Genomic DNA, 72,089 nt, shown 5'->3' with positions numbered 1-72,089 from the left:
CCTCTAATGGTCACAGTTGGTCACTGGCACCAGAAAGGCTGGATGGCTGGGGTTTAAAGAATTCTGAGGGAACCGGGATGAAGCATGTGCATTCAGCAAATATTCACAGAGCACGATCTTACTTTGTTCCAGGCACTGTGCTGAGCTAGCTAGCAATTCCACACCCTCAAGGAAGTCCCAGACTAAAAGACAAGAGAAATTTGTACAGAAAGCATACTGGGGGGGCGCCTGGGTGGCACAGCGGTTAAGCGTCTGCCTTCGGCTCAGGGCGTGATCCCGGCGTTATGGGATCGAGCCCCACATCAGNGATGTTCTGCTCTAAAATCTATCACTGACAAGCTAGGCACTTAGATTTGGGGGGGCTTCTGTTTTCTCATTAAAATAGAGGACAGACAGGGGTGCCTGGGTGGCTCAGCCATTAAGCGAATGCCTTCGGCTCAGGTCATGATCCCAGGGTCCTAGGATCCAGCCCCGCATCGGGCTCCCTGCTCGGCAGGAAGCCTGCTTCTCCCTCTCACACTCCCCTTGCTTGTGTTTCCTCTCTCTCTGTCTCTCTCTGTCAAATAAATAAATAAAATATTTTTTTAAAAAAAATAGAAGACAGACAGAGGAAGGAAATAATGACTATTTGAAAAGTGCAGCAGAATTCCTCTGGAGATAACAGCTTTGGGGAAACCCTTGGCCATGCAAAGCCAGGACCCAGAGTCTAGCAAGGATGAGAAAAATTAAACATAAGTAAATAAAACTGATAAAACTGCTGTAGATAAAAGGGAAAAAGGGTGTTGTCCTTAGAGGACTTCTTTGGATGATCACTGATTTGGGAAAGGGGTTGGAGACAAGGGACTGGGGTTCTAAAAGATAGGGCAGAGAGGAGCCAGATGAAGGCACCTCTTGTAAATGAGAGCATGTCTAGCAGTATGGCAGCTGGCCAGGCCAAGGAGTCTGGCCCACAGGATCAGTAGGAATAAGGGAAAGTCTGATATCTGAGTCTAAAGTTCCTTAATTTGCTTAGTAAACCTACTTTTATAAAGCAAGTTATGGACAACAGCGCTGAGTTCATAGGTCCTAGAAATAAACGTCTGGGACTATATAGCCAAATTAGAGTGACGGATTGAGAGAGAGCCAGAACATGAAGGGGAGGCAAGGAAGTGCCAGTCAGAAGGGATTAAGGAAAGAATGGAGGGTTAGTGGTTCTAGATGACAAGAGGCTATGTAAACATCCTCCTAGAAATACCTAGAAATAGTTGGGTGTTCACTGTATTTCCTACAGTTACACAACATGGGCACCTGAGATGTTTTACATGCATAGGAGGACCACAGAAGGCTGAAGAATTTGTGACTCTTAAAGCTCCTGTAAAATGAGGTTGTTGCCGGGGCACCTGGTTGGCTCAGTCCGTTGAGCGTACGGGTCTTGGTGTCAGCTCAGGTCATGATCCCAGGGTCGTGGGATCAAGCCAAGCCCTGGGCTCCGTGCTCAGCATGGAGTCTGCTTGTCCCTCCCCCTCTGCTCCTCCCCACCCACCCCCAACCACTCAATCTCTCTCTCTCAAATAAGTAGATAAAGAAAATCTTTTTTAAAAAATGATGTTGTTGCTAACTGTGAGTTCCTGTACTGCTCCAACAGTCTATGGTTCTTACACATATTCCAACCAAAAGAGAAATGATACACTAAATGAGCGCAGAGAAGTGGGTGGCACCTACCAGCTCCTGGGATCATGAAGAGACGTCATGAGGTGTATCGCACCTGGCCTTCCTCTACTGGCTCCTTGAATGCTACTGTCCTTCACCCGATCGCCCAGGCTAGAATCCTAGAGGCATCCTCAACTCCTGGCTTTCTCCTACCTACCTACCCCGGCAATTTCTCATAAAGTTGTATAAATTTTATCTCCTAAAAATATGCTTACTGTGTCCACTTCCCTGGACCACCCCAGTCCGGGCCACCATTATGTCTTCCTGGACAGCCTCCTAACAGGTCTTGCTGACTCCCTTCTTGTGCTTCTCTGATCCAGTCTCCACAACACAATCAGAGTCATCGTAGAATGAACCCCATCAATGGCTTCTCAGTGCTCATAGCATGAAACATGATTAAAGGTTCTTTCTGAGCTAGCCTGTGCCAGCTAACTACTGAGGTCACTCAGGTCACCCCTGAGTTTATCTTCTTTCCCACCACTGCCCTCTTTCATCCTAAGCTTTAGCCACACTGAATTTTATGCAGTTCATCCATATGTTGTGCTCTCTCTTGCTTCACATCTTTGTGCAAGTTCAGCCTCATCAAGGGAGGCTTCCCTGCCCCTCTCTAGAAGAGTTTCTCATTCTGTGTAGTCGCCCCTCCTAGAGATAATAATGATAATGATAAGAATTATAGTGCCCACTGCAAACCAGGCGGATCAAGATGACCGGTAGGAATACACCATTAATTTTGCAACTGAGATGAATAAAGAAATAAAGCTTTAGATTTTAGGTCTTTGGGATAAACTATAAACATTTGAAATGAACTAATGAACTACTAATATCCCTATCTAAAGATATTAACCTAAAAAATATGGAAGAAACTTTCATATAAATTCAGTGATCTGAACTCTTAATATGCAAAATTAAATGCCACGTTCAATTCTGTCGTTTGCCCAAACGTGAGTTTTGACATTATCCATAAAACCAGAAAGAGCTGCAGAGCGTATAGGGCTCCGAGGCTTGTACGACACGGCAGAATTTCAGTTTCCATTAAATAAACAATAAATGACTTTAAAAATTAAACACAAAGCTAAATTTTTCATAAAGAATTGATTTACTAAGTTCCTGCGCTGTTTCTTCCGAAAATGTAAAGAAAGTGACCCCTAGTGGAATTCTGATGAAGCATTTCTCTACTGCTTTCTATTTATCTAATTCGCCCACTGTGGAGCTGCTGAAGGTCTGTGTGCCAGGCCTTGCGCTAGGCTCTGGAGACAAACACGACAAAAGTGAAGTTCAGTATGGTTGAGAGGCAACCCTTTCTAGAAAAAGCTGATCGGAGCTGCAGGAGTTAGTGGAAGTAGCGAATTTGGCAAGGGGCCGGGGAGAGATGGTCAGGGGTGGCTGTGCAGACGGAGGACGGTAGCAACAGGGACAAGCTTTTTGGAACAGAGAAGCTGGAGCAGCGTGGTACCTTCCAGAAATTGTCAGCGGTTTCATTTGGTTCATGGGCCCTTACAGGAGAATGGAGGAGATAGAAAAGTAGGCAAGGACCTCGTCTTTATCCTATTGCTGAGTGTCGCTCGTGCTGTCTTTGCTAGATACTAACAGAGTTGTAACAAATCCTGCACAAAGACACATGGAGAACGTTAGCATGCACTAGGCCTTACGAGGGCGTGGGAGACTGTTTAAAAATGGGCTTCTTTAAGGTTGCAGACCTCGGAAAGACCAGGTCAGCTAGAACAGAAGATTACTCAAGTCAGGAAGTAAAGAGAGACGTGGGAAGTGGGTTATGCATGAGAGGAGCAGAGGCCACGCGACACTTGGAAATGCTAGGAGTGTGGATGGAAGCCAGCGCCAGTGGCCAAACACAGAGTCTGCGGTTACTACTGCTCGCTGATGGAGGCAGCACGTGTAGGTGAGACCTTACAGAGACCCATCAGGGCTTGAGTCACAGCCACCTTTAAATACCATTGCCGTGAGCAGCAGCAGGGTCACGATGGTGTATGAGTCATCGATATGTGCCCAGAGCAGTGCTTTATCTGCATTATTTTAATCCTCACAATAAGCCCATAAGCCATGTATTATTGGTCTCATTGTGCAGTGGAGGGAGCTGAAACTTGCATGGTTAATGATTCGCCCCAAGTCCATTCAGCTGGTCAGCAGTGTGACTGATCGATGTGGTCTGGTGGGCCTGGCCCCCAGCGCTGCGGGTGTCATCAGAAACGGGAGGGCAACACAGCCATGAGAGCCAATGAATTCATCAAGGGAGGCTTGAGAGGGAAAAGAGAAGAGGGGAATGTGGAAGCATAATCTGAGGGAACGGCAGAGAAGGAGCCAAAGGAGAAGGTAAAGAACGCAGAAATAGAGAGAGAGAGAGAACCTGAAGGAATTCGAATTCCAGAAGGAAGTAGAATTCAACGTCAGACACTGCGGAGAAGACAAGTGTGATCCAGCCTAAACGTTGATCACAGATTGGCAGTTAGGGGCCCACTGAGGGTCTCAGAGAGAGCAATGTTAGTGGAATGGAGGACACCGGTCTATCAGGGGAGCTGAGGAACAGGCCAGAAGTGGAGGAGGGAGCTAGCCAGTGCGGTCTGCTTTATCAGGGGCCTGGCCGAGGAGAGTAGAAGTGTTTCCCCCTAAATATTGAAGAAGATAGAATTCAGTTTCTGTATGAAGGAGAGGCAAACATAGAAGACAAGAGGTTGAAGGTAAAGCAGAAAGAATGACCGACCGAGTTTGGGAGAAACAGGGGATCCAGACCATAGAGGAAAACGGGCAAGAAGACAGATGGAGGAAGAGAGGGAAGGAGGGAGGACCCCACCATATGTGGGTCTATCCGTAAGCAGAAGAGGGAAGAAGAGTCAGGTCCAATGCCTGCTTTTTTTCCTCTGAAGTAGAAATCAGGGGCAGCGGCTCAGAGTCAGACGATAGGAAAGGACAGGAGGCTTGAAGAGAAGCCTTCTCATGAACACGGCGACCGGCGGAGGGGCTGGCTGGAGCGGCTGCCCTGGTGTTGTAGGCCCAGACCAGCACCACAGTGCTTGCCGCCCGGAGCACGGATAGCAGACCACAGGGACTAGAGAGGAACTAGATAAATTTGTACAGAGCAGATATTCTGCAGATCAGATACGGCAGAAAACAAACGAGAATACTACCAGCATTACAAAAAAAAAAACGGAGCGGGGGGGGGGCGGGGGGGGACCTAGGTGGCTCAGTCAGTTAAGGGTCTGCCTTCAGCTCAGGTTATGACCTCAGCTTCCTGGGATCCCTCGCATCAGGCTTCCTGCTCAGCGGGGAGCCTGCTTCTTCCTCTGCCCCTTCCCCCGCTTGTGCTCTCTTTCTCTCAAATAAATAAATAAAATCTTTTTTTTTTTTAAAGATTTTATTTATTTGACAGAGATAGAGACAGCCAGTGAGAGAGGGAACACAAGCAGGGGAGTGGGAGAGGAAGAAGCAGGGCTCATAGCGGAGGAGCCTGATGTGGGGCTCGATCCCATAACGCCGGGATCACGCCCTGAGCCGAAGGCAGATGCTTAACCACTTTGCCACCCAGGTGCCCCAATAAATAAAATCTTTAAAAAATGAAGAAGAAGAAGGAGGAGGCGGAGAAGAAGAAATGGAGGGGGGGTGTTGGGATTGAAGCCTGGGGATGGAGAGGGGTGTCGTGATAGACTGACATGAAAGGGGGAAATTGAAAGCGGAGATCTTAGTGTTGGAGGCCACTTTGGTGGAAGGAAAAGAGTGGGAACAGAAGAATTGGAAGTTGTGATCCAAGGGGAAAATGCTAGCCTTTTAGTGAGAAGGTCTGTGTGCCAGGCACCATGCTAAGCACATCCTACATATTATTTTATTGAACTTTACAGCAAACCTATAAAGTTAACATTACTCTTCTCTGGGGCTCCTGGGTGGCTCAGTTGTTAAGCATCTGCCTTTGGCTCAGGGCGTGATCCCGGAGTCCTGGGATTGAGCCCCACATCAGGCTCTTCTGCTATGAGCCTGCTTCTTCCTCTCCCACTCCCCCTGCTTGTGTTCCCTCTCTCACTGGCTGTCTCTCTCTCTCTCTGTCAAATAAATAAATAAATAAAATCTTCAAAAAACAAACAAAAAAAACACATTACTCTTCTCCTTTACAAGTTGATTCATCCCTATAGTATGTGCACTAAATCCCAACGCTGAGGTTGAGAGGTGGTGAGGATGGGTGTTGAAAGACAAGGGTGGCCATAAGGGTGAGTTGTTCTCCTAGACTGGATTCCAAGGTCGGAGCGACAGAGCTCGATGTAGATGGGTCTGACACACTAGTAATGCATTACCACACCGTGACGGCCAGGAGCAGGGATGAAGATCGGAGTGAAGGGAGTAAACTGGAAGCACAGAGCAAGGGTACGGGAAGTAGCATGGTTGTTTGAGCTCTAAAAGTGGTGCCTTTTATGTATGGGGCCGCGCCGGGCTGGCTCTATGATTTGTAGGGCTCCGTACAAAGTGAAAATGTGGGGGCTTGGTTTCATCTGAGGCCTCTCTCCTCAGCTTGTAGACAGCCAGCTTATTTCTCTGTCTTTACCAGCTTTTTCCTCTGGGCTGTCTGTGTCCTAACATCATCTTCTTATGAGGATGCCAGCCATCTTGGATTAAGGCTCTCCCCAGTGACCTCATTAACCTTCATTACCTCTTTAAAGACCCTCTGTTCAAACACAGTCAGATTCTGAGGTACTAAGTGTGAGGTCTTCAACATATGAATTTTAGGGGACTCAATTCAGCCCCGTAACAATTGTTCAGAGTTTCAAGTTAGCAACTACAGAGTGCTGAGCCCCAAGCAGGGGTACCTCTGTGCATGGGCGGCGGGTGACGGCACCACATACATGCCTGTGAAGCCAGCCCTGGGCTGGGAGATGTGTGGTACAGGAGCAGCAGTGTGGAGCTGGAAGGTTCGGACTGCCCCCACCCGGACCTAGAGGGATCAGGTTCATGGCTGAGCATCCTTCCGGGACGAAATTGTAAAGGAAGCAAAGCAGTGCACTTGATGGGAGCCAGGTTTTGTTAAGATAATAGGGTGAAAATGCCTTTGAGTGGGTGGAGGATGAAGAAAAGTATCTTTGCAAGCAAATGAACATCCCACTGAACAGAGGAGAAATGTCTGGAAGGGAGGTCGGCAGGGAGCAAATAAGCTTTGGAGGGAAGAGAGGTGTACAAAGATGGGAGTATGGGGCGCCTGGGTGGCTCAGTCGTTAAGCGTCTGCCTTTGGCTCAGGGCGTGATCCTGGAGTCCTGGGATCGAGCCCCACATCAGGTTCCTCTTCTGGGAGCCTGCTTCTTCCTCTCCCACTTCCCCTGCTTGTGTTCCCTCTCTCGCTGGCTGTCTCTCTCTCTGTCAAATAAATAAATTAATTAAATATTTTTAAAAAAACAAAAAACAAAGATGGGAGTATGAAGAGAATACATACCAAAGGACTTTACATTTCATTACTTTCATGATGCTGGTTTTATTTTTTTTTTAAGATTTTATTTATTTATTTATTCGACAGAGAGAGAGACAGCCAGTGAGAGAGGGAACACAAGCAGGGGAGTGGGAGAGGAAGAAGCAGGCTCATAGCAGAGGAGCCTGATGTGGGGCTCGCCCATAACGCTGGGATCACGCCCTGAGCCGAAGGCAGACGCTTAACCGCTGTGCCACCCAGGCGCCCCGATGCTGGTTTTAAATTTCCAGAATTTAGAAATTAAATTAAAATTGAATTGAATTATAATTAAACATTCACATTCCTTGAGCCAACTGCTGCCGTACTTCATATACAAACATGGTATTACTGATCAACCAGTGGAAAACATTTCATGCTGATCTACCCCCGCTCTCTTGTCGTATCCATTCCAATCAAGGCAATATTTGCAGAGGATAGATTATGAAGAAGTACATAGTGTAGCTTTATTATATAGCCTACTCTCCCACACTGGAAACAAAATCATAATTGTCATCACATCGCTGTAGTGCTCTAACAAATTAAGCTTAGTCCCTTGTATATTCGCTCGAGTCATTATCCTCACTCTTATATTAGTCTCTCCCAGAAGACAACTAAAAAAACTTGTCTGCATTTATATGGATAGAAATACAAGCGATTAATAAATTTAAAGAGCTTCTTTTTTTTTTTTTTTAAGATTTTATTTATTTAGTTGACAGAGATAGAGACAGCCAGCGAGAGAGGGAACACAAGCAGGGGGAGTGGGAGAGGAAGAAGCAGGCTCATAGCGGAGGAGCCTGATGTGGGGCTTGATCCCAGGACCCTGGGATCACGCCCTGAGCCAAAGGCAGACGCTTAATGACAGAGCCACCCAGGCGCCCTACATGTAAAGAGCTTCTGTAGTGAAATATCACATCAGGAAGTCAATAACACGTGAAATAAAGTAAAAGCAGTTTCTTACACAGAAAGCTACAGAATGAAAATACTGACATATTGTTGCATATGATTTTTTATTTTTTATTTAAATCCCATCAAATAAGATTACAAAAATAATTTTAAAACTACTCAAATAATGACAATTATTTTAAAAGTAAAGTAATACATGTTCACTGAAGAAAACATTTAAAATATAGATAAGCAGAAAAGAAAGGTGGCAACATTATAATCCTAACACCCACTTATTTTTAGATATTTTTGTTTATATTTTCTACTCTTTTTTCTACAACTATATGTTCATATGCTTCCTTTTTGCAAAAAGTAGCATCCTGTTTTACGTAGAGTTTCGTAATCTGCCTTTTACCACTAACGATGTAAGACATACATTCTTGTATAACATTATGTTAATGACTACATTTAGTCAGAATTTATTTTTTAAATTTCTGATTGTTGGACATTTAGACTGATTTCAGCTATTTACTATAATTTTTTTGCAACTCTGATTATTCCCATAGGATAGATTCATAGACGTCAATAACGTCTCAAAGTGGGATATGGAGAAAGGGGAACCCTCTTACACTGTTGGTGGGAATGCAAACTGGTGCAGCCACTGTGGAAAACATTATGGAGTTTCCTCAAAAGGTTGAAAATAGAGCCACCCTGTGACCCAGCAATTGCACCACTAGGTTTTTGTTTGTTTTTTAAGATTTTTTTTTACGTACTCTCTACGGCCAACATGGAGCTTGAACTTACAACCCCAAGATCAAGAGTCACATGCTTCACCAACTGAGCCAGCCAGGTGTCCCTGTACTACTAGGTATTGACCCAAAGAATACCAAAATACCAATTTGAAGGGATACATGTACCCCGATGTTTATAGCAGCATTGTCTATGATAGCCGAATTATGGAGAGAGCTCAAATGTTCATTGACTAATGAATGCATAAAGAAGATGTGGTATAAAAAAAAAAGATGTGAGATATATATATATATACACACACACACACACAATGAAATATTATTCAGCCATAAAAAAGAATGAAACCTTGCCATTTGCAATGACATGGATGGAGCTAGAGAGTATAATGCTAAGGGAAATAAGTCAGTCAGAGAAAGACAAATACCATATGATTTCACTCATATGTGGAATTTAAGAAACAAAACAAATGATCATAGGGGAAAAAAGAGAGACAAACCAAGAAACAGACCCTTAACTATAGAGAACAAACTGATGTTTCCCAGAGGGAAGGTGGGTGGGGGGATGGGGGAAATAGGTGATGGGGATTGAAGAGTACACTTGTTGTGATGAGTGCCTGGTATTGTATGCAAGTGTTGAATTACTACATTGTACACCTGAAACTAGCATTACACTGCATGTTAACTGACTGGAATTTAAATAAAAATTTATAAAGAACAATGTCTCAAAGATTACTTCTAGGCCTTTTGAAAAAATATACCTTTAATCAGAAAAAAAATGTTAAGAACTAGTCTGCTTGTACAATTATTAGGTATTTCCACATAGAAAAGTATAACCAAAAACCCATCAGATTAGACCAATAAGACTGAGGTTGAATTTTCGCCTGTCCACTGACAAATTGTAAGACCTTGATTAGTCACTCAATCCTTTTAGGTCTTATTGTCATTAAAGTTGACAACGAAGTGGAAATACATCATACTTTCCTTGGAGAGACTATTTCTCTAACGCATGTAATGGTCTCAAGTTTATTCATTGAGAAATACTTAAGATCAGCTAATTCCCCTGTACCATCTCATATTGCTTCATACATAACTTGCCTATAAGGAGTCAATACACTAATAGGTTGACTTAAGAATTCAATTCTCTGAACTGTTACGCTTTTCATTATAAAGTAGAAAATCGGTATGCTTATTTTTTTTTAAAGATTTTATTTATTCATTTGACAGAGAGAGAGAGAGACAGCCAGTGAGAGAGGGAACACAAGCAGGAGGAGTGGGAAAGAAAGAAGCAGGCTCCCAGCGGAAGAGCCTGACGTGGGGCTCGATCCCAGAACTCCGGGATCACTCCCTGAGCCGAAGGCAGACGCTTAACGACTGAGCCACCCAGGTGCCCCCGGTATGCTTATTTTTATCAACCTCCATGAACTTGATCACTGCAGATCTGTCATTGAGAGGTAAGTCCATTCCAAGGAGACTGAAGAATTCTAGTCCCTGAGATGGCAAGGCTAAGATGGATTCTCAAAAACTCACTGAGGTCCGTTCACCTTGGTGGAAGCCAGTGTGGGGTATCAGTCAGTCCTATCGGGTATGACTTTCTTGAAACTCTCACAAGCAAAGAGCAATATATTTTTTTAGGTTTTTCATTTATTCAATAGACATCAAATAGTATGTCATACCCTGGAGGAGATCACAGTCTTAACTCCAAAAAGAGACACAAATAATATGGTAATGATTACAAACAATAAGAAAAATGTGAAAGTGGATAAATGTCTAAATTAGTGAGAGAGAACAGAGGAGAGGAAGTTTGGGAAGGATTCATGGAGGAAGTCATATTAGATCATAAATGGTATATAAGGATATACCTAGCTGAAGGTAGGGTGGGAAGAGGAGAGCATTCCAGACAGTTGGACCAGCATATGCTAAGGTATGGAAATGAGAAGGGACATGGTATGCTTTAGGAATCATGACAAATTTAGTGGGACTAGAAGAAAAGATACAAAGTCAATGGAAAGGAACAGGAAGTAGGTTGGGATTTATGCTAGGTAGTTTGGAACCAATTTATGCAAATCACTATCCTATTTAAAGGAGCTTGGATTGTATCTTGTATTCAAGATAGAGAAACATATGTTTGAAAGTGAGATAAAATCAGTCAATTAGATCTATTCCTAAAGATTTTTTATTTTTATTTTTTTAAGATTTTATTTATTTATTTATCAGAGAGAGAGAGCACAAGCAGGGGGACTGGCAGGCAGAAGGAGAAGCAGGCTCTCTGCTGAGCAAGTAGCCTGATGTGGGACTCAGTCCCAGAACCCCAGGATCATGACCTGAGCCAAAGGCAGACGCTTAACCCACTGAGCCACCCAGGCGTCCCTCCTGAAGATTTTTAATTACTGGAAAGACATTAAGCTGAAAGAGGTACTCGGCGAAGTCCCTCGTGGTTCTGAAGGTGACTTTCTCCTGTAGAGCACTTCTTATCAACAACTTTGGGGGATAAAGTAACTTCATCAAACTGGCCAATAATGCAGTAAAAATGAGCTAAAAGTTTGGATGACTGAATTAAAAATTTGAAGGACTAGCTAATTCAAAAATTCTACATTCTAAAAATGTTCATTGAACATCTAATACGTTTCAGGAAACTTTCTAAGTGCTGGGGATCTAGTGGTGAACGTGTCAAAGTCCTTGGCTTTATGGAATTTTTATTCTAGAGAAGAAAATTGATGATAAACAAGTGAGTGTAGAATAGAGTGTCATGCACTGACAACATGAATTGAAGGAAACGGATACACTGTCAAAGGGGAGAGGGAGTAATGGCAGAGAGAAATTCTGGGGAAAGAGAGTTCCAGGCAGAGGAAGAGCCAATGCACAAGTCCCGAGGTGGGAGCAGGGTTGGCATGCAAAAAGGCTAGCGCGGCTGCGGCTGATGGACAACGGGGGGAGTGATAAGAAATGGAGTCAGACAGGGGCTACCTCAAGATGCTGGGTCAGTGATTGAAGACGAACAAGACGGCCCTGAACCATAATGTCTATCAAGTCACCTAAAAATACTCGGACAGTGTTAGGACAAAAAAATATAATAAGCTCTGGGTTTTATTTTGTGAAAATCAAACACACAAGGGAAAGATGAAGGAGATACACGCATCAACAGTTTACGTGAAAAAGATCTCAAGATCCACAAGCTGTGTGAGAGCTGGTATGAAGTGATGGCTTTCACACACGCGCGTGCCCACCCTTAGCACCGACTTGGACTAAAGTAACAGAAGTATACCCAAATTAAATAACAGAATAAACCAATATTCTTTTTACATACAGTGTTTAAAGTCTTACATTTGATTTGGTATGATAAATTTTAAGAGAGCTATTGATGATTTTAAATGTTTCCCATTATTCAATGACAAGGATGCTGAGAACAATAAAAATACCAACTCTCTCTCTCTCTCTCATTTTTTTTTTCCTTTGGCTTCTCACCTCGTCAGTGCTGAGCTGTGCTTATTCGTGTATTCATGTATTTATGTATGTATGTATGTACTTACTGTACACCCAACGCAGGACTCGAACTCACAACCCTGAGATCAAGAGTCGTATGCTCCCCCAACTGAGCCAGCCAGCTACCCCATGAACTCTGCTAATTTAAGACTCTTAGATCTGAAGTGAGAAATGATCCCATGTGGACACGATGGTTTTACCAACCAGGAGGTTGAGACTGTCATTTTGGGCTCTGCATACCACTGAGCCAAGAAGAAAGAGGTTGATTCTTATACCGGTTGCGGGTATTGACTGTAGCTCTCCAGGGAGATGAGACTGGTGAGCACAGGGAGGACAGGAAGGCTTACGACTGGAATCTGGGGACTCTGCCTACTAGCTGTCCCACATCCACTGATGAGAGCTAGCGTGCAGTCATAGCGCTCCTCGAGACCGCTGATGACTCACGCCCTTTAGTGATGGAGGCTTGGTGCCCACCATCAGGGAGGGGACCCTACACAACAAACATGCCGGCCAAGGCCCCAGGGAACGTGGAAGGAGAATGACATTGCAGCCTGTGACAAATTACAGAAACAAAGCCTGGAGCAGCCGTGCTGGATTCCTTTGTTTGGTATGTATTTGTGTACATTCACCAATTACTGATTTTCCCTCTCTCTTCCCCTATAGTATGTAAGAAATGTTGGTGATGGTTGTCTTTATTCTTAGAAAATTTAGGCAGAAGATAGATTAAAGTCACCTGGAGGAGACAGAGATCAGGACTGATGAGACCCTGTTCCTCCTCTTTTGAAAGAGTGAGAGCATCTTCAGTTATTTAAGGGATAATTGTGCAATACCGTGATTGTTCCTGGAAGTTTTAGTGTAAGGTAGAAGGGTGAGAGTAAGTTCTGGAGAGCCAAAGGGCAGGATTTGTCTGTTCTTGCCCTTCCTTGCTTTCCTTGGTAGGTTAGAGAAAACTGCATCTCCTGGATGCCCCCTGACAGCTAGCGCCTCGCTATGGACCATAGAAGAACGGGAGAAGCCTTTTCTTTCTCTGCTTCTTACTGGGCCCCTGGAGCTGCACAGGCGGTGGTCTGGTCCACGTTCCTGCTTTCCTCTGTGGCGGCACCATTCCAGAAGCATCAGCAGCAAGCTCTCTGCAGCCTCCGCAGAACAGCAGTCATGGGCTCTTAGTTACACCTTTTCTCTTTTTTCTCCTGCATCCATAACCCTGAGAATGGCTTCCTGTAGTTACTAGTCTCTGGATAACCTCACATTTTCCCTTTTTTTTCCCCCCTCTTCTAGCCTTTCCAACCCTTTAATCACCAATTCCCAATATTAAATTCTGTCTGTTTGAAATAACTAGTAGGGGTTCTATCTCTCCATAAGGACAAACACTGATACAGATGAACCCAAGGCTTAACCTATGCAAAGAAAAACACAGAATAGACGGGGAGGAAAGGATGGTCATTGACAGGCCAGGAAAAACTGGAGAGATCAGATGATAGGATGTCTTTATCAAGTCCAGGACAACAGCCTATGGTTTCTGTTGTGTAGCAGCTTCAGGTAAGAATGGGGACGAGAGTGTGCCTTGGAGATAGTGGCCGAAGTAGAGCGGAGATGTAGTTTCACTGGACTGATGAGATCGTTTAACTATGATGCTGGGTCGCTGCTTGGTTCATTCAAATGGCCATTGACACAAGGACCAATGATGCTGGGATATGAGATAGGGAGAGAGATGAGGACATGTCAGACCATGCCTTCTAAAATATGGTAATAATTTTTTATTAGAGAAATAAATACCTTTTATTTATTTATGTATTTATTTCATTTATTTATTTGATTTATTTCAGAGAGAGAGAGAGTGTGTGAGCAGAGGGAGGGGCAGAGAGAGAGAGGGAGAGAAATCCGCAAGCGGACTCCCTGCCGAGGATGGAGCCAGACGTGGCCCGATCCCAGAACCCTGAGATCATGACCTGAACAAGAGCTGGATGCTTCACTGGATGAGCCCCCCAGGCGCCCCTAGAGAAATACCTTTTAACAGCCAAGACAGGATACCAGTAATCACATGAATTATTTCCCCCTCTTCAAACTGCTAGACAAATGCATAATGAAAATGTCAGAGATTGCCCTGCATCCTGTCTCAAGCAACAGCCTTAGAGCTGCTGGCAGTGACTTAATATAAACATGCATACTTGGCTTTCTGAGCATACTGGAATCTTACATTCTCCTCTGGGGTACATACAATAAAAATAATAAAGGTCACAGATTAATATTTGCTTTCGGCTAAAGTCAACACAGCTCTTTAAAAAAAAAAAATCCTCGGGGCGCCTGGGTGGCACAGCGGTTAAGCGCCTGCCTTCGGCTCAGGGCGTGATCCCGGCGTTATGGGATCGAGCCCCCACGTCAGGCTCCTCTGCTATGAGCCTGCTTCTTCCTCTCCCACTCCCCCTGCTTGTGTTCCCTCTCTCGCTGGCTGTCTCTGTCTCTGTCAAATAAATAATAAAAAAAAATCTTTAAAAAAAAAAAAAAAAAAATCCTGAGGAAAAAAACACCCCATGCTACAAACGTAAAATAAAAAGAAATATCACAAGATCCAATGTTTAGTGGTCCAGCAAGTGCACTGTAATTAGCCAATACGCTTTCAGAATGACATGAAATTATCATTAGTGAATAATGGGATTAAGAAGAAGAGTACCAGAAGTTATGCATGCTTCTCCCAAATGTACTGTCAGGATGACTTCATTTTACAGTACATTTCTGTATTAGATGCCTTAACATCTCTCTCTTTTTTTTTTTGAGAGAGAGAGAGAGAGAAAGAGAGAGAGAGCGTGTGTGCACATGCATGAGAAGGGGGGAGGGACAGAGGGTGAGGAAGACAGAAAATCTCAAGCAGGCTCCACGCCCAGCACAGAGCCTGATGCAGGGCTCCCATTCACTACCCTGAGATCAAGACCTGACCCAAAATCAAAAGTCGGAAGCTTAACTGACCGAGCCACCCAGGCGCCCCCCTTAGCCTCTCTTTTGCTGTTATCTTTGCAGTGATGGGACAGTGGTATTACCTGGCATTTCTCTTCCAGGAAACACAAAAATAGCAGCAACACATTCATTTGGTTTCAAGAGAACAAAATTTGTGACAGCACTAATTAATCTTTTAGCTGGATTTGCCTAGGAAGTGTTTTTATCATATTTACACCGTCTGTTACTCATGCCCACAGAACAGTCCCTCCAGATAGAATGCATTAGAATTGGTATTTTACCCTGGAGTCCACTTTGCTATTTCCCTTTATAATTAATGTATTGTGGGCCCCATTAGCATTGTTACACAGGCTCCAGCTCTACCTGCTGGAGAAAAACACGATATTCAGTCACATGTCCTCTCCTCTGTGGCCAGTTTTATTTTCAACTGATAACTACAGCCCCAAGTCTGCTAAATTCAGCAAGTTAAAAATTTTACGTAGTCTAAAAAGGGATAGTGGGACACAAGTCTGAGGAATGGATACGAATGGTTAAAAATCTCTCTCTCCTAAGATCTTTTAATTTTTTTTTTTAATTTAACTGCAGGCTACTCCTTGAGGTACTGATTTATAAGTATAGAGCTAAGGGTAATTTTTAAAGATTTTACTAAAATCAACTAATACTTAATTAGAAAGCATTCTCAGCTGTGCACTGTGATCTGTTCTCCACTCTTCGGTATTTTAGCTTGTCTGGTTTTTGCATCTTGGATTGCTTTTCTGTAAGTCCTCTCAAAACTTGTTAGTCAGGGGATACCAGACAGGTCTACGTGGGAGCTTTAGCTACCAAGATTGGGGGACAGAAATAATAAAGGGCAATGGAATAGAAGATTACCGGTAGTTGCCAATTGTTATCAGAGGCGCAACGAAAGCAAAGTGCCAGGCAAGTGTAGAAATATACAGAATATTTTTTCCAAAAGAAAAATAGCTTTATTATTTTCTGGTAACAGAAATGATACATGCTCATAATAAAAATTTCAAACACATAAAATTCTAAAGAAAGTAAAGATCACCCAAATACTATAGCCTGGAAAGAGACATCATTTTTGGCAAAGATCTCTGTATGAAACATATACTATTTAAAAATATCTAGTATTACAAATGGGCCCATGTTGAACATATTACTCTATAGCCTGCTTTTTCATTCGATAATATTTCAGGAACAAATTTCCATAGCAATAAGCAAGATCTAAATAATTTTTGATGACAGTCATATATGACTCAATGGTATAAACGTGCTGGAATTTATTTAACCCATTTTCTATTAAAGGATATTTAGGCTGTTTCCAAAGTTTGTTGTTGTAGTTGTTTTTAACATTTATTTATTTATTTGAGAGAGAGAGAAAATAAGCAGGAGGGGCAGAGGGAGAGGGAGAGAATCTCAAGCAGGGCTTGATTTCACAACCTTGAGATCATGACTTGAGCCAAAATCAAGAGTCAGACGCTTAACCAACTGTGCCACGCAGGCTCCCCCAAAAAGTATTAATATCATGAACATCATAAAGTACTTATTTCCCCTCATGTTTGCAAACTTGTGTAATTTTTATTCATTAGGATAAAGTCCAAACAAATTGCTGGGCAAAAGTATCGTTTACATTTTTGATACGTATTGCCAAATTTGATACATACTGTCTTCTAGAAAAGTTGTACTAATTTTCACTCCTGCCAAGAATGAACAAGAATGCCCCTTTGCTCACATTCTTGTCAACTACTTTAATATTAATTTGCCAACCTGGGAGGATACAATTAATACAAATAAAATAATAAACACGTATATTTATAACCATTTATATTTTCAAATGGGGATACCATTAATTTTTAAGTCACCCCTTTTCAGAGCAGATATTTTCCTGGATTTGAATACAGAGTTTTCAGTTTGCATCCCCATTCCAATATTGCTGTGACTCCGGATAAGGGTCCGTTTTCTTGATATCATTTTCCTTGATCTCATAGTAACAGAACCCAGCTCGGTAGGCATTCAAAGCATAAGTGATGAATGCACCTACCACACTATTAGATTCCTCAGTGTTACTGAGTCTGAATCTCCCACAAGTAAGCTCTGTCTACCTGCTTACCCTCCATTGCAATCAATGTGGCTCTACAGGAAATTTTTAAATTAAGGAGCCAATAAAAAAAACTTTGGAAATATTCCCTTGCTATTTATAGAGATAACCACAAAGTTTTCAATGAGACAGATGACATCAATAAGGCAGCTGTGAAGTGAAGGTCTGGTAGGCAATGTAGATCTTTGGAGCAAAAATGTTTCCCAAGAAACTACTTGCATGTCAAGTTCAATAGACCATCAAATACATACAAATAATTTGACAGAAAGATGGAAACAAAATATCACACATATCAGTTCATCAAAACGTTGGCTTATCATTGCTTAGAAATGGTTTGGGAGGGGTGCCTGGGTGGCACAGTGGTTAAGCGTCTGCCTTCAGCTCAGGGTGTGATCCCGGCATTGCGGGATCGACCCCCACATCAGGCTCCTCTGCTATGAGCCTGCTTCTTCCTCTCCCACTCCCCCTGCTTGTGTTCCCTCTCTCACTGGCTGTCTCTGTCTCTGTCGAATAAATAAATAAAATCTTTAAAAAAAAAAAAAAGAAAGAAATGGTTTGGGAATCTTTCCACCATGAAGCAAATTTATAAGCAATGTACACAATGTCTAATTCCTCTTTTCAAAGATATCTCAGATATTAATATTTGACATTAATAACTTTTTATCCATGAATGGCAGGATGGAAACATCTAAGCAAATGAATGCTGGTAGTGTGGATGCTAGAAAGATGCACTTTGGGTGCAAGTAGATGACAGTCTTGATATACTAAATACCAATGATTTGAAGATGTTTTAAAGGACTATTTGGTTCATTCATTTTACAAATAGTTACCGGACCATATTATGTGCCAGGTACCATGCTAGTTGTTAGAGGTACAAAAAGGAGCAGGATGTAGCCCCTGCCTTCAAGGAAGTTTCAGTTTTGTGGAGAAGAGAGAAGTCAACAATGACATGATGGAGTGATGGGGGGCGAGGTACAAGTAGGGGCTTTAGCGTCCTTAGAAGAAGCCAGTTGAAGATGCCAGTAGTAGCCAAATAAATGTCCTGTGGAAATCACAGGTCAGTGGAAGAACAGGGTCTGTTATGATTGCCACACCGCCTGGTGCACACTAATAGCAAAGCAGCAGCTACCGGGGAGACGTCAGCTCTATGAGAGGATGAGGAGAAACCTCTGTGAATCCCTAGAAGGAGCTGGAGAAGAAGCCAGAGTCTACACTCCGGGAGGCTGGAGTGAGGCTGGTCTCCCAGCGCCACCAGGGAGCATTCGAATCAAGATTAAAGTTCTCCCATGGTAGTTTTCTTTCACCCATTCATTCAATTATTCACTGGAACATAAGCTCCATGAGGGCAGGGGTCTTTGTTGAGTGTGATCTTCACTGTGTCCCCAGCTCCCAGAACAGTGCCTGACACAAAGGAAGCTGTTGATAAATATTCATTCAATGAATGAATGGTTGGATCAGCGAATATATTTAACTCACATCTAAGGACTGTAGAAGTGGGCAACTGTTAACAGAGGAGCGGGATAGTGAAACACGGCAGAAGACCTGGCAAGGCTTGTGTGCTCACTGAACACTTGTGGAATCAATGAATGACTTTTCACATCTATCCCTTTTCATCAGAGCTTGAATCTGTGGGGGCTTCTTTGTACAGTGTGGAGTACGAGAAAGAGCGTGGGCCTTGAAATCAGACCTTCAAATCCTGGCTCTTCCAAATCTGGGAGGACCTCAGGTATGGTCCTTAACCTCTCTAAGTCAGTCTTCTCATCTCTAAAATGGGATTCGGACCTTGGGGATGGCTATGAAGGATAAACAGGGAAAAACACGGAAAGACCTGGACCCAGATGCCTTTCTCCTCACCCATCCTTCCAGCCCCAGAGCCAGTGTTGTGCAGAACTCTGTGAGAGTTCTGGGCCCCCAATCCCTGGATGTCCATCCCGGGCCCCCTATGCTAGTTCTTCTCCCCTCTCTCTCTCTCTCCAGCAAGCTTCTCCAAAAAGCCTTCCTTCCCCTCTGAAAAGTGTACAGTAACTTCCTCACCCTTTTACTTTCAGTTCCATTTGCTTGGGGTTCAAATAACAGATCTCACCCAACTGTTGAGTGGGCCAGTGGCTTCTCCTCCTTCCTCGGTATCTTAGGAGCCAACGCGGTGCCTTGATGTTGGCAGGTGTTAATAGATGCTGCTCATGGTAGCCCTCACTTCCTATACTCACCACACCTCATGGCATAAAAGCTGTTTTACACAGGCTAACGCACCACCCCATGAAACTACACCATTATGCCGGGAGTCGCGGATCATTGTACCAATTCTCAAGAAGTCGATAAAAGCAATTATGCCAGAAATTCCATGCCTATTTTCAAAAACAACAAAATATTTTCTCTCTGCTTTGGGGCCTTATAAAATGGGACGAAAACCTAACAAGTAAATAGGATCAGCCTGGAGGATTGTCCATGGTGCATTATAAGGATGAAAATGAGTGAAATTCTTTACTAATTCACGTTTGCTGATCAAAGGGAACGCTTGGAGGCTCATTCTTGGTTTCTTCGTGTACCCGAGTCCCCACTTCAGGAAGCCATGGAGGTGCCCTCTGATTGCCCATAGCAGGATGCAAGACTGAATTCCTATCAACTAACATTTATTAACACACCCACTAGAAGGCAAATCAAGGAGGACTAGATTGCTCAATAGAAGATTCTTTTCATGTCCAGCCACAGTGGCTTCTGCTTGCCGCATCATTGATCAGGTTATTGCCAGCTAATCTGACTTCCTTTGGTAAGATGTCCAAAGTAGTTATACCCTAGAGCAAGGTGACCTCATCCAAAAAGATTATTGATTGACAGTATTTCTAGAGCTCCTACTCCAATTAAGCAAAATCCTAAGTAGTAGGGTAAATATAAAAGAATTTCTAAAAATGATTACTCTAAAAAAACACACCCCTAGATGGAAAGGTAAAATCTACTGACCCATAACCACTTGGGACCCCTTTAAAGCAGAGGTTCTCGAAGCAGCGGCAGCGTGAGCAGCACCTGGGAGCCCGTCGGGAAGCCAAATCCCTAACCCCGGAACTACCGCACCAGACACTGGGCGGGGTCCAGCAATTTGTGTCTCTAACAAGACTTCCACATCATTTGGATCCACACTAAAGTTTGAGAAACACTGCTTTAAGTCAAATAAGCAAATCGAAAGCAACAGAATTCCAACAGACGACACAAGGGCTGAGCGATGGTGTGGCCCATGTTAATCACAGCTTGCCTTTTGACCTCTCATTGAAGGTACTGGGAGGTCCAGATTCAAAGTGAGGAACAGTTTCACATAAAGTCAATTCTTGATTGTCTTGATTACCTCTTTTGAATTATTAGTGGCAACTTCACACAATCCCGGGCTAATTTCCCCAATTCAGCCAAATACTTTCAAGACTATATTTCCAAGATAAGCTAAATCAACCTCATAATGGCTTACAATATATAAAGCCAGACGTCAAAGGCTTTTATGCTTCTTTCCATTAATGTGTATAATAATCAAGAGTTTCCAAACGAGGACAGGTCACAAGAATTGAAGTCATACAAAGTCTAGTCCGACCCTCTGCCCCTACTAGTTCCGGCACATGGGCAGTTTGAGAGCATTGTCAACCCATGCCATGAACATATGGGGAAGACAGCAAGGGGCAGTCGGGGCCCCTGAGGACCAGCCTGAGCATGACCTCTCCCAGCTGCTTACCTGGGCCTTTATGTGGCCTGCCAATCAGACTAAGGCTTATTGTGTTTTGAACCTCACCATGAGGCCCTTTTCCCCAGAATTGTAGCTTCATGTTTCTGACCTTGGTCTGTTAACCTGACCCTGATTACTGATGACTTCTTTCTTGAATCATTTGTTCTTAAATCTGAACTCCAATCTGACTATGATTAATCCAACCATACTAATTCACAAAGGAAGGAAGGAAGGAAGGAAGGAAGGAAGGAAGGAAGGAAGGAAGGAAGGAAGGAAAAAACTGAGCCTAAGCCTTTGATGCATAGAAGACTAGAGGTCTGCCCTTTTATTGTAAATGTTCTAGAGAGGGAAATTCCATTAACCCCATGGAAATGGTTTTCTTAGAGTGTTTCTATCCATTATTATAAAGACAGTCCTTATCCCCACTTTATTCAGCAATGTTTATAGCTGAATTTTTTATTATGTGGCTTCTTAGAGATAATTTAATTCAACTTCAACTTGTAAGGAAAAAACAGCTCTGTACAGGCTAACATGCTAGGCCTTGAAGAGATGGCCCCTACACACTCGGAATCTGATAGAATAATGTCTCCCCCCCAACCCCAACCCCNTGAAGACTTCAGAGGGGAGGGGGGTGGGGGAATGGGATAGACTGGTGATGGGTAGTAAGGAGGGCACGTATTGCATGGCGCACTGGGTGTTATACGCAACTAATGAAGCATCAAACTTTACATTGGAATCCGGGGATGTACTGTATGGTGATTAACATAATATAATAAAAAAATCATTAAAAAAAAAAAGAAAAGAGACATGGCAGATGTGATTACGTGAAGGGTCTTGAGATGCAGAGATTTCTGTGGATTATCTCAGTGGGCGGAACACAATCACAAGGATCCTTACAAGAGGCAGGAGGGCCAAAGTAAGAGGAGGAGGTGATGAAGAAAAGGTCAAAGAGAGAAAGAAAGAAAGAGAAATCTAGATTCAAAGATGCCATATCTCTGGAATTGAGGATGAAGAGGCCACGAGTTAAAGAATCCAGGTAGTCTCTAGAAGCTAGAAAAGGCAAGGGAATGAATTCTCCCCTAGAGCCTCCAGAAAGAATGCCAAAGACTTCTGACCTCCAGAACTGTAAAATAATTAACGTGTATACATATACACACAGACATACAGACATATAGACATATATATATATATGTACATATATATATATTTTTTTTTTAAAGAAATCTCTACACCCAACATGGGGCTCAAGCTCGCAACTCTGAGATCAGGAGCCGGATGCTCTAACAAATGAGCCAGTCAGGCACCACAACTTAGATTGTTTTAACCCACTGTTTGTCATAATTTATTATAGCAACAACAGGACATTAACACAGGTAGTTTACAATCTAGCAAGAGACAGAAGATGGCATGGGCAACTCTGGTATACTTCGGAAAGTCACAAGTATAAAACAGAAACACAAAAACAATGCTGTGGAAAATGCTGATGAAACGAGGACTTCCGACTGGAGAGATTAGGGGAGCTTCGAGGACGACGCAGCTCTGCTGGGCCGGGACAGACTGGGCAGGATTTCAACAGGGGGAGACCCAGTAAACAGGAGGAGTAAAGGCACAGAGTTGGCAGGTACAGGATCAAACAAAAAGCTGACACAGGGCCTTGTGACCAGCCATTTTCTCAGAAACAAAAATTACTTGATTAAAATTTCATACATTCTACTCAGAATATAATAGGTCTCTAGGTTTATTTAAAAAATCGCAATAATAGCCAAAAACTATATGATACGTGATCAACTATCCTAAGAATTTAAATACAGAAATGCAGATCTTGGGCAAGAATCCCCTCTCTACAGAGAACATGTCACAGTCAAGAGCGAATCTGGCTCATTTTCCAGCAGGCAGGTGTGACGGGGTGGACAGAAAAAAATACGAAGTGTTAATTAAAATAAACAAAAAGGTAATTCTTTAAAAAGGCATCGGTTGACATTTACAAATTAGACACTTCCTACAACCTTCGAGAGCCAGCTAAACAGAACGATGGGATCTAACTGACCTGAACCTACTTAGCAGACTGGAGGCTCTGAGGGCTCCCGGTGTGAAGAAGACAGTAGAATCCAGTCCCTTTTTGGTAGGTCTTTGTTTGTCTGAAGTCAGAGATCATGATCTTAAGTAATTCTGAACAGCTCTAACTTAGCCTAGGTTTAGGCCTAGGAATTGGGAAGGAAGGAATAGCAATGTCCAGATTGTTGACCTGCATCACCCAAACTCACCATCCATAGTCCTGTTAGCATGACTTGTGGTGACAATGTTTTCCCAAGATGACACCTGTACTCAGGTCCCTTAGCAATACTTGCTTTCTTCTTTATCTTCTGATGAAATTGATTCCCTTTTGTATGGTTCACATTCGTTCCAGGAAAATTCGCAGGAACAGCTGGTCTCCACCGGCCTGCTCCTGTAAGAATGGCCTGGAGCTTCCGCAGAAGGCTCCGTATCCGTACCATAGGCCCTTGGGTCCTGGCATAGAGCTGCGTGCTTTGGAGACCAACTTTCTTGACAAGACGAACTGGGCCTGTTGCAGGCATCCTCATTTCTCTCACTGCCTTTCTTTCTGTCAAAGCCCAGAAATGTAACCTCAGACTGGCTACATTCAAATGGAACTTTCTGAGTCACTCTATCTTTTCTCAAACCTTTATCAGGAGGCGGTGAACGATTATTCTGGTTTTCATCATCTTCCACTGGAATACTTGGTACGTTCTCCAAGAACAGAGGAGAAGGACACCTGAAGGACTTTAGGGAGGTGGGAGGATCCTCAGCAAAATATAAGCTGGCCTGAGTACTTTCAAGAGTGTTCAGGACCTAGTCAACCGGGGAGCAAAGAAACATTTGCGTTAAGCTTCCATAACCTCTCACCTTTTTTCTATCTACTTATTAAGGAATATTTTATTTTCATGAAATAAGTTCAACTACAGAGTTCTGAATGTGAAGGTATTGTTAAAGATTAGCTAAACCCTTTCTGTTTAATGAGTAAATTAAAAGACTTGAAGCCAAGAATAAAAGAAAGTGCACTGAAGTAAATATCGAGAGACCTGAGTTGAGACTTAGATTTGCCACCAACTACTGTGTGATGTGGGGTGAGTCTCTGTACATTTTTTACTTCAACCTGAATAGGTGGAGTACTGGAAAGGGTCAGGGTACAAGGGACCCAATCTGTAGTTGTCAAATGTCAGAATTACCTACAGGAGCTTTCTTAAAATACAGATCCCTTGGCTCCAACCTAAAGATCGTCACTGACAAAATATGAAGATAGGGACCCAGGAATCTGTATTTTAAAAGCTGCTCAGTTGATTTGGATGTGCAGCCCAAACTGAGAACTGCTGACCTGATTTAAAAGAACATGTAACATCCCTTCACACACACATGTAATTTCTAAAAATACATTTAGAGAGCTTTACTATTTACAAAGTGCTTTCACATGCATTACCTCATTTAATCTGTATAAACAACACTTTTATTTCCATTTTACAGATAATAAAGCTGAGGCTCAGAAAAGGGAATAAATATCACGAGCCAGTAAGGAGCAGGTCTGTCCCTTGACCTCAGATCTGGCTCCCAATTCCTTGTTTCTTCCACTATATATCTCACAGCTCTTGGGCCCAAGATTCCGGGTCATGTAGCTCTTACTGGTGGTGCCAGGCCTAAAATATAGTTTTCCTGACTCCCAGGCCGGTGCTCCTTACATTCTGATTATGCTGACCTCTTGTTTAAAACCCTTTCACGGCNTTGGGCCCAAGATTCCGGATCATGTAGCTCTTACTGGTGGTGCCAGGCCTAAAATATAGCTTTCCTGACTCCCAGGCCGGTGCTCCTTACATTCTGATTATGCTGACCTCTTGTTTAAAACCCTTTCACGGCTCTACAATAGACTCAGGATAAAACCCCAAATCCCAGAATGGAATTCATGTCCCTCTCTCACCTGGAACCTTCTATTATTTTAAGCACTCCAGCTTTTCCCTTTCCACATCCCACTCCCATGAATTACCCACAATATTAGTGCCATAAAATCCATCACCTCTGGGCTTTGCAGGTATAGATTCTCTCGGACTAAAATGTCCTTCTATCCTTACTGCTTGCCTAAATTCACCCTGTTCTTTAGACTATAGCTCAGCTGTCACTTCCATCCAGAAGCTTCCTTGACTCGGCCAGTATGTGTTCTGACTCTATGTTCCCGTACTGACCTGGGCTTCCTCTACCATTACGCTTATCTCTCCGTACTGAAACGCCACGTTAACTAATCTGGCTCTCACCATGGACTGTGAGTTTGAGGGCAGCAACTGCGTCTTGATTACTGTTGCACCCTCAGCACCCAGGACCAAGTCTGGCACATGCAAAGCAAGCACTAGCTAAATATTTGTTGAACACAGAAGTCAATCAATGAATGGATGATTAAACTGATGAGTAAATTTAAAAAATCAATAGAGGAAATATGTAATGCATTTTTAATGGACCAGATCTCTAAATGAGTGCTGAATATAATTCTCTCCAAACTACTCACTTAAGTCTTTTCATTAAATTTTTTGTGGTGCCCTGGTCCCACCCAACAATGACCTCTACCAGAGTACCAAATAATGTGACTTGGTAACTTGGAAAAACTATGAGGTTAGAATTCTGTGTTAGGGGCTGGATTTGCCTCATTGGTAAAGAATTCACTTAGACACACAATTTATCCAACTTGGATTTTCCATGGTTCTGCAGGCTTGGTTTTGAATAAAACCATGTGTACGCACTTCATCCATTGACGGTCTTAACTTGGCCCGCGTGGTAGCACACTGGCCTGCCAAAGAGAAGAGCTTGGCAGAGAAATTCCGAGGACAGGGATGCACTTTCTTATCCAGAAATGAAAGACATGAATCGAGGCCTCTCTTCTCCATCAATTCCATAAGGAGATCCCTCTAGGAAGAGAAGAAGACAACTTTATCTTTCAGACCTCTACCCCCAAAATGATGGAGAGATAGGAACAGAGATGAAGACAATTCTCACCAGCTGGATATGCTTTGGATCATCTAACACCACTTTACGACCTGTCAGAACTTCCATTATTACCTATAGGGAATATATAGAAAGTCAGCTACATATGTTAAATACAGACATAGACTTAGTTGCAGAGATTAACCTTGATAATAGATCTCATTCGTTCTGATTAATGACTATATTTTACTATCTGACTGATGACATAAAATTAATGTATAAGACAATGGGTCACAGGAAATCAATAGATCTAAAAGTGAAAGCCCTTTAAAAAAATTATTCGAATTTAGAGCATTCCTGGCAATACGCGTTCCTCCTTTGTTGACTGGTACTTGGTACTCACAATTCCAAAGCTATAGACGTCCGTTTTAATGGAAAGTTTGCCCTGTCTGATGTACTCTTCAGGCATATACCACAGATGTTTCCTGCTGCTGCTGGCCATGCTGATGGTAGAGCTCTGATGTTCCATGTGCGGTCGGAAGTGTGCCATGCCAAAATCAGTGAGTTTGGGTTGGAACTGATTATCCAAAAGTATGTTTGCACTAAAATTGTAATTGAGGACAAACAAGACAAAAACATAAAGGCATTCCAGTGAAAAACAAAATGACAAGCTCACCTTCATATCTGGTTAATTCCAAACACTGACAACACAAAGACATACATAATTTTCCATGAACTAGATGGTATCTTCTCATTTTTCTTAAAGTATAAATACAAGTATTATATAAAACACTCAAATGAAAACCTGGGGCACCTGGGTGGCTCAGTCAGTTGAGCGACTGACTCTTCATTTCAGCTCAGGTCATGATCTCAGGGTCCTGGGATGGAGCCCTGTTGGGCTTCATGCTCAGCACGGAGTCTGCTTGGGATTCTCTCTCTCCCTCTGATCCTCCCCCCATCCATGCACATGCTGTCTTTCACTCTCTCTCTTTCAAATAAATAAATAAATCTCAAAAAAATAAAACAAAATGAAAACCTGACCTTGGAACAGTGAGCTTTTCAAATTTATAGATACACGTAGGGAACTGGTGGATAAAGCTGATGCTTTGCCAATAGGAGAAACTGAAGTTAACCAAAGCAGCTTTCCTTGTGCTCTTCTGATACACAATGAGACCATGAAGTGGGTTTTAATCAGCTAATAATCAAGTACCTGTTACGTGCACAGAGCTGTGCTGTGGAATGCCCAGCCCACCAGCAGAAAGCCACTGACCCGCAGGGAGGGGAGGACTCTTTGGTAGCCCCACCTTAAGGATAACCCTAGTCCATTGTCCCATCTCTACGGACTTCCTAGGGAGTAAAGACAAAAATGTCTTTGAGTCTAAATAAAATATCTGCCGAGGTAAAGGCAAAGTGCTTAGAGTTAGTTTTAGTCTGATAAAAACCTTAACATTTTGACAGTAAGATAAGCATCAGCTTACTCTTACCTTCAAAGGGCTGTCACAGCAGGAATGCGAGAGGCTAAGCCCATGCATTTCACATAGCCCACACCTGGCGTGAGTCCCAGCTCTGTCCTTCCCTGGCCCCATGACTGCAGGTGGCTTACCTCACGCCATACGCCCCAGTGTTGTTTTCCTCACATGTAGGATGAGGCAAACAACAGAACTCGGAGAACTGAATACAAACAGCCTATTACCCGGCATACAATAACGTCTGATAAATGGTAGGGAAGATGAAAATTAGTAACGAATCAGAAGAGAGAAGATGGACATTGATAGAAAAGGTGGGTGGGCCAAGAGAAAGTAATCTATTTCTCAGTTTTGCTTGGGGCTCTTCAGAGCTTGCTTTTTGTTCCCTGAAACCAAAGCTTCTAATACTACGCCTACCCAGCCAAAATGCCAAATGGTATATTTGGTGTACTACACGTTGTTATTAAAAGTGGTAACAGCGGGGCACCTGGGTGGTGCAGTCGGGCGAAGCGTCCACCTCTTGATTTCAGCTCAAGCTGTGATCTCAAGGGCATGAGACTGAGCCCCGCGATGGGCTCTGCACTCAGTGCCAAGGTCGCCCCTCATTCATCTCATTTGGAAAACAGTGTTGACTACCCTGACAAAGCCCTGAAGATGTGAGTCCACCAGAGCCGGATCCCACCTTCGCTCCAGCTCCAGGTAAGAACAGGCATTTCATTCGTAATTCCTTCTTCCATCGGTATGTGTACACGTCAAGGGAGGCTCCGGGAGAGCCCTTGATCGTTTCATGTGCCAGGAGGTGAGATGGGCAGAGAGGTTCATTAACTCCCATTAGCAGGACCCCACCTTCTGCCCCTCCAGCTGCGCTGCCGGCCCAGCTCTCTTCTGCACACACCCCCTTCCCCTGCACACACACACTGGATGTCAGCACAGAGGGACAGGAACACTCCGAATGCCAGAGTTTCAGTGTCAAACATTTTGCCATCTTCTTCCTCAACTCCAGCTCTAAGGAAGGTATAAAAACATAACTTAAAATGCTAGACCCATGAGGATGCAAAAGCTGAATTTGTAACACTTCGAATTCCTGAGGAATAGGTCTTTTCTAAGCACAAAAGAAAAAAAGGCAAGCATCAAAAACAAAATCCTCATCTAATCCCATTATTTGAGCCTCAGCAAAGCTAGTGGGAAGCTCTCAGCAACTGTTGACTCATGCTTCTGACAGGCTTCAGGGGAGTGGGTGACCACAATGTGTGACACAATAACACCCACAGAGGACTCTGGATCAGTGAGAGGCCGTCCGTCAGAATGTGAGATCGTTCCGGGGCGCTGCATTTACACTTTTAAAGATGATATTTGGTGAAAAGACCGGCAGACTTTTTAGTGCATGGCACAAATTTTGAGTGCAGTGATTTACTCTGTTCTAAATAAGAGTCAACAGGAGCTGAGGAAGAAGAATGTTCTGTTTTAAGAAAGTAGGAGTTGCAAAAGCCACCTCAACAATGAGGTCTACCCTAACCTTTCCGTTAGTGCAGCTTTAAATAGAACATTCACGCGGTGCCTTCAACTATGATGCAGGTCAATGGGATGTTTATCCTCTGGGGGTAAAAACAGACTAACAGAGAAACGTAAACTCACTGCAGTCACATAACACCGTAATTGAACAAAAGGGCAGCTTGCTAGCTATTGCGCTTACCAAAGAGATAGACAAGACGCATGGAATGGCCCACACCTTCAATTTAGGGTTTCCACAACCTATTTCTGCTATTCTTTCCCACAAAGCTCCTTCCTGTCACACAGACCATCACCTCTCTGGATGTTTCTTCTAGTACAAGGATCAGAGGTGGTATACTGAGGAGATGGGGAAAATCCCACACAAAGTGGTCAATTTGTATCCTGACTCTGGGGAGTAACATACTTTATGTCTCTATTGCGGGGTCTCCATGACAAATATTCTGGGGGGACTTGAACCTCCCAAAGGTTACAAGAATTGCTTGCTTTGCACACCAGTTTTTTTCCTGATTTAGTTGAAGCCCTTGGGCCTAAAATATAAAGCATGATGATGCATCTAGATTATAATGCAGAATTTGAATGGAAGTGCAAATACACACTTGACATGTAAGCACGTGACTGGTTTTTAAAAAGACATATATATATATATATTTTTAAAGATTTTATTTATTTGACAGAGAGAGAGAGACAGGCAGCGAGAGAGGGAACACAAGCAGGGGGAGTGGGAGAGGAAGAAGCAGGCTCCCAGCGGAGGAGCCTGATGCGGGGTTGGATCCCAGGACTCTGGGATCACGCCCTGAGCCGAAGGCAGATGCTTAATGACTGAGCCACCCAGGCGTCCCTAAAAAGACATATTTTTAAAGGATTTTAGCGGGAGTTATTGGTACAAAGTAGCCCAGTCCCTGAGAGTGCCTGGCAATTCTCTGGAAAAGTCTGGACTCCAACAAATCAGTCCCTGAGACAAAGAGGACCCACCGGCCTTTTGGTGACAGCCTGAGGCAACAGGACATCTTGCTGTCTGTGTCACTACTGTTATGACACCTCACCAAATGAGGCAAGATCCAACTTCTCAGGGAACCTACAGGTTACTGGAAAAGGGCATACACACCCGTCCCCCACTTCAGCATGCCCTGCGTCTGATGGAGCTGAAGCCCTTTCTTCCCCCTTCAATTGTACAACCTTCTCTTTCTTTTCCATTGAACCCAGGCAGGACTCTGTCAGAGACAGTATTAAAGGTTGTTATTGCTTTATTGATGACTTATGTTATTGCTTTATTGATGACTTATGAGTCTTAGGCTCTCTGTTTTACAGGCCTGGCTAATGAGGCATATTCTTGCATTAAGTGGGAAATGTTGTCTCTAACCAAACTAGCACAGCTTACCTAAGGCTGAGTTTCCTCGTGGGTAAAAAGATCTGAGAAGGCTTACCTCTCAGGGTTGTTACAAGGATTAAATGAGAAAGTGTAATCAGAGTGCCTGCTACACAGGGAGGGCCCTGAAATGTACTCTGAAGGATGTAGGCTGGCCTTTGTCCATCCTACACCCACCCTAAAATCCCAAGAAACTTGGCTGGGTAGCTCTGGAAGTTCAAGGCACCAGTCCGAAGTAACAAAGGGACAGGGGGTTGCACGACGACCCTGGAGATCTGAGGATCCTTGCATTAATGAGTTTCAGGGCGTCTGTTGAGTTTCAGAATAGTTTCAGAGAAGTTCTGGAAGAACCTGACTAAAGTAACATTTCCAGACACTCTAAGATCATGGAGAGAAAAAAGAATTGTTTGACATATATGTGTGCATGCATGTATGTACACGTGCGTATAAATAAATGAATGTTGGGTTTTAGAGCTAGTGATGGCAAACAGAATTAATAGAGAAAGTTTAAATTTATGTACGATTTAATTGTGCTGGCAACCCTTTGAAAAAATGAACCTATCTGGAAATTTTGGAAGAAGGGAGACACTCAGGGAAAATAGGAAAATCTGAGGAAAAGAAATTGTTTATATCTAAAATGTTTCTGAAAAACAAAAGGACGTCTTTGGAAGGGGCGGGGAGGGAGGTGGGAGAGGAGAGGGAGGGGACTCATTAACTAAACAACCAACCAAGCAAACAAGCAAACAAACAGACTTTGCATTCTGGGCAGGTTTGGCATCCCTGCTAAACACAGAGCTGAGGGGAGTGCTTGCCACACACATCAGGTCTGGGGGTAAAGGCAGGCGGAGCTTGGGTCCTCGGGCCAGGGTGTCACGGTTGTAGGAAGGGCTCCATCTGTGCCTTCCTAGCCTCCCTCCCAGCCACTCAATGTTTCTAGTCCCTCACAAAGGAAATTCTCCACGCATTCACTACCACCATACATCTCTGATCAATTTCCCTTTTTTAAGAATTCATTTTAAAGCATATGGCTTTCCCCTCCTTTCTTTCCTAGACCACATCCCTCGTCTGAAAGGCTGCTTCACTTGGCAGGAGACACATGGCAATACGGATAGAGAACATGATCTTATAGGAAACATTAGAAACGTTCACCGAGATTATCTCGGCTTTGGAAACATTAACAGGAATGAATGCCTGGGATGAAAAATGCCAAGGATAAAATGCATTTCAATTTAAAATCGTTCATAAATGTGAAAACAATTAAGCTGGCTAAGGGATAGGATGGAAATAACAAGAAGGTTTACTGCTTTCAGATGCTTTTTTGTGATCCTGTAATTCAAAAACATCTTCGTTTCCCAAATAACAGAGACTTTGCCAAGAACAGAGATTTCAGCTCTTCAAGATTCTTTTCTTTAAATCCTTTTCCTCCTTAAATTCCACCATCTGGAAGTGAATTTTGTTTTTATAACATTCTCTTTGAAGAGTTCAAATTACTAAGACATTTTTGGGCTAACTAACCCACCAGACTTCTTGAAAATACCTTTGAAATGTGGGCTTTGCTTCCTCCACGGGTGTTCTGCAGCCGTGTCCTTGACAGTGTCTCCTTAGAAGACTATCCGTTCTCACTGATTGAACAAGGTGAAGATTCCGAATACCGACCTCCAGGCTTAATCACTGCCTACTGCCATTTTCACTAGAAGTCCAAAGTCAGCATTTTCAAATCTGCACTCCTGATGGTCTCTTCTGCCCAATTTCCCTGTCTCTGCCCAGGAAACCAACACGCTCCCAGGAATCCCCGCTAGGAACACTTACTTGCCTAATAGGACCATGATTGTTGGACCCACACAAACATGGATCCCCACCTCCTTCCCCATCTACAGACATGGAATAGAGGCAGATTACAAACCTCTGTAAGTCAGCTTTCTCCTCTGTCACACTGAGATAAGACCAATGATATCCAAACTCAGGGTTGCTGGGAGGAGTACGTTCATCAGTGGGCTTTTATGTCAGGGCTAAAGTCAAGCTGGCCTTCACCAAGTTCCCAAATCTGTCTGCAGCCTATCAGCTTCCCTGAATGCATCAGCACTTACCAATGCAGTCTGGATAGAGAGCGCTTAGTACTGTTTGGGGACTTTCCTTATACTGTTCCCCTCACCTGCAAAGTACTGCTCCCTCCCTTATTTTCATTCAAATCCTCTTTGCAGTCCAAGATTCACTTCCTCCCTGAAGTTTTCCCTCCACTACCCTGAAGTCCAGTGGTGCTCCCTTCTCCAAGTTCCCACTGTGCAGCCTGCACTATACCTTCTGGCACTTACCCAGAAACCAGCTTTTGTTGTTTACATAAGCATAATGTGGAGCTATAGAAGATACCAAATAATCAGTTGGTATAATCAGTTTGTTAATTAAGAGAATTTGAAACCATAAGTGGACCCAGACCACTCCGCCGCATATGGCAAAGAGAAGGCCCAAATGCTGCCAAAGCATCTTCCCCTTTCCTGGCAGACATCACTAATTGAGTTCAGAATGCACCCACCCCAGGTTCCCTTTCAACACTGCAGGTGGGAAGTCATTACCAATCAATCAACGATGGAATGTGCAATGAAACATTTGTCATGGCCGCTATACTATCATCGCTTCCTTTTCAGATGCGGTAAATGAGCCCACATGGCCGCAATGACTCGTTTTTTGCAAAATAGCTTGTTAGTGGCCAAGCCAGGACGAAAGCCTAACCCTCCTCTTCCCATTTGCTCCTCTCTCAATTTACTACAGTTAACTGAAAGAAACATCTTTTTTATTCAGCTACTCATAAAAGATAAGAAGCTGCTGATGACCGAGCATGCGTAAAATGAAATTTATCTCTTCTTTCCTTCAGGTATATACAGATAATCGTAGTGGCAAAAACAATGGTTAATGGGTGAGTCACAGGAAGACAGATTTTAGCTCAAAATAAATGAAGTTCCAATCGTTAGAGCTGCACCCAAATGGAGTGCTAACGGCGCGCTGTGCAAAGATCCAAGGCCAGGCTGGATGAGACACTTAGAGACAGTCTCCATGTCGTGGGAGGAATGACAGCTCACTGCCAAGCCTGGGCCTGGGCTTCACACTCATTAACTCACTGCACCCCACAACGCTGGGAGGAGGTGCAGAAGTCACTTGCCCGCTTCCGGACAAGGAGTTTTATTTTATTATAAGAGTAGAACATAACCTTAACTAAAAAATTTCAAAACATGATAGAAAAGTAAAAAATAAACCATTAGTTAAAAAGCCATAGTCTCTCCAATTAAATAAAACCTTATTCATATTTTGGTATGTTTTAATCTTTTTTTTTTTTAAAAGTAGGCTCCATGCCCAGCACAGAGCCCAGCAAAGGGCTTGAACTCATGACCCTGAGTTCAAGACCTGAGCTGAGAGGAAAAGCCAGCGGCTTAACCGGCTGAGCCACCCACGTACACCTTAATCTTTTTGAAAAATTCATGAATTGGTAGTTCTACAAAGTTATAACCGTATACTGTATACTAGTTCAATTTGGCTTTTTTCACTTAATCTTACTTTATGCACATTGTTCCATGTTATCTCATACCATTAAAAACATTATTTAGTAATGTCAACTGATGTATGACAAACTTTCCTGTGATTCATCAGTCTGAGGTCCAAATGCAGAAAAGAAAATCAAGGTCACAATATCTTCCATTTCTTACGCCATCAAAAACAGAGCCCTGACTTAGTCCTAGAGAAGGTCACTATTGAACACATTTTGAGATGTCCTTGTTTGAGCCAATTATCAGGGCCGTGCAATAAGATGACATCTCTCCTAGAAGCTGCCTTTCCTTAAAAAGAATGAAAAAATGTATGTGACGCGGGTGGAAGAATAGGAATCTCAGACTTTCCTCAAAGCACTAGCACTGTACAAACAGGGACCAAGAATCAGGGAGGCCCAAGTTTAGAGCAAAGTGAAGAGTTCCATTAAAAGAATTGAGAGGGCAATCTGGGTCAGCCAATTCACATTTGGGCAAGACCGCTGGAGGCTGAATGTCATTACCATCAGATGTTCAGTGCCCTGAATGAAATGAGTTGGTTTCATTCCAGTTTCTAGAGAACAGGTGCACACAAGGAAAGGTGGGGAGGATCTCCTGTTATAGTTGGTACTAATTAACATCCTTGCTGGCAGTCTCAGCAGAAAGGCCAAGAGTTCATTGGCAGTAGAGGGGCCTGATTTGCTCTGGAACAGACAGGGACACACTGATGAGCCCTGTGAAACCACAATCTCAAAGAAATGCGTACAGCCCCGGGACTCCACACCCTGACTAGTGCCTGGGTGGGCGTAGTCGATAGATGGTTAGTCCTCGACCTCTTTGGAAAACCCAGAAAGGCAACAATCCTCAGCACACCCTTCACCAACTAAAAAAAATGAAGTATGCTGGTGGCGCACATCCCAGTTTAAATCCTGCCTCTTCCAAGAAATTCTCTGCCTCTGACCAGATCTCTTTTGGCGCTCCGTATCTGTGATACTGTTGGGCACTCTGTCTAGCAGGGTTACTGAAATTATGTTATAGTTGGCCACATCCAGACAAGTCCCTGGGACACTAGCCTGGAAGAAATAGCCTCCTTCTAAGTGTGAGACATCGTAAGAGACTCCAGAACCTTTCTGTTTCCACCTATAGTCCCGGAAATGCCTCAGAGTCACCTGCAAGGGCCTAGCTTATTCTACCCAGGTCCTCAGCCTGGTCAGCATGCAAGCCCCCTACACCCCTGCCCCCCACATTCCTCATCCCTTCCAGGAGCCCTTTCCGTCTCCAGTCTCGTCCCTTCCTCTCCAGTCAACCCATTTTTCTCGCTTTCATTATACATCTGGCAACTCTTTACTTGACTCTTTCCCTTGAATAAATGATTGCCTCCACTAGCAATATTCTCTCTTGTTCTTTCAACCAATCCACTGCCATGACCCATCTCCTCAAAGGCTGGGCTTGGAGCCCTGCAATTAGAACGAGCCTTCTCAGACCAGGCAGGTGTCAGGCATCTTTAGTGTCATACTGTGTATTCTCCGTGTTTGTGTAAGCCCTCTGGTCACCAGGTTGACCTTTAAGGACAAGACTGTGATCACCAGCATCTACCCCATGTGGTCTAAGACAATGCTCTGCATACAACAGATGTTCCAAAATATTTGTATATTCCAACATGATTTTCAAAATGTTCAATAAATATATGTTGACACAGAAAGGATTTTTCTTAAAACAGAGCTTAGTGTGAGGGACCTACTTTTCAAACACAGTAAGTTGATAATAGAGGTAATTACGGGCCATGTACAGAATGTTTGTGTCCCCTCCCAAATTCATATACTGAAATCCCAACCCCCAAGGGGATGGTATGTGGAGGTGAGACCTCTGGGAGGTGATTAGGTCAAGAGGGCAGAGCCCTCACGACTGGGATTAGTACCCCTACAAAAGAAGGCCCAGAGAGATCCCTTGCCCTTTCCACCCTGTGAGGACACAGAGAAAAGATGGGCACCCATGAGTCAGAAAGTAGATCCTCACAGATACAGAAAGCTGGGCACCATGGTCTTGGATTTCCAGCCTTCAGACCGTGAGAAATAAAAGTGTGTTGTTTATAAGTCACCCACTTTCCAGTAATTTGGTTACAGCATCCCGAATGGATTAAGAGCGATAAGTAACAAGACAGATCGGCCATCATACCTCTTAGCCTTTGCCACTGGAATCCTACCTCATCTTCCCCAATTGTAAGAGAAGCTACCATTTGACGAGTACATTCTCTTTGCCGAGCACCGTATCTAGTTTATGCTGTTTAATCCTAAGAGATAGCTGCTATTATCCTATTAGCCTTTTGCAGAGGAAAACACTGAGGCTTACAGAAATTAAGCAATTTGCTCAGAATCACGTTAAGCGGAAAGTCAGTTTCTTATATCGGAAGTCTCTGAAACATTAGGGGATAGTGAACTAAGAGGAAAGGATGGGAAGATGGTGGGGAGGAAAGTAGATGAAAAAGAAAAATCATTTGGTCCCATTTTGCAGAGCACGAGGCGGTCAAATCTCTCCCCACGCCGGCAGTGGCCGCAGTGGTGTGGCCCAGATCCCTCATTCAGGCCCCGGGGAGACCACAGTTCCCCAGCCAGGGCCAGGTGGCTGTTGAGGGTGCACAGCTGAAGCCCTCCCTGGAACCTGCCCTTGGTAGAAGGGAGCCACCTCGTCCAAGTCATAGTCCACGTCACAGCCCCACGCAGGGCTGGTCAGACTCTACGACCCTATCCCAGCTCGGCTCCTCCAATTCCCCAGGTCCGCCTTCCTCCTGCCCTCTCTTACTCCCGCTGTTTCCGAGAGCTCAAAACCTCCTGTGGGCAAATCTCTCCTGAGCCCATTTCCTGGGAACCTGCCTGAAGACACCTATCCGTAATGAGAAAGCTGGTATCAGGGCCACGGCCCGAGCTCTCACCTGATCCCTGGAGGGAGATGCGGGCGGGCATGTCCACAGCTGCAGCAAACCTTGGATGCGGGCAGAGGCTGGATCTGTAGCCCTCCCCCTGCCACTCCCTTTGCTCCAGTTGGTGGCCTTCCCTGTCCCCCTCGCCCGTCAGGGACCAGAACCCTGACACTCTATTGCTTCTCACCCCTTTCTCCCATCAAGTTCCACCATCAGGAGAGGATGTGATGAACTCAGTCACACAAAAGAAAAATTGATAATATTAATATGTTACTGCTTGGGATGGAAAAGAAGCTAGGCTTACTTGAAGTTTAAACCAAAAGAAAAATATATGGACAGCAAAATTCCAGAGACTTATTTACTCGGATAAAATATATTTGAGCACCTACTGTGCTGAGCTGGTGGTGAGCTAGGTGGATTGTGTCCGGTTGTGGGTGGCCACCTCAGCCCTTCGGAGTAGACCCCTGACTCCGTTGCTGTGCGTCTTTGACCCGGGTCCCCTGAGGGAGCACCCACTTTGTGCCAATTCTATGGGGCCACCAGAGCTGATGAATTACCACAGTGCCACAGGAGCAGGCACCCATGGGTTGTTTCCGCACACGCCCAGGACTCAGGAAAAATCGAGTCTTTTTATATGGAGTTCATTCCACCAGAAAAACAAAGAAGTCAGTAATCAGTCCCTCTTTTGCTCAACTCAAAAGCACACGAAACGCTTGTTCAAGACACCAGGAGATGGTTCAGAAGAGGTAGAAGCCTTTTAAATTCAGGCATCCCTGCTGTTCTGCAAAGGTGTATTTACCTACGTTTAGACAGATTCGAGATGAAGGGCACACAGGAAAAATTCACCAGGGGGATTTTGCTACAGAGTATCTACTCTCTATCTGAATGATTCTTTAGGTCTACAGGAAAAAAAAAAAAAAAAGAAAAAAGAAAAAAAAAGAAAGATGGAAGATGTTGCTTCCAATTTTCTCATGTCTCAAAAATGAACACCGGAGTTGCTGCTTGGCTTGTCACAGGTGAACACGTAAAGCTAAGAGGTTGCAGGCTCAGTGGAATCAGCAAGACACTGGAGACTCAGGGACAAAGAATTTTTTTTTTTTAAACATTTCATTTATTTATTTAACACAGATAGAGACAGCCAGCGAGAGAGGGAACACAAGCAGGGGGAGTGGGAGAGGAAGAAGCAGGCTCATAGCGGAGGAGCCTGATGTGGGGCTCGATCCCAGAGCACCGGGATCACGCCCTGAGCCGAAGGCAGAGGCTTAATGACTGAGCCACCCAGGCGCCCCAGAGACAAAGAATTTTAACTACCGTCTACTGTCTACTACTGTTATCTTGCTCCGAATCTCGGTATAAGTCACTTAACCTTTCCTTAAAACTCACTTAAAAAGAAAAAAGGGAGATTAATACAGGTTCATGTCAAAGTTTAGTGTCAGGTGTAATTAGTAAAATACACAAAACTGTCTATCCTACGTTGCTCCTTAATAATTCCCAAAGATAATACAAACTCTCCCTTTGGCCATATAAATGTAGCTTTTTAAACTGGGTAGATACAATTTTCATTAATAAAAAAAAATTGAATCACTGTAATGTACACCTCAAACTAACTGGATATGGTATGTCAATTATACTTCACTAAAAAAAAAGTTACAATTTTAAATACTTAGATGAGCATTCTTTTCTTTTTTAAGATTTTATTTATCTTGAGAAAGAGAGAGCAAGCGAGCAAATGCACGTGCCCACGGGGGTGGGTGGGGAGGGGCAGAGGGAGAGGGAGAGAGAGAGAATCCCAAGCAGACTCCACACTGAGCATGGAGCCCGACACGGGCTGATCCCACGACCCTAACCCACGACCCTGAGACCATTGCCCGGAGACCATGAACCAAGCCGAAACGAAGAGTCAGAAGCTTAACCGACTGAGCTACCCAGACACCCCTCTTACGTGAGAATCCTTAATCCTTAAACACACACATCTACCACGGAAACCACAGGTAGAAAACAGTATGAGGTCTGACTCACCTGTGATGATGGAAGGGGCTTTCAGGTACAACCTAAAGCTCTGGGATCACTTACCTTGATACATTGCCGCAGACAACCGAGCACGGCTCCGTGTTGTGCAAGTACTGAATGGCTTTGGAGGCTCCTATTAAAACACTGATTCGAATGTGCCAAGAAAGTGGGGCCGTGTTGCCCTAAAAAGACAACAGTAGTTGGTTTGGGAGTGAAACGTGGGCACTCATTACGTAGGAGTATGCCAGAAGAAAAGCAGATGGTGACGCGGGGTAAGGTGAGGAACGAACATTCTGGTTTCCCACAACCTATTTGAAATTCAAGATACATTTTCCTCTGCTACCAATGGTAGTAGGCCTTTTATAGCCAATTGAAATACCCAATAATTTTAACATTAGCTTAATCAAAATACAGCCAGTAAGGTAACTATGTTTAAAAGTTCACTAATAAGGGGCACCTACATGGCTCAGTCGGTTAAGCATCCGACTCTTGATCTCAGCTCACGTCTTGATCTCAGCGTCATGTGTTCAATCCCCACATTGGGCTCCACACTAGGTGTGGAGCCTACTTAAAAAAAAGTTCATTAAATAAGACTTAAAAATTATTTGTGGCATAATAGTGTGGGTAATTGAGAATAATCTGTTTTCATTCTTATCCTAACTGACTTCACCTACTCAGAATGAATTTTTAAACTAATCTTTCAAAATCATGAGAAATCAAGGCATTTATTCAACCTCTTTCTCTTTAAGCAGTCTGTATCAGCTTCATGTCTATCCTTTGTATTGAATGGTACTTTGTGTGAAGTTATGCAAACAAAAATTGTCTAAGAAATAAGAGTAGTTAATTTAAACTTATTTGAGATATGGAATCACTAAGGAGTAAGGACCCAGCCAATCTTTTGGCCACCGTGCTGTACAACACACCATAATTCAGGTATTTAGGCAGTCTTTTTCTAGAGTAAAATATTAATTGAAGGAAAAGTCCTCCCTTTGTTTGGGAAGCCCATTGTCGGCTATCCCTTCCTGTGAATACATATTGGCCTCCTGGATCCCACAGGAGCTTTCAGCAGCTTTTTCAGGGCTTCAGGAGGTCAGAGCATCAGGGAGAGTCATAGGTATGACTTACTACACACTGTAATCTGTCAAAAAGGGATCCATTTCTCATATATGGATAAACCAGGCAGAACTTCTCACTCTCTGTAAAATAGGCAGCCAACTCCAGTATGTTTGGATGATGAAACCTTTAAAGAAAAGATTTTTAAATCCATCAGATTGTTTATTCAAATTGGAAATGAACAGCACTGTGGTTCGGGGGTGATAAGTTGGGATGGGGACTAGGTCTAAAGCAGACTATAAATTTGGCCAAGGGAGAAGTAATCTCATTGGACACATGACACAGATTTGTTTCCCAAATTGGTCTAAAGAGCTCTCACAAATGCTAGCCATTCTTTGATTAATTGTGATCATGCAAATATAAATAAAATATCCAAATATAAGACAAAATTTAAGAAAGTAAGATTTGAGTCTTGGGAACTTTGCAATAAATAGACAACACTATCTGATATTAAATTATGTTTATCAATATGAGACCCAATGTAACTTACTTATTAAATAAAGAAAGATAATACAACCGAAACTATTTATTTCATTGCTTTAAGTATACTGTATAAGTCACCAAAATAGAAAAGTACAGAAGACTGTTTTCATTCATCCATTTACTGAGCATTACTATGTCAGATATTGTGCTAGGCACCAGTCACACAGCTGAAGGAGACATCCAGTGTCTTCATAAAGCTGTACAGTTATCTAAAATTCATGTGATTAGCAAAGTCTGATATTGTACAATATCACTGATTTTTAAATGCCAGAGTTCTATGTCAGTGTAGCACCGATTTTCAGACTCCTTCCCTTTAAAGCTCTATTTCTTAAAAAGAAAAAAAATATTTATTTGAGAGAGCGCAAAAGAGAGAGCGCATGCAAGCAGGGGAAGGGGCAGAGGGAGAGAGAGAATCTTAAGCAGACTCCCCACTGAGCATGGAGTCTGATGTGGGCCTTGATCTCACAACGCTGAGATCATGACTTGAGCAGAAACCGAGAGTCGGACGCTTAACCAACTGAGCCACCCAGGCACCCTGAAACTCTCTTTTTTTTTTTCTTTTTAAGAGTTTATTTATTTATTTTGAGACAGACAGAGAGCACAAGTGGGGAGGAGAAGCAGAGGCGGAGGGAGAAGCGGACTCCCCACTGAGCATGGAGCCTGACATGGGGCTCGATCCCAGGACCCCAAGATCATGACCTGAGCTGAAGGCAGCTACTCAACCAACTGAGCCACCCAGGTGCCCCAGAACTCTCTTTCTTGAATGCCTGTATCATCACTGTGAAAAACAGTGGAACCCAGGTAAAAACTATGAAATATAAAACGTGAAATTCACCTGCACTATGAACTGGGTTCAATTTAATTATTTATTGAATGCCTACTATGTTCTAGGCATGCTTGGGGATATTAAAATAAAGCTTTTTTTTTTTTTAAAAAGACTCTATTTATAAAGACTTATTATTAGTTTCTTCAATAGCAAAACTTTCCTATAAAATGCACATACATACATACACACACATGGCTTCAGATTTCTTTTATTCCTTCTTCCTTAAAGAAGAATGTACATACACACACACAGGCATATTTTACTTTTAAATATGTCAAAAATGCCTGTTACACAAGATCCCTACACTTATTATAATTCAGACCATCATGATACAATGCAAAGCAAGGGACTGAAATGGAATTGAGCTGGCATATTCGGCTGCCTAAACAACTGATCTATACCACTGCCTGGGAGTCCTGCACCGTACAATAATTTGATGAGATAGAAATCTTTTTGGAAAGCAGATAGCAGACCTCATATAGACACAGCCATGGCCTGGTGCTCTGCTCTCCTGCTCACAGGGCAGAAATGGCCATTTGCTTATTTTAGATATTACCAATCCAGCAGAAAAACGGACACTGGACCAGTTAGTGAGGTCTGGAACATGGAGCAGCCAGGAGAAGGCCTCCTGACTTTGAATCTGTGGACCCTTCTCACCCATCCTTTCACTACAAACTTTTAAGTTGGTGAGATTTTAGATTCTATAGACCTGAAGGTCTGCAGATATGATGGCTTTAAAATCAATTCGATGAGTATTTGTGAGTGCCTGCTGCAGCTAGAACACCACGCAGGGCACCACGGTGTGGAGAGCAGACAGACTTGAATGACAGACAGACCTGGGGTTGAGTCTCTGGCGTACTTTTCATCAGCTCTGTGAACTTGGGAAAGGGATTTAATCTCTGGGAGCCTGTATCTTTGCTATGGTCTGAATTGTGTCTCTCCCCCACACACCTCTCCCCCCACCCCAACCCAGTTCCTGTGTTAAAGCCCTAACCTCCAATGAAAAGGTGTTTGGAGAGGCTTCTGGGAGCCTGTCACGGTTAGGACTGTGTCCCTCTTGATGGGATTACTGCCCTTAGAAGAAGAAAAACTGGAAAATCTGCTCCCTCTCTCCACCATGTCAGGATAGAATTAGAAGGCAGTCGTCTACAAGCCAGGAAGGGCACCCTCACCAAGAACCAAATCTGCCTTGATCTTGGACTTCTCAACCTCCAGAAATGCGAGAAAATAAATTTTGTTCAAGTCACCCTGTCTCTTTTGTGACGGCAGCCCTAGCAGATGAATATGCTTCAACTGTAAACCAAAATTAAGACACCACTTCCCAAGTTTCTTATGAAAATTAAATGGAAAGTTAAATATTTAGCCAAGTGCCAGGTCCTCAAAAATTATTAGCTCCTTCCCCTTCCCTTGGGAAAGAAGGGAAAAAAGGAATCAGAAGCCACATCCCAAGGAGTTTACAATTCTGTTTAAGGGACAAGGGTTAAGCAATTCCCTTAATATTGAACTAAAAAAACTCACCTTCAGGTTCCAGCTTAGACGTGACTTTTTGCGAGAAGCCTATTCTGCTGCCCAGCCCCCAGGTTACCGTGTTCCCCTCCCTCTCCACTATGTCTCCACCTTACCACTTCGTTTACTGAAATTGCCTGTTGACTTACGCATTTCTCTCTTAACCCCACACCAAACAGCATGCTCTGAGAGAAGAGGGCTACATCGGATTTATTCATTAATAAATATCCGAGAAGGAGACTGAAGACGATTTAGGAAATGAGCTGAATCTTCTCAAAAAGGCGGGAGCCACCTCAATTTCCTCATCTCCAAAATAGGGACAAGGCAGTATTTCCTTCACAGGATTGTTGTGAGGATTAAAGAATTAATACATGTAAGGTACTTGTTGTATAAAGCCTAAAACTAAATATTAGCAATATAAATAATAATAATAGCACACCAAGAATATTCACCATCCTAGAGTTGTTAATTCTTTCTGAAGTCATACGTAAATACCTCATCAGAACAAATCCAAATGGATCAGATGTATAAATGTAAAAAATGAAACCATAAAGGTACTTGATAAAACCATGGTAGAATTATTTTATAACCTTTCACTGGGGAAGGTCTTTGAAACTGTGATATAAAATTCACAATCTGGGGCGCCTGGGTGGGTCAGTCAGTTAAGTGTCTGCCTTTGGCTCAGGTCATAATCGCAGGGTCCTGGAATGGAGTCCTGCATCGGGCTCCTTGCTCAGTGGGGAGCCTACTTCTCCCTCTCCCTTTGCCTGCCACTCCCCCTGCTTGTGCACTCTCTCTCTGTCAAATAAATGGTTAGAGCCTTAAAAAAAAAAAATATATATATATATATATATATAAACCCAGAATCAAAAGGAAATATAGATTAATTTCACTACATTACTCTGAAACCAATAATATAGTATATGTTAATTAATTGAATTTAAATAAAAACAATTCACCACACTAAAACCATTTCCACATAGCAAAAACTAGAATAGGCAAAGACAAATTGTTAATCTGGTAAAAAAAAAAAAAAATCTCATAACATAAGAATAAGGCTAATTTTCTCTAATATATAAAATGTTCCTACAAATCATTAAGAAAAAAACCAACAGCCTAATTTTTTTAAAAAAATGGGCAAAGAATAGTATCAGATATTTCATAGAACTCTTAATATGTTTAAAGATTCACTAATAATAGAAAAAGAAATTCAAACCACAGTGAGAAACCATTTTCACCTAGCACACTGGCAAAAATTAAAAGTTAAGGATAGGGACGCCTGAGTGGCTCAGTCAGTTAAGTGTTTGCCTTCAGCTCGGGTCACGATCCTGGGACTGAGTCCCACATTGGGGCTCCCTGCTCAGCAGGGAGCCTGCTTCTTCCTCTGCCTGCTGCTCCCCTTGCTTGTGCTCTCTCACTGACGAAGAAATACATAAAATCTTTTTTTAAAAAAGTTAAGAATAAACACTATGTTGGCAAAAATATGGGGAGCCAGGTGCTCCTATATGTGCCTGCTCTAAGTGTAAACTGGTATTTCTTTTGGAGGACAATTTGGTATTATGGAACGCATATAATCATTTGACCCTGTAATTGCATTTATGGGAACTTAGATATACTCAAACAGGTACAAAATAACATATATTTGAGATTTTCTTGTTGCAGCATCATTACTTTCTAATATTCAAAGATTAGAAAAAAACTTAAAATCCATCGATATGAGAATGGTTAATTAAATTACAGAACAGCACACAATGCAAATTCAAATAAGCAAAGTGAACAATGTATCTATGCTACCCCTGGTGTGAAAATAAGAAAACAAAATACAAACATGCTTATGCATTAAGTATCTCTGGGAAGATATGCAGAAAACTGGTAACTGTTGCCCTTGGGGAAATCAACTGGGTGGTTAAAGATCAAAGTGGGGGAAAAAATCTGTCCTTGGCACTTTTGGAATTTTGAAATTTTCCAACTTACTACTCATTAGCAAATAAAGAAAGCTTAAATATAGAAACCCTCTACTATTACAATTCTGGTTTTAGTTGTTGGTTGACTAAATGATACGCATTAAGTTTTTATGATTAGTCTTCTAATGTTTTGATTTCTGGTCCCAGGGATAAAAGAAGGATTTAGTACAATGTTTCCTCCATCACCACCCACTGCACTGATTGCTTCAGAAAACATCTGAAAAGAACATTTTCTTTTCATAAAGGGTGATGAGTGAGCTCTACAGGGTTAAGGGCCTTCGATGAGCAGACTGCACAGCTGCAGATATGAATATATATGAAAATGAAGTCATTTTAGTTTGTCTCTGAGGACTCCCGGGCTCATGAATGAATTCCCAGAAAATAATATGCACATCTAAAGCACTTGATTTCTTTGTCTAAACTCTCTTCCTGAAGAGGGTTATACTGATGAAACAGTTTCTTGACTAAAATGTCTCTAAGGAAGGGGGAAATCGTCAAATATATACAATTCTAAAGTTCTAGGAGTATCTGACATTGAGCCATGTTAGTCACACATGATTTAACCCACTTCCTTGTGACAGTTTCTTATTAAAATATGTTCAAGTGAATTATGTGAATGGTCTATTTTAAAATGTGTTCTAAGAAATAGAAGAAAGCAGATGTCAGAAGCGTACCCAGCATTCTCATAGCCAACCCACATTTATTCCATGCCAGCCATGCCAAGCACCAAAGTTGCACAAAGCCGAGAACCAGGCACAGAGGGAGAAATTCCATACAAAATATACTCACAGTAGTAAAACTTCAAGCTCAGATAAAAACCTCTTCCATTGTTTCTTACACTGCATTTTTTTCTCCTAAATATCATACAGAAAAATGAGGGAAAAAATTAAGGAAAGGATCTCTATTTCTGGGATTCTTAACCCAGAGTCTGTAGTCTTCCTGAAACTTAGCTGCCCTTTTTGATGTACACGCATATAAGCATTTTTCTGGGGAGGGGATCCTTAACTTTCATCAGACTTTCAGAAACCCATTACCTCCCAAACAGATTGAGAACCACTGCTCTTGAGTTAGAAGTTTTTCATGCAATGTATCGTGTTGCCATATTTCATATTCAAACTCTTTTACCATATTTGTACATACGTACATAAATTTAAAAATGTTATATATGTATTTAAGGAAAATCCCATGACAGAAACTCCCCACTTGGTCTCACAAAGAATCCAGTTTGATGAAGCTGTATTCTGGTGAGAAGTGATTTCACTAATTTGGCATTTTGGATTTGGGTCATTTGGAGATGACGACTCAAGTTTACCTTTGTATTAATTTTGAAAAAGTGGGCTTACTAAGACATTGCGAAATATAACTCCTTACTTCAAAGGAGTTTCAGAAGCTAGCCCAGGGCCTGACACAAGAATATTTATTGAATAGATTAATGAATTCAATATAATATTGTATGAGCAGCTACTCGGTACCTGGTATTGTTCTTGATGGTTTTATACACCTTATGTCACTTCATGTCTCCGCATCTCCAGTTCCTAACTTCTACCATGAAAGAGTTAAATATTCTTAGGCTCTATTAGCTGTAAGTTTCTATCATTTGTAAATTGCGAGACAGGGCAGGGTTTTTAGAGCTCTGTTCTCAGGAAGAAAGGGAGAGAAATCCAACAGGAATTCTGGAAGCTATTTTCCAAAAGTCAATCCAGGAAGTCAGAAACAATAAACCAGGCTAACAAATCATTTTCAAGGACCGTTTTATGAGAATTTACATTTTAAAAAGCCATTGTCCTGGGAGCCAGGTGGATTGGGTCTCAGTCCATTTCCAACACTCGATATTTGTGGCTTTTTGTCACTTAACATCCCTGAGGTCGTTGTTTTCTTAATCTGAAAAATGAAGGGGTTAGTTTTTGTGTTCATGCTAACCCAGGACTGTTAATGCTCAAAATATAATCTGTGCACGAGGAACATCGGCTTCCCTAGGAGCTGGTGAGAAATGCTGACTCTCAGGTCCCTACCCAGGTGTGAATCAGAATCTGTATTGTAAGATTTCCAGGTGATCTGTGCGCACCTATCTAACGCATCTTGTACGTTTCCCCACTTCAGTCCCTTGAAGACAGTTTATTGAAGTTAATGTCCCAATTTTACCAAACCATATTTCTTTTAAAACAAATGGTCTGTGGCCAAGTGTTCGTTAAATTACCCCATCTTTCCTGATGTGTGTGCACGGGCATTTAGGACTTTGTACAGTCTCTAAGTCTTTGGTAACTTTGTCAGCTCCTGTCTTTTTACTCCTGGAGCTTAGCAGCTAAATTCATGAAAAGGATGTACATGCTTCATTCAATTCACCTAATGAACATTTATTGAGCAATTTCCAGGGACCAGGCCCTGTAATAAGGCTCTGGGACACAAAGATAAATAAGACTCTTTAAAGAAAACCATCAAGTCCATTGGGAGAGGTGGATGAGGAAATCAGTATTGGGAAATAATGCTATGATGCTGTGGCTGCACATTGGAGGTCACCAAAACTCTACGGGAAGGCAATCAAGGAAACGGTCACTGTGGGACAGGAATTCTGGGACAGGAAGCAAAGGAAATCTAAAGGCAATGACATTCCATTCTGAAGCCAGACCCCTGGAAGGAAGAAACCAAAACCCCAAAACCTCCCAAAAAGGAGTGTGAGTTGGTGTCAGCGACAGAGAGAAAAGGAAAATAGACGGCTGGAGCCTTTGGGGGAGGTGGCCCTGGGGCTCAACCCTGAAAGAACATACAGATGAGGTAGGGACACGTGGCCCCAGGCAACAGGCTTCAGTCAGGCCACCTCTAGAGTAACCACATTCTCTTTGTTGAATGGTTTTATCAGTAGATAGTCTTCCTTCTTTTTTCTTTTTTTTTTTTAGTAGGTTCCACGCCCAACACAGGGGCCTGAACTCACAACCCCGAGATAGTGAGCTGAGCTGAAATCAAGAGTCGGACCTCAACCACTGAGCCACCCAGGTGCCCTAATAGTTTCATTTCTTTATTAGAACATTTATCTCCCCAGGAATCTTGAGGTACCCATATAAAATTAGTGGGGTAAAATCCACTTTATGGAACTGGAAAAATCAGGTTAATAATAAAAGAGAAAAAGCGGAGGGGGCCGTAATCTAAGCTGCAGAGGAGGAATGGCTTAGGTCCATCCTCTCCCCTACTTCCCCAGCCCTGTCTGACTGATCACGAGACTTGGTCCATTTCACCTCAGCTCTTAGACATACCTTCTCCTTGCCTCTGCCCTAGTGCCCAGCAGTGGGTCTCAACACTGGCCGCACATCTGAACTACCTGGGGAGCTTTTTACCCAGGCTGATGCCTGCCACCACCACCACTACTCTGACCTAACCTGACGCTGACGGGATCATTTCAAAAAAGCTCCCGAGGTGACTCTATTATTAGGGTTGAGGACATTGGCTTAAGCCCCATTCGTGTCTTCACTACACATCTAAAAAAATCTTTCTTTTCATCTTTTCATCTCCAATCTAGCCCTTGCCATCTCTCCTCCAATGCCTCTGCCAACTTCCAACCCATCATCTAACCTGTAATCAAGGTTCTATTTCAAAAACACATCTAGTCCTTTCACTCTCCCACTTAGAAACAAACCACCCACAGACTTGACCCATCATTCCAGTATCCTCTGCCACCACCTTGCCACCCCTGCCCCAGGCTCTCCTCTACCGAATGATCTGTTATTCATAAGACGTATGGTGTCGCGCACACACCTCCAGGCGCTGTACCTGCTCTTTCGTCCACCCAGAAAGCACTTCCTGTCCCTCAATGCCTGCCAAAATTCCACTCATCTTTCAAAATCCAGCTGAAAGGTCACTTCCTTTCACCCACTTTTCCATTTACATATTGCAGAAGCGTTTATGGAGCAATTCCTCTGTGCCAGGCACTCTTTCGGGTGCTGGATGCGCCCCTGCTCTGGCTGTCTTTCCTGTGCTCCCATGACCTTTTATACAAAACTCTGCTCAACTGCTTCTCACACTGCAGGTTCATCTTTTCTTTCCCCGACCATTTGTTTGCCCCATAAGACTGAGCTCCCTCAGGATGGAATTACTCCTTATACATCCTTGCTCAGCACCCAGCCCAGCAAGAGTTTAATAACTGTTTATTGACTGTTGACTAACAATGAGGAACATGAAGAGAAGCTCTTTGGAGTGTCTGTGTGCACCCCTGTCTCCTCCTGACTCCTGAGTTTGACTCCCAATACCCTTTCTGCTTTAATGGCTGTGGCCACTCAGCTTTCCCAAAGCTCCTACTCTGATTGTTGCCTTGCTCCTTCTACCTGAAGCCTCCTCCTTCCAGCCCTCCTGAACTGTGATGCATGATACTTTATAAAGTAGCACGGAATATCCTGGAAGACACACTGCCCATCCGAAAAAGAACAAGAAAACTGGGGCAGACCAGCACAAGCAAAGTGCCAAAGGTCCTGCAAGGCTTTTCAGAAAGTCCTCCTTCGACACATCTGGTGATGGGAAGAATTTCACTTCCACATTCCTGCAAGACAGGCATTCATTTCAAAGTCTTTTCTCCAGTCACCTGAGCTCATATATCTTATTTCCATTTATGAAACTTTATTTTCAAATATACCTCCTTTCAATGTTGATGAAAAATGACACATTCTAGCATGAAATATGAGCAAATAAATGGAATTGATATCGTGTGATAGTAATTCTTTCCATACCTGTTTAAATAATTTAATGGCATATGTTCGGTTTTGAATCTCCGCTCTATATACTTCAAAAATCTCCCCTTCTCCAATTAGAAAGTCTTTATGGAAATTTTTGGTTCCGTCTATGATGTTTTGAAAGCTGATGGAGGATTTAAACAATATTCCTGAGGAAGGAAAAGAGGGAGAAGACAAGTTGCTTTTTCTCTTCTTATGAATCAATGCCACCATGATAAAGAACCAGGACTTCCATATTAGAAATACATCAGAGCCCGGCAGAAAGCCAGCAGGGCAAGGCCCGGGAACCCAAACTGAAGCCCACCATGGCGCTCAGGCACCCACCACTGCACAGAGCAAATGGCTTTTGAGATATCTGAACAATAGCACTGCGATTCTATCACCGTTCCAAAAAGGTCAGCCAAAGAGCTTAATTGGGGAAACTTTTCCAAGATTCGATTTCTTTGTCATTAGATCAATGGGTTGCTTTTGACTCACTATGAACCTAAAGCAATTAAAAAAAAAAAACTATAGAAGTGGAAATTTTGTTATGACTAAATGATATTCTCCAAGCATGACTGATAGGAACATTTTTCATGAGGCAAATCCTCTCTATTCCTAACTTACTTCCTCAAAATAAATTAGGAAGATGCTTCAGCTTTTCAAAAAATTACCTAAAGCAGAGATTGGGAGAAAACATTTAAAAGGTAATCAAATACATATCCAAAGGGAAAAGCTTAGTTAAATCCTTCAGAGCCCAGGGGCGCCTGGGTGGCACAGCGGTTAAGCATCTGCCTTCGGCTCAGGGCGTGATCCCGGCGTTATGGGATCAAGCCCCATATCAGGCTCTTCTGCTATGAGCCTGCTTCTTCCTCTCCTACTCCCCCTGCTTGTGTTCCCTCTCTCGCTGGCTGTCTCTCTCTCTGTCGAATAAATAAATAAAATCTTTAAAAAAAAATCCTTCAGAGCCCAATTTTGGCCCTATTTCCACATTTGATGTTTGATTTAGATCTTATTGTTAAATCTTAAAGGACCAAAACCGTATCCAACTTTTCTAATTCTCTTTTGAACAAAAGAACGTACAGATCTAGTGGTAAAGATGAGGCAAAGCAGCCTTCACTAGCCATTAAATTTTATCAGAATGAGTCCCAGGTAGAACCAAATTATTCTCCCTGCTAATAAAGTAATAAAGTTGATATGGAGAATAATGGGATTTTCATAGTGACCTTCAGCATTGCTCTACAGACATCTCTAAAGATCTATGCAAGGACTATGGAAATTTCTAAAATTATATAAAACCCAATGTAATTTTTAAATGTTTTTCAATGACACATAAAAATGCAAATTTCACTAATGGAAAATATGAAATCCCCCTAAGGGAAGAGACCACCATTATGTTCCCCACTGGTCAATGGATTTTTTAAATATCGCCATAATATACCATCCATCAGAGCTCTGTGTCTGCCAAAACTGCAAGCATTTCGATATGCATGAAAATTTTACCCTAAACCTGCATATTAATGAATGGTTAATAGGTTTATTGGCTACTTCTCCCTGTAAGTTAACTTAAAGCAAAGCATGATTTAAAGTAAAAAAAGAAAAAAAATTTTTTTTTTACCTTTTTCATTACATTCAGGAATAAGAACATTATCCGCTGTGACATTGGCTGTTTCCTAAGAGAGGAAATACATACTGAAGTAATTCTATTTCATAAGTCTAGAAAGAACAGAACCTTAACAGAAATCCAAAGCTCCCCTTGGACTATACAGTGCAATAGAGTAGAATCTAATTTAGAAGAAAGCTAGTAGAAAGCAAAGTTACTTTATTTAATTCAACAGTATTCATTGCCATATATAGTTAAGTCTTCCATACCACTGCAGAAACTCAATGTCATGGTTATAGTCAATTTTAAATGACTTCTAATGCTATAAAAAATGATCACTGTCAAGTTATTTGCTCCAATAAAAACCAACAGCAACATGCAAAACGCCAACTAGAACAGGAAAATTAAAAACTCAAGATAAATACAGAGCTCACAGCGCTCTTAATAGTTCTAAGCCTCATCTATGACAGATCACTGTGAGGAGAAAGCTCTTCACTCTTCAAACACTCACAAATCTCTAATTTCCTCAATTCCCAACTAAACAAAGAGTAATGAGAGAGCTGAGGCTTTTCTGGCTTTAAGAAAAGTACCTGCAAATCCAGCTTTTTTCTGTCTGACAGTTTCATTCCCCATGCTCAATTATACTTGCAACAGAGTTCAAGCTTCATTAACTATGCACATACACTCTACCTTGGGCAACATGTTTGGAAATCCATCTCCCGGATGACTCTGCTCTGAAGGATTCAAGACTGCTCCTGAAAGAGAAATAAGGGGAGCCAGGTACAGAAAAATTTTATGTCTCTAATAAGCATGGGTTTTTTTGTTCCTTAGACTGTGAAAATAAACACCTTGTAAGTAATGTTAATTTCTAAAGCTCAGTTTCATTCTCTTTGAATTGTCACAAATTTTGCATATGTGAATAGCTTTCTAAGGATCAAATATTATGCAAACATGCTTTTGCTCACTTAACACATAAGTACCTATCGTAGATTATTGTTAGACATCATTAAAAATATTAAAGTATAAAGCAGAAAACTGAAAGGAAAAAGCAACATTGTATCACCTTTTTGCTCATATATTTTGAAGTTTTACAATCACGGGATCATATCTCCCTAGGTTAGTTTATTTTTTATCCCAACTTATGCCATAAGGTATTAGAGGTGTGTGTGTGTGTGTGTGTGTATGTGTGTGCGCGCTTGTGGTCAACCACAAACACCTACCACCCCTTCCCATGTGCACACTGTAACTTCTCTCTGTTCTATTTGAATTGAGGCAGTCTACGTAGCTTCCTACAAAAGAGGAAAACCCTGAAATATTTTGCTGTCACATCTGACATTTTCATTCAGACTTCAGAAAAATTTTATTTCAATCTTCTATTTTTTCTTAGATTGTATTCTAATATTTTAAAAATTATTTTGCTTAGAAGACTGGCAACAAAACGTAATCAATTAATAACAGACCTCCTTGAACAAACTACAAACCAGTTAGACCTGGCAGACATTCTATAGAACATTCCACCCCAAAACAGAAGAATATACACATACATCACAAGTGTACATTGAACAAGCTCCAGGATCTTGTGCAATAAAATGAGCCTCAATAAATTTGGAAGGATTGAAATCACACAGAGCATATTCTCTGACCACAACGGACCTAAAATAGAAATCCATAACAGAAGGAAATTTGGGAAATTCACCTGACAATTAAACAACAAATCCATAAATAACCAATGAGTTCAAGAAGAAATCACAAGGGAAATTAGAAAATACTTTGAGATGAATGAAAATGAAAACACAATATACCAAAAATTATGGGATGCAGCAAAAGTAGTGCCTAAAGGGAAATTTATAGCTGTAAATGTCTACCTTGAAAAAGAAGAAAAATCTTAAATCAATAACCTAATTTTTATCTTAAGGAACTAGAAAAGAAAGAGTAAACTAAATCGAAGGAAGCAGAAGGAAGGAAAGAATTAAGATTAGAGTGGAAATAAATGAAATAGATAATATAAAAACAAACAAAAGAGAAAGTCAATGCGACCAAAGTAGGTTCTTTGGAATTATCACAAAATTGACAATCCTTTAGCTAAACTATCCAAGAAAGAAAGAGAGGAGGCTCAAATTGCTAAAACCGACAAGAAAAGAGAAGACACACTACCAACCTTATAGAAAAAGAAAGAATTATAAGATAATATGATGAGCATCCATATATAAAAAATTAGATAACCGAAACGACACAGACAGATTCCTAGAAAGATACAAACTGCCAAAATTAAATCAAGAAGAAATAAACAATCTGAAAGGATGTATTGTACTGAAAGTGATTGAATTAATAATCTATGATTTCCCACAAACAAAAGCCCAGGTGAATCCTACCAAACTTTTAAGCATGATTTAACACCAGTGCTTAACAAACTCTTCCAAAGTAGAAGAGGAAGTAACAACTGCCAAATCATTCTATGAGACCAAGGACTAAAAATATGTCTGGATGAAAAAGCCAAAAGAATAAGGATGCTGATTCAAAAGAATTTCCAGCCTAAGAGCCCTGAGTCTGTAACATAAGACCCAAGATCACTCAAGATCATTCTTGTTGAAGTGAATAGATCTAAAGTGGAATACACAGAACAGGTGACGTTAGAAAATTATGTTATTGATAAAGATGAATGGAAAAGGCTTCATGAGCTTTACTTATCAGGTTGCACTAAATGGAAGGCGAGACACAGCATCAGAAACAGACAAGAGGGAAGTACTAAGCCACTATGAAATGGATAACAGACAAGTAAGGTAGAGTTAGAGGCCATGGCATAAAAACAGCAGTAAAGATAAAAGATATATCCCAGGGTTATTCTGCAGATAACACTTGCACTAAAATACAGGGCAGGGGGTGTGCCTGGGTGGCTCAGTGGATTAAGCGTCTGACTCTTGGTTTTGGCTCGGGTCATGGTCTCAGGGTCCTGGAATGGAGCCCTGAGTCCTGCTCCCTGGAGTCTGCTCAAGGATTCTGTCTCTCCCTCTCTCTCTGCCCCTCTGTGCATGTGCACGTGCATTCTCTCTCTCTTTCTCTCATATAAATAAATAAATTGTTAAAAAAAAATAAAATACAGGTGGTAGAATCCAATTATATTTTGACTTTGAATCATATGATAAAACTAATTATGAAAGTATATTTTACTCAAATATTGTGATTCTGTTTATGATTCAAATAGTTTCAGAGTTTTGGATGGAGAGCTGATTTTCCTAGTTAAGAATGAAATATTTTAAAAAGTGTAGTTTCTAAGTAAAAAATTTAAAAAAACTAAACAAGTGGTAGAAAGGAATGTGTTGTATAACTCAGGCAATAAGGAAAGAAAATGTTGTCAAAAAAAAAAAAAAGTAATAAAAGCCTTGCCTCAGATAAGGAATCAATGACATAGCATGACCAGTCAATGTCTTGAATAAAATGCAATATTTACACTTACAAATTATATTTCCTATAAAGTGGACTGAGAGCCACATCATGAGAATCATAAATGTTTACCATGGTTCACAATTAAATGGATAGCTCGATGATGCCCCATCTCCTGGAGAATCTGTAAAAGGTCGCCGATGGTCTTGTTTTTCTGTGCCCAGGACCAAAGTAATTCTCTTGTTCCACTTTTACCTTGGTCTACATATTTTTCAATGTGACGAACATCCAGCCAGCTGCTTGAAAGTCGCTCCGCTATGGAAATTACAATAGGAAAAACCAAAAAATAATTTACTTTTATTGGAATACTTGTTTGGGGGTATTTTATATGTTCTATTTCATATTATTTACAATTTTTATTGTAATTAAATTGTTTAGCATATACTTCCCACCCAACTTACCTAGTACAATAATCAGAACCAGTGATAACTAAATTGCAGACCTTATTCTACTTTCACCAGGTTTTCTGCAAATGCCCTTTTCCTGTTCTATGATCCTATCCAGTTTCCCACAGTGCGATTTGTTGTCACTTCTTCTTAATCTCCATTCTCATGGCCTTCAGTCTTTCCTTGTCTTTAGGGACAGTGAAATACTACTGTGTCTTTTTCAGTGCATAATAGCCAGAGGTTCATGATGTCCATGTCCTATCACTAGCTCACTAGTGATTCCGACCTTGATTGCTTAGTTAAGGTGGGATCTGCCACCTTAGTAGGCTCCTCTACTATGAAATTACCTCTCCCTGTAAAATTAATAACTATGTTGGGGGGGCACCTGGGTGGCTCAATCGTTAAGCGTCTGCCTTTGGCTCCCGTCATGATCCCACGGTCCTGCGATTGAGCCCTGCATCGGGCTCCCTGCTCTGCTGGGAGCCTGCTTCTTCCTCTCCCACTCCCCCTGCTTGTGTTCCCTCTCTCGCTGGCTGTCTCTCTCTCTCTGTCAAATAAATAAATAAAATCTTAAAAAAAACAAAACCCTATGTTGGGGGAGATACTTTGAGACTATGGAAATATGCTGCTTCTCCTCAGATTTCGCCCATAAACATTTGCATTCATTCACCAGTGGATCTCGTATATCATAATAATTATTGTGGTCTTTGCTTAATGGTGATCTTCTATTTCCACTTCCTCCTCCTATGTTCATTATTAGACAATTCTTCTGTACAAAAATGCAATTCATTCTCTCCCCTTTAATTAACTTATTTATATCAGTATAGACTCATGAGTGTTTATTTTATTCTACAGATTAAAATCCAGTATTATTATTATTGATTTTGGTGCTACAATTATTCCAGCTCTGTCCATTCGGGTTGGTTCCCATGTTCTTCTGACAAGCCCCATCATTTTTGGAACACTTTCTCATTTTCTGACCCTACAAGATGCTCTAGGCTCATTTTGCATTTCCCCTATCCCAGCCCTGGAATTAATTACTTTTCCCAGGAGTCCTGGTTCCTTTTCTCAGATAATGTGTTGAGAAGACAAGATGTAGGTGTTAGATGCTCTCATGCCTGCCAGGGTTCCATTGTTTCTAGGCCCGCCAAGCAGACAGAGCTAAGAAATATATGTGCATTAACCCACACACCTATATTTCTCTGTCTGTACACATATTGAAAACCATGATTTTATATGGACACCTGGGATTCTAAGTCAACACCGCATGGTATATTTTAGCCCTTCCTCGTTTGTAACTTTATTCCCAAACAGCAAGAAACTTTGCTCTCACTATCTACAATATTTTTACTTATTTGTTCAATACTACTACTTTCAGAACTGCTAACCTATACTCCTGTGAGAAACACTTTAACCAAAACACAGCATTTATGGGGCGCCTGGGTGGCACAGCGTCTGCCTTCGGCTCAGGGCGTGATCCCGGCGTTCTGGGATCGAGCCCCACATCAGGCTCCTCTGCTATGAGCCTGCTTCTTCCTCTCCCACTCCCTGCTTGTGTTCCCTCTCTCGCTGGCTGTCTCCATCTCTGTCAAATAAATAAATAAAATCTTTAAAAAAAAAAATACAGCATTTATGTACAGTTCTTTTTGCCCTCAGCTTAAGAGTATTCAGGTAAGAGCCTATTTTCCAAAGCTACTAGATTAGTTCTTTTCTTCTTCACTCCCTTCAGGGTGGTTACTCATTTGCAATAGTAAGGTTCATTTGTTGCAGTATTAATGCAATCCAGTTTTAAATTTTTGTTCAAAACTCTCTTGCTGCTGAACATTTTTGAGCAATTAAAAGCTAATATCTGGGTAGGATCAGGGAAATGTTCTACTGGGATACTAGGATTTTAATTGCTCCAAAACAGTGTATATGACTTACTTAAGGCCTGGTATAAATATCTTAAATCTGTACTTACTGAAAGCATATGAGTTTTTATGACACCCCGAGTTAATGGGATTCTTCAGGTAAAAAATTATACTGACTTTCTGCACAACTTCCAAATTTGGAAGTGTATTTTAAGGCAAAGGAAGGAGAAAGAAACCAAATGACAGATCTAATGGGTGTCTTTCTTGCCCCTGGGACAATACTCCCAGATTGGCCCAGTCATCTTAAGTACTAAAATTAGCAATGTGGTTTGGAATCAGTGATGAGGATGGCAGCATCCTCTCATACCTTTATCTTCTGGAAAGTCTAACACAGTTAGGAAGCCAGATACACATAGATAGATAAAATCCAATTATCATCTGAGTGTGGTCATGGGGGACCCCCAACATATCACCATAACTGGTTATGGAAATCAGCCTTCTCTTCCTCTGCTGCATGTAAATTTGGAAGCTCCCCTCCAGCAGGAACCAAGATAACCTCATTGAAGGACTCACCTATTCACCAATGATATTCTCCAAAGGTTGATGTTCTTTTAAAAGACAAACAGGGGCTCAGATCAGAGAAGTGTAATAAGCCCCCTATAGAACTATCTGTGTTCAGTCTATTTCAGACTCTAAAGTTTTAAAAAATGTCTTAGGAAGCTACTACACCAGCTGTAGTATTTCAATCAAGACATCAGAAAGGCAAACATCTTCTGATCTAATATGGCATCCCTTCTCCCCACATTTTCAGTCCTTCAAGGGTTTGCTGGGCTATTCAATTTCCTCTAACTTCATGTGTTTGCTGAGAGTATAAGTAAATCCTGAAAGTTGACAGAGCACAATATGAAATCATAACTGCCCCTCTTTTCTGTGAACCAAAAAATGACTTGGTAGATATTACCAGTGCCTCCCAATATTTCCAGTCCTCTACCCCACCAGAGAGGAAGGATTAGTTAGGTCCTGTCTTGGGTTAGTTATGTGTATGTGTCTCTTTCAGCCAGAAACACGGGAGAGCCAGCGCACAATTCACCAGGCTCCCATTCCCGCCAGAGCAATGGTGGAAGCGCATGTCGATAAGGGGGGTGCCTCAGGATCAAAGCAGCCTGGAATGCTGGGCCATCACATGGAGCTCGACTGTCCTGGACTCTCAGTGCTCTTCCCACGAGCAAAAGGGAAATTTCTGTTATGTTAACCATGGACAGTGATTTTGATGGTGCTTGTTACTGAAGTCTAACGTAGGTCTATCCTGATTAATACACACAAAGTTTTATCTTGGGTGTGCTGTTACTTCAGTCACATCTTGTATCAGAAAAGAGTGAAAGGAAGTGGCAGCTCTTGTGACTACATTTCAAAGGATGATAAACTTGAGACAGTCCACATGAATGCATGCTTAGGCTGCAGAGGAAAAAACAGCTACAATAGAGTATCTGACATCATTACATTGGAATGCCTTTGCCTTTCCTCCATATTTTAAGTTCTGGCAAGAATATTTTTATTATTTATTTCTTTGAAGAGATGATGTCTCATGAAGAGACAAGGACTATCCAAATGTCAATATATATTTTAGATAGCTGATCACTAAAAAAAAATTGAAGGGGACCTTCAAAGCAAAAATATTTGGCAAGACCTAGTAACTCCATTTTAATGTACTTCTTTGACGATGTAATCTGCCTATTTGGTTGAGGCACAATTTTCATAAACACTTTAACTATTTCTAGAAGCTCTTAGGGGAAATAGTGCAAATCAGTATAGTTTGTTCAAAAGAAAACCACAGCCCCAATGACATCACTTAGGCCGTCACCAAACGTGGCTTAACACCTAATCTAACTGTAGTTTCAAGCTCCCCCAGAAATAGAGATTGTAACCAGTCAGTCAGGAATTTTCTGATCAGTGCCAATGAAGTAATCTGTTACATGGGCCCTCTCTATCCCCAAAGGAATATGAGGTCATCTGCATGATAAGAAACCTTGCTCTTCTCCCTAGAGAAAGTGATCTTGCCAGGAACAATCCTTTTCTTTTGCTAATAACTTTCCTGCCCCACCATCTTTCCTACAGAAACCTTCCATTTTGTACAACTCCCTGAACTCCCCTCTATTTGCCAGATGGGATATGGACCGATTCGTAAATCATTAAATAAAGCAATTAGATCTTCAGATTTACTTGGTTGAATTTCATTTTTTTTAAACAAGTTCAAATATTTGTTTAGTGTGCTAGCACTACAGTAATTGCGTACATCAAGTGTGAGTGGAGGGGCGCCTTGGCGGCTCAGTCAGTTGAGTGCCTGGCTCTAGATTTCAGCTTAGGTCATGACCTCAGGGTCATGAGATCGTTCCCCATGTTGGTCTCCACGATTAGTGCAGAGTCTGCTTGGGATTCTCTCCCTCTCCCTCTCCCTCTCCCCCTCCCCACACTCATGCACTCTCTCTCTCTCTCTCAAATAAATAAGTAAATCTTAAAAAAACAAAAAACAAAACAAAAACCCAAGCAGCATGTGTGGAGCAAGAAGAGGGTTCCCTAACTAAAGATGAGGGCATCATGGTGGCCCCTGGCTGACTTAGTCAGTGGAGCATGGGACTCTTGATCTCAGGGCTGTGGGTTCAAGCCCCACGTTGGGTGTAGAGATTACTTAAACATAAAATCTTATAAAATCTTAAAAAAAAAAAAATGAGGGCATCATAGAAGGCTTCCTAGAAGAGTGGTTTCTGGAGCCCGAGCCAAGTTTAAAACTGTAAGTGTTTCTAAAGAGAATTATTGGATGGCATATACTATACCAGGAAGGAAAAAGAAAATCATTGGAATTTCAGTTGGAAAACAAGATAAAAGAATGAACTCTGAGGTTCTGTTGTCTTCAAAAGATAAAGTCACCAGTCAAGACAGAAGCCCCTCTGGCCCCCTGGATATAAGCACAAATGTGGGTTTAGTGGTGACTCTGCCACTGACCTATGGTGCAAATCTAGGCAAGTCACTGAGCAGTTTCAAACTTCTCATTAATAAATATCCTTTGAAGTCAATTTGAAATGCCTCCCAAAACAGACACCAAGTTTGGCTGCCTCTCTCTAGTCTGCTGTCTATAGGAGCACTGACCTTAAAATACCTCCAGTCTTTAGAACACTTCCCGGTCTCCAAATTAACATTCCAACAGGGGAACACTAAATATCAAATTTCAGCAAAGTGAAAGTTTAGGTTCCTAATTTTTCTATTAGTAAATTAATTGACTAACATTTACAGAGTATTAGGCATAACGTAGGTATAATGTACTATATCAGCTAATGATATTTAAACAACATACAATAGGCTTTTTAAAAAAATAAAATAAAACAGCTCCCTCTCAGGGGCACCTGGCTGACTTGGTCAGAAGAACATGTGACTCTTGATCTCAGGGCTGTGAGTTCAAGCCCCACATTGAGCGTAGAGATTACTAAGAAAAAAAAAACCTTAAAAAAAAAACCCAGTTCCCTCTCCACTTGAATCTTTGGGATAAGACAGGACATAACTTTGGGATAAGACATGAAGAGAGAGGACACTCTTGTGGGCTCCCACAGTCAGGGAGGGGCATGAGGGTGTGACATTGTCACCAGTTAGACCCCGAGACCTGGCCTTTACTGCCCATCTGCTTGTACACTTTGCCTTATATTTTTCCCCTAAGCTCTTCTTTCCAGCTTTCCCCTTAACTCAGACACGTGAAACCCCCAAACCACCCCTCCAGGTGATGGCTTCTGCCCTCACAAGACCTCCTGCTGGCCCAGACCACCCAGATCATTTGAGCTAAACCTGACTTGAGCCTGCGCAGACGGACCATGGAGTGACCTCTGGAATGACCTACAATGACCTTTACGTCATTCTTTTTTTTTTTTTTTTTTTTAGNTTTTTAAGATTTTATTATTTATTCGACAGAGATAGAGACAGCCAGCGAGAGAGGGAACACAAGCAGGGGGAGAGGGAGAGGAAGAAGCAGGCTCATACCAGAGGAGCCTGACGTGGCTCGATCCCATAACTCCGGGATCACGCCCTGAGCCGAAGGCAGACGCTTAACCGCTGTGCCACCCAGGCGCCCCCCTTTACGTCATTCTAATATGAACATTTCTGCCCAAGGAGGAGCCTCAGCCTCATTTACATAGCACACAAGATTGGCATATGCATGCGACCTTCTGCCTGCCTCTCCGCAGGATGACAGGGCTTCCCCAGCTAAATATGCATCCCAACCCTAAACAAGGGAAGCCCATTCACCCTCTCTCTGGGAGTCATGGCTTCAGAAGTCATTCCCCAGGATCTCCTCATTTGCTGCAAATGAAAGTTTTCTTTGTGGGGCAACTCAGCCTGGTGCCTGACTCACCAAGGCGTGGACTCCTGTTGGTTCTGTTACAACAGCTCACTTTATGACAGAGGTGGATTGGGGCAAGGTTTAAGGGCTGAGAGAAGAGAAAAGAGTGTCAGATGAGGAACTGTTCCAGAAGTGAAACCAAGGGCCTGAGAGGGCAAAGAGGAGGCCGGTATGCTCAGAGCAGAGACTTCACGTTAGAGAAAATGCGAACGAGCCCCATGGAGTCTCCCTGTTCCCTTTGTAGGAATGCACTTGACACTTAGTAGATGTTCAATACGTATTTGTGGAGTGACAGACAGAGCCCTGAGTGTTAGCATACAAAGGAACTCTTCTCTGAAAGCAAACAAGGCCAATGGACGACTGCTGAGGAGGTAACGTCAAGATGGAAGCTTCAGTTTGGGGAGGATCCATCTGGCGGCCACAGTAGCAGGAGCCTCACAACCAGTATTTGCACGTAGAGAGGTAAAAACATTTCATGGCTCACAATTCTCATAGTAGAAAAGGAATAGTTTGCAACTGCTAAGGAGATCTGGACTTAACTTTTCAAGTCAGATTTCCCACATAATTCTATTCCTCATATTTAACTTTCTGAATGCCCCTTTTAAAAGGGCAACAGGCCATGATTCTGGGCCCTCTCATCCTGACTGGAGGCATAACAAATGCCAAAGGAGCTGAGGCTTGAGTTTCCTAACACTGACCAGGGTCAGAGGGTTCTGAGTTTGCATCAGGTCTATGTAAAACAGAGGCACTTTTCCTCATGGTAATTGTTCACCGAGTAAAACTGATGCAGGCTCAGTTGAAATGGATACATGCATGGGTTGCTTCCAGGATGAGAAATGAAATATATTTTCTCTTTCTCTAACCGGTGATTCACAGTGCAACCTTAATAGCTTTTCTTCAATGACGATGCACTCTGCACAGAAACACCACTAAACAGTATTATTAGCATGCATAAAGTGTATAGTTCATTTGGAACAAATTCTAGAAAACAAGAGCTTCAGTGTGATGGGACAGGAACGCAGACTCTTGGCATGTTAGTTACATCCTTCAATATTCAGTGTTCTCTAATCCTTCCTTATTTTCTTCCAGAACATGGAACTTTGTTTAGTCACAGTACTAAACAAACAGTAAACTTCTCAATGACTAATTGTATTGTTAAACTTGAGCACTCTAAAGAAAAAGATAAATTAAGAAAAATAGGCTGTAGTTAAGTATTGTTTAAAACATTGGTTGTTTTTTTTTTTTTTTTGGAAGGCAAATCTTTTGTTTGAAAGGCATCTTGGCATAATAGGAGCCAAAAAATCCACCTGAAAAGTTCAGAGATTAGTTTATCTGAAGGCACTGATTGCTTAAGAATCATTTAATGGTCAAAGGTCCTTTTAGGCTTTGTTTTGAGAGGGCAGAACTATCTAGGTAGTGCTAACCACTGGGGAATTCAACTGCAAGAATCACTCTCCGTATGCAAATATGTCTCTGAAGGGGTTTTTTAGAATAACGCAACACACCCGTTTGGAATCTGTATTTGCATATAACCACATGCCAAAAGCCCTAGTAAATTAAGGCTGCTTTCTTGCATGGTTTGTTTTGAGATAACATGATGGGAAAAGAAAAAGATGCTTCTGTTCTTTCTTCCCACAAAGCACACAACATAATTAGGCTATCTATCTATCTATCTATTTTTAAAGATTTTATTTATTTATTTGACAGAGAGACAGAGAACCGAGCACAAGCAGGGGGAGGGGCACAGGTAAAGGGAAAAGCAGACACCCCACTGAGCAGGGAGTCTGATGCAGAGCTCAGAGCAAAGCTCGATCCCTCCAGGATCATGACCTGAGCGGAAGGCACACGCTTAACCACTTAACCAACTGAGCCACCTAGATGCCCCAGGCCTTCTTTTAAAAGAACAATCAACTGAAGATATTTTTAACTCCAAAAGAAGTCAAACAAAAGTCAAACATGTAAGTTGGCTCAACTCCTCTTACCAGACTATAGCAATAAATTTTATGAGAAGTTATTCTTAGCCATACTTAAGCTTATGTTTACTTTTTACCCATACTTGAGCAGGACTTATATTCCATTGCAGGGCTATGCATGATTTTTCAGGTATCTTTCCATGTACCCTGCTCCTTCAATCCCAGATTCAGGTAAGCACTTAACATTAACTACCTCTAGGAAAAAATTTAAGAACAGTTCACCCTCAACACCAGTTCAGAAGCTGTGTGATTCCATACCCAGGTAATGATCAGTACTGTTTCCCCATACTTTCTTCGTTAAACTTCTTTATATAATTTGTTTAGGCCTGTTGCCTATACAAATTGGCAAAATCGAATTGGAAAATCCCTACAAGCAGGGACCACAACTCGTATCTAGTACAGCCCTTTGTTTACCACAAGAGGTTTTGGATGTTTAACAGACATCTGTTTGTTATTCATTCAATCACAGATACTTATTGAATGCCTACTCTGTACTAGGTACTGTTTTAGATGCTAAAGGAGTAAGCAGGAAACAAGGCAAACAAAAAAATCTCCTGGCCCCCTGAAGCTTATTTCTAGACCAGCAAAAAACAAAGATACATAAAATGTGTGAGTGATGATAAGTGATGTGGAGACAAAGAAAGCAGGAAAGGGGAATAAGGAGCATGGGGGTGTCAATTTTTAAAAGGTGGTCAGAGTGGATAATAGTTAAAAACACAAAGGAAGTGAGGAAGCAAGCCTCAGGGTTACCTGCAGGAAAAATGTTCCTTGCGTGTCCCAGGAAGCCAATGCAGCCGGAGTGAAGCAAACAAGAAGAAAGTGAGAAAAGCCATGTAGGACTTTGGGGTTTACTGTGAGATGGGAAGCTACTGAAGGGTTCTGAACAGGACAATGACACAATATCCTTTGCATGGAGACTTCAGCTCACTGGCTGCTGTGCTTAAAAGTGACTCGACGAGGGCAAGGGCTACCAGTAGCAGGGAGCCCAGTTAGGAGGCTGCTAAAATTATCCAGTGGGGGGGCGCCTGGGTGGCACAGCGGTTAAGCGTCTGCCTTCGGCTCAGGGCGTGATCCCGGCGTTACGGGTTCGAGCCCCACATCAGGGTTCGAGCCCCACATCAGGCTCCTCTGCTGTCCACTCCCCCTGCTTGTGTTCCCTCTCTCGCTGGCTGTCTCTCTCTCTGTCAAATAAATAAATAAAATCTTTAAAAATAAAAAAAAATAAAAAAAAATAAAATTATCCAGTGGGATCTGATGGTGCTTTAGACCAGGATGGTGGTGGCGGCAGTGGTAAGAAGAGGCCAGATTATTAGATAGAGCCTGAAGGCATGGTCAACAACATAGACTGAGAGACAGGATGTGGTTTGTGAGAGAAAGCAAGAAGTCACAGAAGACTAATATTTTTGGCCTGAACAAATGAAGGATGGGGTTGCCCTTAGCCAAGATGGGGAAACACTTTCTCTGAGGGAAGCATTTCTGGGCTGTTAAGTTGGAGACATCTGTCAAGTAGGCAAATAGAAGAGATGGTGCTGATGTTGGAAAGAGAGACCCAGGCTAGCAACGTGGCAGTTATGAGCATGTAGACGGAACTGACAAGATAGTGGGTAGAGCAGGTAAACAGAAGGAAGAGGTCTGAGGACTAATCCCAGGGGTACTTGAGGAGGTCAGAGAGATAAAGAGGAACCTACAAGAAGAGAAGAAAATAAAGAGTGTAAGTTCTAGAAGTAGAGAAAGTGCTTCGAGGAGGAAGGAGTGATCAACTGTATCAAATAAGAGGAAACTGAGAACTGACCATTGGATTCAGCCTCTGTGACCCTAGATGAGAGGTACTTTAACAGAGCAGTGGGGGGGGGGGTGAAAGCTCGATTGGAGCAGGCTCCAGGGAGAATGGAGGGCCTGGAATATAAATAGTCCTTTTACAGAATCTTAAAGGGAACAGAGAAATGGGGTGGTAACTTAGACTAAAAGTAAGATCTAGAGAGAAGACTGTAAGATGGGAGAAACTCCATGGTCGTCGAAAGAACACGGGCTGTACTCCACTTTCGGGGAGGGGAAGCATCACTCTTCACTCCTTAAGTATGCGCTGCACGCAGAGGGGGGAAAAGCAAGAGTATCACTGTAGAAAACCGACAGACGCTGTCTCAGCTCTGGTTAACATCAACAGTGCTAAGTCATGTCAACGGCGGGTCCCCCTCATATGATGAAAATGGCGCTTCACCAAGGCAGTCTGCCTCTCAAAAATCCATAACCTCAGTGTAATCATGAGTAAAACATCAGTCAAATCTCAGTCAAGAGACATTCTACAAAATGGTAGACCAGTACTGACCAGTACTCCTCAAAACTATCAAGGTCATCAAAAACTAGAAAAGTCTGAGCAAAGAGGAGCCTAAGGATACATGATGACTAAATGTAATCCCCAGATGGGATCCTGGGAGAGAGAAGGGGTGGGGGTCAGGAAAAAAATGAAGAAATCTGAATAAAATATGGACTTTAACAATAATATAATGATATTGTAACAAATGTACCAGACTAACGTAAGATGTTAATAACAGGGGAACTGAGTGCAGAGTGTATGCGAAAGATATAAAAGATGAGAATTTTTTGTGTAATCTTCTAAAGTTTTCTATAAATTTAAAACTGTTCTAAACAATAACGTCTATTTAAACATTCTTTTAAAAAAGAACATAGGCTCTGGAGTCTGACCGTCTGATTAGAATACCAGTCTGTGCTTTACTAGACTGTGACTTGAATTAAGTTACTTAAATTCTCTGAGAGTCAGTTTCCCTATCTATAAAGTGGAAATAGGAAAAGTACCTACCTCACAGAATTTTTGTGGTAAATGACATAATCCATGTGAAGTTCTTAGCACAGAGTGTCTGGCAAATAGTAAGCACTCAATAGATGGCAGCTATTATTATTATTATATTATTTTGATTCTTTATTGAATATTCAAAGACACATTTAATGTGACTTTATATTTAATTTGATTTAGGTGATTAATAATTTCTCTGATGATTTTATTTCCTTTTTTGAGAGGAAGAAAATTGCATATGACCCATTAACAGACTACCTATAAAAGGATTTCTTTCTCAGTGTATCTTAAGTGTTGAAATGTGTCATGGGGTGACCCATTTCCAAATGTGTCCAAATAATTTAATTCAAATACCACCCTATGGTAATGTAATGAAATGACTTGTCACCAGGGGCTCTGTGACCTCGTCTGTAAGGTACTATAAGATAAATAACATTTTCCGTTTGGGCTCCTCCTTTCATTACAAAGCCATAAAATCATCATCAACCAGAGACTGTATTATCTTGTGATTTACTATTCCTAATAACCATATGTGATAAAAGTGATTTGAAGTATAATATGTAGAATACGCTTAAAGATAAAAAACAATTACGTGGAGAAGTGAAAGAGTGTGGTTATTATTAAGATGCTACTCAAGATGAGAACTGGCCTAAGCAATGGCATCAGGCTCAGCTCGGCAAAAAAACAGAAAGATGCTGGACCCTTAAAGCAGACCTTCTGAATCAACAGCTGTGGGGGTGGGGCCTAGGCATTTGTATCTTTATTTTTTTAAAAGGTTATTTATTTGAGGGGCGCCTGGGTGGCACAGCGGTTGGGCGTTTGCCTTCGGCTCAGGGCGTGATCCCGGCGTCATGGGATCGAGCCCCACATCCAGGCTCCTCCGATATGAGCCTGCTTCTTCCTCTCCCACTCCCCCTGCTTGTGTTCTCTCTCGCGCTGGCTGTCTCTATCTCTGTCAAATAAATAAATAAAATCTTTAAAAAAATAAATAAATAAAAGGTTATTTATTTGAGAGAGAGAACATGAGTGGTGGGGGGTGGGTGATGAAGAGCAGAGGGAGAGGGAGAAGCAGGCTCCACACTGAGCAGAGAACCTGATGCGGAGCTCGATCCCAGGACCCTGAGATCATGACCTGAGCCGAAGGCAGATGCTTAACCGATTGAGCCACCCGCGCGCCCTGGCATTTGTATGTTTAAAAGATTGCACAGATGAGTCCAGTTTGCGAACGACTAGGCTGCCGTGAGATCTACCTTTGTTGGAGCTGCCTTTGCAAATACAGTCTGATAGCCCCCATCATCAGGAATCGTACTCAGCTTGAGACAGTCTTACCTATTACTACTGCAGTTGTTTTCTACATGGAATTTTGGACACTGTATCTTCAGGCTCTCCGCTGTCCTGAGCATAAAAGGAGCTGGATCCCTGATTCAGTCCTCCAGCACTCCCCCCTTCATTCTCTAAGGTCAAGTTTTCCCTCCCTGCACCACTTCCCGTCTTTCTCCTTTCACCGTGCCAGTAGGAAAGCTCAGCATATTTAACATGGGCAGTTGCCCTCAACCACCCTGAACTGAGTCAGGCTTCCCTTCTGGCTGAGCCAATAATGCATGAAGCAGCTGCTCTGTTCTAGGTCTCCTTTCAGAGCTATGTAGTCTAGCTATGTGCACAATCAATTATAGCTAGGGAAGCGAGGAACAGACATTTTACATTCTTCCCTTATGAAAGAATAGACAAAGGAATAATGGCCAGACTATACATAAAAATGGAAATGTAACCCACAACAGGCATCAACCAGTCCAGGATGCCAATCTACTAGATACAGTAACCAGTCCGGGAAGTCATACTAGCACCTGTAGCAGCTAGTCCCAGAAGCCAAACTATAATCCCTGTAGCAATCAGTCCCAAATAGTTAGGACTTAATTAACAACTGCCAGCTTCCCTGATTTCTGCCCCTGCTTCCAATTCAGGACCATCTGGAAAAAACCAAATATACACCTTCGACAATTACATGGAAATGCCCCCCTGCTAGTTAGCCTGTCCATAGCTAACTGCCTCCAATAATGGCAGACCTGAAGCCTTCTCTTTTTTTCCACTCTAAAGCTTCTCCAGTCTCGCTTGCCTTTGGGTCTCTGTCAAATGCAAGTGATGTGGCTGACTCCCTTGATTTGAATAAACAGCCTTTGCTTGTTCTCATTGGGATGGTCTTCATTTATTTCTACAACTAGAAAAATGGGGCTGCATGTTTGAAATGCCTCACTGACTTGTTCTTTCGTGGCTGAAATGAATGTACTTTAGAGAGGCTAGGAGATGTAGCAGAAAGAGCAGAGCAGTCAGCACTTGCGAACTTAAGGAAGTCATTAATGTAGCGTGGCTGTGGGTAAGGGCACAGGCAGTGGATCCAAATTGCCATGGTTCGAATCCTGGCTCTGCTACTCCCTTAGCTTTGTCAATTTGGGCAAGTGTAACTTAACTAATACGTACCACGATTTCCTCATCTGATAACATATTGGTGATAATAGCATCTGCCTCACAGGGCAACTGTTAAGTGCTGTATGAGACAGCCCATGTAAAGTGTGAATGTCTGGATTTCAATGCCGAGAGAGAGAGCGCGCGCAGCAATACTGGGCTGGACTTCCTGAAAAGCAGCAGTGACATGAGACTGAGGACTAACTGCCCCTCTTAGATGGGACATATGCTTTTCCATTTTCTGTCTTCATCCTGCTTTACTCATTTATGATAGCCACCTGGCCGCATTGACTACCTGTGGACTGAAATAAAGACATTCTTCTCTCAAGAAGGTGGTAATTCTAGGAAACCAATGGGTGCTAAAACTGCCCACGTCATCCATATCAAAAAGATCTGGTGTGGGAAGGATCTTATCCCTCAAATGAATACTTTATGTTTTCCAGAAGTCAAAGAGTCAGGTATTCTTTTCTGACATTTTTACATAAGGGTTATACTTTAGAATTACAGAGCTTGTAATATATAAACCATTCTTTTTCACTTTTTTATTAAAATTCAATTAATTAATACAGAATGTATTATTGGCTTCTGACGTGGAGGTCAGTGATTCATCAGTTGCATATAACACCTAGCGCTTATTATATCACATTCCCTCCTTAATGTCTATCACCCAGTTACCCCATGCCCCCACCTCCCTCCCCTCCAGCAACCCTCAGTTTGTCTACCATGATTAAGAGTCTCTTACGGTTTGTCTCCCTCTCTGATTTCATCTTGTTTTATTCTTTCCTCTCTTTCCCTATGATCCTCTGTTTTGTTTCTTAAATATACCTAGAAGCCCAATGCCACATTCCACAAAGTGTGACCATATGGTTCATCAACAACAAAACTTTTTCTCATAGGTCTTCTGCTATTCTTGCTTTAAAAAAAAAAAAGCTATTTCAGAGAATTAAGGCTAAGTTGTTTTGAAATGATTGTGTTTATTTTCAACTAACATTAAATGTGTCGTCATGTAAGATCAAGTCTAACAAAAATGCCTGTACTTAACAAAGATTTTTTTTCCTGAATTATTTCCAGTGATCACACTCAAGACTTCTAAAAGGCAGTTGCTCAACTACTCAATGACTGCTTAAAATGGTTTTAAAGCCAACTTTCTAGATTGAAATAAAAAGACATCATCTAGCTAAAACCTTCATGTCACAAATTGGATAAATAAGCAAGAAATACTTAATTAAGAAAACTGAGAGCCACATTAATGACAGATAGTATTTTACTTTAGCATTTCACCTGAAATTTAACTAAGATGGGCACTTGGAAGTGCACCGAAAACACCAAGGGATAAATTTAAAGGCATAAATATGTTTTAATAAAAGAATTATAGTCTAGGGTAATTTTGCAATAAGAAGACATCACATAGGCGTTCTGATTTAAAATATTCTGGGGGCGCCTGGGTGGCACAGCGGTTAAGCGTCTGCCTTCGGCTCGGGGCGTGATCCCGGCGTTATGGGTTCGAGCCCCACATCAGGCTCCTCTGCTGTGGGCCTGCTTCTTCCTCTCCCACTCCCCCTGCTTGTGTTCCCTGTCTCGCTGGCTGTCTCTATCTCTGTCAAATAAATAAATAAAATCTTTAAAAAAAAATATTCTGAACCAAGCAAGGCAGGAACAGTTGATAAACATCTCATGATTTCACAAGGGTAGCTGCTTTCCCCAAGCCCCCGCTCGCTTAATCTTGCACAGGTGCCCTGTCTTTGAAAGTGAACCGGGAGCTCTTTTGCGGGTCTCGGGGAGTATATGTGTACTCCCCAAGGCGAGGAAAGGCCAGCTTCCCCGTTGGAAGCTGCCGGAGACCGCGCGCTCCTCTCGGTCCGGGATCCGCAGGGCTGCCCGGGAGGGAGCGCGTCAGGTCGGACTGAGCATGCGCGCCGCGGCCCCCCCGCCCGCCCCCGCCTCCGCGGGCCGCACTCACCGAGGCCGCGCCAGCCCAGCGCGCCGTCGCAGCTGTCCAGGACCGCGCAGAGCTCGCCCAGCAGCGTGGGCGGCAGGTCGAACAGGAGCGTGTGCGGCGTGAGCGCGCCGCGGGCCCCGGAGCTCCCCGCCGTCGCCGCCCAGGCCATGGCTCGGCCGCCGGAGACCGGGGCCAGTCGGAGGAGGGATGCGGAGCCCGGGCCTCTCCGCGCCCGTGAGGTGCGATTTCACAACCGCGGAAATCCTGCTTCCACGACCGCGCCAAAGCGGCAGAATTTGCTGAGCCCCACAAGGGGCGGGCCCCACATGACGCAAAGCGCTGCCCGGCAGCGATGTCCCTGCGGCCGCCTGGCCTGGCCGCGGGGTGTCTCTGCCTCTGCGCGGTCCTTCTCACGGGCTTTCAGTTTTGAACAGTCCTTTCGCTGCTCTGGGTTTGGGACGTGACTGGAGAAACATAGCAGAGAGCGAGAGCTGGGGAAAGACCAGGTGGGCAGAACTAACGGAGGGGAGTCTGCTGCCCCTTCTGCGTGCCCTGGCATGGGCTGTCTCCCGGCCTGGATGGACAGACGACCTGCCAATCCTGCTTTTAAAAATGCATTTTGTTTTGCCCTGCCAGAAAGCAACACATGTTTATTGAGGAACAGTTGGAAAACCCAGAAAAACTGCAAGAAGAAAATAATCACTCAGCTGAAGACAATCATTTGGCACGTTTTCCAACTTTTACCGAAGTTGAACAGATAAATGTGCATATATGAAGGGATTGTTGGGAAAGAAAAAAAAAACCAAACAAAAAAACCCCCCAACAACAGGAAAACAAAAGAGAGAACAAAGCAGAAGAAAATTGTGCTCATTTCTTCCTGAGGCTGCCCGTTCTCTGGTTTTACTACATCCTTTTTTCTCCCTGGGCTTTTTTGATAAAACATTGTTCCACTACTTTTTCCTTCTTCAGAGTGTTTGACAGAGTCATTTGCTTTCAACATGGAGTTTAAGTAAAATTGACTATTGTTTTGAAATAGTCTATCGTGTATGCTGTAATATCCCATCACCGGCATGATAAAAATGCTACTGACAAAAAGAGGAGATGCTTTGAAAGTGGTGAGAAAAAAAAAATCCCAACCTTAATGACTGTAGAGTGGACAATTGCCATCAACTGAAAAATAGCAACTCTAGTTGAGAGCTTTCAGATTTGTACTCTTTGGCAATGGTGCCCCCTAGAGACCAACATTTAATGATACACTATCATTTTGTACCCCCGGTACTACCTGAATTTTCAAGCCGTTCTCAGCTAACGTATACAACAAAATACACTTGAAAATGGATAAAGACAATACTTTTTGGGTGAAGGTTTCTATCCCTTTGTTCAAGTAGCTAAAATTTCATTGTCGATCTGAACACGCTTAAGAAGTCCTATGCCTCTGGGGTGCCTGGGTGGTGCAGTCGTTAAGCGTCTGCTTTTGGCTCAGGGCGTGATCCCAGCGTTCTCAGATTGAGCCCCACATCAGGCTTCTCTGCTAGGAGACTGCTTCTTCCTCTCCCACTCCGCCCTGCTTGTGTTCCCTCTCTTGCTGGCTGTCTCTCTCTGTCAAATAAATAAATAAAATCTTAAAAAAAAAAAGAAGCCCTATATCACTCAAAGGGACTACCTGAATAAACCAAGCAACAGAGGCAGGATACAAGTATTTGACAGCTATTGAGTTGAACTGGTAGAACAGGGGATCAAAACTTAAGCTCTCCTATGCAGAGGAACCAGGAATCACTGTCGCTGAGTGAAGCAGTCAACATGACCTGCTTTTCCAGATCTTCTGATTTACAGAGAAGCAAGAATTTTATGTGAAAGCCAGATTATGTGAAATGTATATGGAGTATATGAAATTTCTTGTATTTTCAATGTTGGCAGTTAGTATCAGA

The 72,089-nt window shown here is 42.4% G+C and overlaps 1 protein-coding gene across 3 annotated transcripts; it reads right to left on the bottom strand.

The window, feature by feature from the left end:
* Positions 1-22,306: 22,306 nt before the first annotated feature.
* On the bottom strand, positions 22,307-70,535 carry IRAK3 (interleukin 1 receptor associated kinase 3). Of its 3 annotated transcripts, XM_034643712.1 has the most exons (12): positions 70,183-70,529; positions 54,433-54,615; positions 51,610-51,674; positions 50,935-50,989; positions 49,335-49,486; positions 45,412-45,476; positions 39,856-39,970; positions 38,794-38,912; positions 26,351-26,549; positions 26,020-26,082; positions 25,767-25,931; positions 22,307-23,838 (listed from the first exon to the last, which is right to left on the bottom strand). In XM_034643712.1, the coding sequence occupies exons 1-12, from the start codon at positions 70,328-70,330 to the stop codon at positions 23,323-23,325; spliced, it is 1,845 nt and encodes a 614-aa protein (XP_034499603.1). In that variant the 5' UTR covers positions 70,331-70,529; the 3' UTR covers positions 22,307-23,322. The 3 variants fall into 3 exon arrangements, with proteins under 3 accessions (XP_034499603.1, XP_034499605.1, XP_034499604.1); XM_034643714.1 differs by lacking the exon at positions 54,433-54,615 and having other exon boundaries at positions 70,183-70,535; XM_034643713.1 differs by lacking the exons at positions 39,856-39,970; positions 45,412-45,476 and having other exon boundaries at positions 70,183-70,533.
* Positions 70,536-72,089: the final 1,554 nt, after the last annotated feature.

Source organism: Ailuropoda melanoleuca, chromosome 15 (assembly GCF_002007445.2).
Source record: "Ailuropoda melanoleuca isolate Jingjing chromosome 15, ASM200744v2, whole genome shotgun sequence".
Lineage (NCBI taxonomy): Eukaryota > Metazoa > Chordata > Mammalia > Carnivora > Ursidae > Ailuropoda > Ailuropoda melanoleuca.
Note: the sequence above shows the minus strand (reverse complement) of the source record. Positions and strands in the feature narration are given on the sequence as shown.

What these genes read in the sequence shown, in the direction of transcription:
- IRAK3 (XM_034643712.1), bottom strand. Translation starts at nt 70,330, where the DNA reads ATGGCCTGGGCGGCGACGGCGGGGAGCTCCGGGGCCCGCGGCGCGCTC. An exon ending in GAGCTTGAAGTTTTACTACT is followed by an intron (nt 39,971 to 45,411) that starts GTGAGTATATTT and finishes TTTTCTTTAAAG; the next exon opens with GTTTCATCATCCAAACATAC. An exon ending in TTGACAGATTACAGTGTGTA is followed by an intron (nt 38,913 to 39,855) that starts GTAAGTCATACC and finishes TTGTCTTTTTAG; the next exon opens with GGCAACACGGCCCCACTTTC.